Below are 72,089 nucleotides of genomic sequence, written 5' to 3'. Positions count from 1 at the left end.
AATCCGTGGGGCTGTTTCTTTCACAAGAAAGCATTCTCGTGCAAACAAAAAAAAAGTGAAATTAAGAGCACCGCACAACCATTGAACGCACATTGGCAGCAGGGTAATTGATAGCCCCGCCGACATTATGAGCCAACAGGACATGAATAGGAACGACTTTTTAAAGATGAAACATGTTCTTTGATTTTCAAAAAGAGAAAAATACCATACAAATATCCCTCTAAGTGATTGAGCCTGACTTGTTCTGATCGTTATTCACTTGTTCCGCTCAGGGATACTTGAACTTCCTTGATCTGAGATGATAACATCTGTAATGACCACTGGGGTGGAGAAAAAGCCACCCATGGAAGAGAGGCAGTGCCAAGAAATGGTTCGATGCACGATACTCTATAAATGTATTTCAACATGTATTCATACTGTCATGTCTTGACATGTTGATAATCCGAATATAATCACAAAAATGAGTCCCATCTCTAAAGTACTCTTCAAGAATCACCCATCTTTTCTAATATCACATATGCTTTTGGGTGACCTCCAAGGGTCGGTAAACTTTAGTTATTACTACAGGCAGGACCGCTCCAAATTGCCAAAGCAATTTTCAGATTCAAAGGTAATATAATATTCATTCAGTGTGCAAAGTCCCGCTCAGGTCAGGGGTAGGAGACCAGAACCTAAGAATGTCGAGTGATGCAAACAATTTTTGGCAAACCTACAACTGGAACTCTCTTTTATCCCAAACCTCGAATCATGGCCTATCGCAGGTTCAGTACTTGAGGAAGAAAAAAGTGAATCAGCTTGAGTAGCGAGAAAACAGAAATCTTATCCTACCCATAAGTCCTTTCATTCCAGCTTTCCTCTGTATGATTTGGCATGAGACTCTGGGCCCTTGCATACTCCCTATGGAAAAGATAGGTAAGCTGGGTGTGTTTTTGACACTTATCTCTCATTTGGGAAACCTCCTTAACCATGCCCTTAAAACAATAAACTGCCTTTAGAACACAGTTACTACCCTGACTGTGACGTTACCACGCATTCCTTTGCCATGCAAGTAGTTACAACAGCTTGCTTTAGGGAACGTGGTGTTGGACTGGTGTTGGATATAAGTCCAACACATTCCCTACTGATACACCCATTGGAGTTGGAATAGTAAGTTATACTATTCCAAAGCTCAGCACCTGCCAAAGCAAGTCGTTGTAACAACTTGTGTGATAAAGGAACGCGTGGTAAAGTCACAGTAGGGGTAGTGACCTCGTGGAAAAGGCATGCATGGTTCCCTCATACATCCCTCTCGTTTACCTCAAGTAAATTCAATCTTTAAAACAGGTTTCCAGCGAACACCCATTCTCACCGAAAACTGTCCTAATCATTACCTTGGTTATATTCTGCCTGCATTATTACAATACACTCTGCACTATTCTCCCAAATAAACCACTCTTAAAATGGGCGCGGAGCTTGCTTGGCCTGAAGATGGCAGCCTTCTAGGCGAGCTCCTTTGTCTGCCTTCAACATCCTACAAAATCCTTTGCCATTGTGCCATAAATAGTTCCCAGAGTCGCTGCCCTATGCGCCTCTCGTACTGGTGCCCCCGCTGCTGCTGAAATTTCCACGGAAAACAGCTCTGGGGTACTCACTGAGGCCTGCTACTGCCTGCCACCCGGCCATGTTAGATTAGAGGCCATGGGGCCTTCTGCGGAGGACAGTAGTGTATAGTGATACCTTTCACATCAAGCTCTGGCCGCAAAAGTGACAGGTCTGGCAGGAAACCCTGGCCTTAAATGTGGCAGGTCTAGTCTGGAAATTTGACAGGTCTAGTCTTAAACTTCTGGCCTTAAATTTGACAGCTCTGGCAGGAAACCCTGGTCTTAAATTTGACAGGGCCTGGGCGCAGACTGTTGGCTTTAAACAGGCCTGGTTTTAAAAGGGGTGACATGTAGGGATATTCCCAAGAAGTAACAGGTATGGCTGCAAAACATGAGGTCATTGTGTATATGTTTAAAAGTGCATAGGAAAGTGTGTGGCTGTAGGCTGGAAATGTCTGTGCATGTTTAAAACTGGGGGGTTGCAGACAACTGCAGGCTGAACAGCTGTGGGGCAGTCCTGAGTCCCCAGCCCAGGGTGTGGGAGGTGTTTTTTATGTTTGAAAAAAAAGGGTCTTTCTGCAAAAGTAGCTGATTGTAAAAGGGGAGCTTTAAATGTAGTTGGTGGGAAACCCATAGTATGTTTTAAAAAGCACAACCATGTTCACTTTCCCAGGAAGGCTTGGCCATGTTATAAAATAATAAACCCCAGCCACCCTGAGCTTTGAGATGTTGAAAAAGACAGATGTCGTGTAGAGCCAAAGCTTCCCATGAGAACCTGAAACAGGGTGCCAGCTGTTAGGATGTAATTCACACACCCCCACAGCCCCTAGTCCCAAACTTGACATGCCTGGCAGGAAATTTGACAGGCTAATCCCAAACCTGACAGGCCTGGCAGGAAATTTGACAGGCTAGTCCCAAACTTGACATGCCTGCAGGAAAAACTCTCCTCAGAAGCTTGTTTCCGGTCCAAGGAAGACATGGCTTGGCAGTTCGGGCTGGACTGTTCCCATGAGGCACGGGGTCAGACTGATTTGCATATAGCCATGTCTGAACTGGGGTGGCGGAGTGGGTTAAAGAACGGTGATGGATTAAACACAGATCTTTTGACTGGGTGTGAGTGTTTGATTGATTCAGATGCTCCGTCCATCACCACCCCCTTTAGTACTGCTTTTGGCCGCCATAAGTGTGGTAGGGTATACTCAGACGTGAGTCCCTTGCTCACTTTGCCACTAGATTCAAGCAAGCCGGGCTGAAGACGGCTGGAATGCCAGAAACCGGTCCTCGGAAGCTTGTTTCCGGTCCAGGGAAGACATGGCTTGGCAGTTCGGGCTGGACTGTTCCCACGAGGCACAGGGTCAGACTGATTTGCATATAGCCATGTCTGAACTGGGGTGGCGGAGTGGGCTAAAGAACGGTGATGGATTTAACCCAGATCTTTTGACTAGGTGTGAGTGTTTGATTGATTCAGAAGCTCCGTTCATCACCACCCCCTTTTGTACTGCAGGAAAAACTCTGGCAGGAAATTTGACAGGCTAGTCCCAAACTTGACAAGCATAGCAGGAAAACTCGACATGCATTTTTTTAAATTTCTGTCGAGTTTAAACAGAGTCTTACACAAGCTTTTCTGGTGTAAGCCCCTGCTTCTGTGGGCCTGTAGTGGATACAGAAAACGTATTTACGGCATATTTATGTCAGCTACTACATTATTTTCAGACAGTACAGCTCAGAAATAGCAGTCAAAGGGCAACTATTTTTATTAAGCATGGGCGAATTTTGCGAATTCGCAAATTTGCATATTCACGAATGCACAATCCGCAAAATCCACGAACTCTCGCAAATTTGCGGATTTTTTCTTTCTTTTGTGTTCGCAAGGGTTTCTGCCAGTTCGCAAGGGTTTTGTACCAGTTCGCAATTGCGAACTTACTTGTCGGCTCGCAACGGTCTACGTCTGGTTCATCATCACAGGTTCACAGCATCCTCTGTTTCACCACTGCCACCCTCTGGTTCACCCATGCCACCCTCTGGTACATCACTGCCACCCTCTGGTTCATCACTGTAGATTATGGGGGGGGGAAAGCAAGCACATCTGCCCTGCTTCAACTGACATGAATTAATTTGGGGTTGATTAATGTGTCACTGAATTTAAACTTCCAGTCTGTCACCTGCTTCCTTATCTGTAATTTGCTTTCTGTTGCAGTGCAATTTTTTTTCACAGGACCTTTGTGGCCTACTTGTAGCTATTCTATGAGCCTGCTGTGAGGGTCAGAGCAGGGTCATAGAATAGTTGCAAGTAGGCAACTGAACTCTGGAGGGGCCCCTCAGGAAGCACTACAGGGAATGGTTACTAATGATGAGTTTAAACTTTTGCACCTGTTGAGTGCTTTCAGTTTTGCAAAACTCGTTTTTCTGTAATTTTGCGGGATTCGCGGGGCGCGAATTTGCGCGAGATCTAATTCGGAAGCCGCAAATTTGTGCGAATATGCGATTTGTTTTTTTGCGGCGTGTTAGTTCGCAAGGTTTTGTGCGTTTAAGCGAGCCGCTTGTAGCGCAATGGCGCGAAGTTACCCTCACGGTCGTTCACGGGCGCGGCCATCTTGTTTGCATGACGTATTTCCGTTTCCGGGTGCGATGTGTAATCTCGCAAAGTGTGCGGCTCGCTAGTACAAGTTCGCGTGTGATCGCGAGGGAAATCTCGCGCGAACTTACCCACGCGGTCGTGAACGGGCGCGGCCATCTTGTTTCTCATTCATTGCTAGGGTTCTGGGCATGCTTTCTGTATCCTCTCTGAATCTCTGCCATCCTTTGCTTGTTTGAAGATTTTTTATATCTATTTTACTTATTATCTATCCCTCTATTTTTCTAGCTCTATATTTTTGTGTTTTCTGCTACTTTTGGTTAATTTTAAACTACTTTTTTAAACTCTTTTCTTTTCTTCTTCCCTATTCTATTTCTTCTTTATTATTTAGCTTCCTTTCTTCCCAGACCATGGTAAAGGGAGCCGGGAAGCATCCTGAGAAGGGGAAGGGTCCCCCACCCCGTGCCCGGCTCCCGTGCGGGCGTTTGAGGGGGGGCAGGACACAGCCCCGGAGATCTTCAGCGCGGAGGAGGAGGCCGCACTAGTTTTTTATGTTCAGCGCCGCCTCCCCAGGACCATCATGGCAGGCGGCAAGATCGCTAGCAGGTACGGGATCCGGGAGCGCTGGAAGCGGTGGGAGAAGTTGTGCCGGGCCATGTACCAACACTCTCGGGTCCGGCGTGCCTACAACCAGGCCACCCACCGTTGGACGGATCTCCTGGACCGGTAACGCGACTTGATCGACCTGCTCGGCCTTGAGATCCCCGGGCTTGGTGAGTAGTAGTAGCTATTTCTTCACTACTCTGTTTTCTCCTGCTCTGTGTGTTATTATATTGCAAATTTTTGTTTTTTACCAAGAGCAATAACGCTGCTGATTACATTGTAGGTAAATTATATTTCAAAAACTTCTGTGCATTTCAGGTGCACTGCTCTTTTTCTCAGTAGCGTTGCTACTATACTTATTTGTTTTCGATTTTGTGTTCATTTCATTGGCCTGAGAAATTATGTATGAGTGTAGTTTAAGGAACTGCCTAATGCTAGACACTAAGGGTCAGATTTTTAATTACCGGCGCATCCCTGCAAAGTAGCAGGGATGCGCCAGTAATTGTGCGCCACGCCACCACCACCCATGGTGCGCCGTATTTACAATGCGGCGCACCATGGGCCCAAAACGTCACCGAAGCGTTACGCATCTGTGCGGTAAAGGCGGCGCATTGCTGGAGTTGCGTCGCAACGATGGCGCAGCTCCAGCAATGCTCTGGGGTGCCCTATCTCCCCAATGCTGCATCAAGCCGTACGTCTGCTTTAAGCAGGCGCAGGGTTTGAGTCACGCATCATTGTCCTAAAAGTGACTGATTGAAATCTTGTAGATTTCCCTCAGCCACTTTTAGGATGCGTTCCTGCGCAGGAACGCCCTCCCTTGTGCCGGAACGCCCCTGATGGCGCAGGGCTTTACAACGTGATGCATCTCCCATATGCGTCACGTTGTTAATATACGCCGCACCATGGCGCCTCTTTTGTTCTGCCGCTGCGTCACAAAAGTCACGCAACAATGGAGCAAAAGAGCCGCAAGGGGCTTCTAAATCTGCCCCTACAGACTCAAGTCCAGTCCTTCCTTTGTACACCTGGCAATAAGAAGAAATAGTGGTGGTGGATTGATAGTTTGAGTATTTTAATGACTGGTTAATGTAGTAGGAAACTTTTTAGTGTTGTCGCTGATCTGCAATCACGATAGACTTTGTCTGCTGCGGACTGCTGCCTGGCAGTCCTAGGCGAACCTTTTTAGTAGTTTGTTTAGTGAGTTACATAACTTTCCAAGTCGACGGTCCGCAAATCAAGCAATACTAATATCGTAGTAGACCACAAGAGATAGGTCAATATATCCCGTGGAATAGTTGTCTATTTGCTATTTTGCCAAAATATTTTGTAATTGTTCTTTTGAAATGTTTGGTTTGGTTGGCAAATATCATTCATGTTTTCTGGTCTTTCTTTCTTTCATGTTGTACATCAGCTCCCCCCAGGGGCACGAGAGCATTGGAGGAGGCTGCTGCTGCTGCTGAACAAGGCCAGGATCGGTCAGACGAGGGCTCCTTTGCTGGCCCCGGTAAGTTTTAATTTTAATATAGAGTACCTATTTTTTCCTAGCGTTCCTCATTCGATTCTTTCTAAATCGTCTTTGATCTTCTTGTAGACTGTATCTAAATTCTTATCCTGCCTCGACTATGACTCCCTGTGGCATTACTAGATTATTCTTATTAGTCTGTCTGTGCAGCTAACTAAGATTGCACATTTGGCAAAAGGTGTAAAACGAAACTCCCATTCTAGTCAGCAATAGCTCTATGCACTGAGTGCAGTCCTCTGGGATTGTCCATAATGTCTTTTCAAGTCTTCTAAATGTTTATGCTTTGACAATTACCAACAATAAAAAGGTGAATGACCACCAAGAAAGAATAAGATACTACTTTACTTTTGGTTTGGATAGGAGGGCAATCTATACTACTACTGTTGCAGGGACAAATCTGCACAAACAGAACTATGGACACTAAATAGTGCATTGTTTATCAATTATAATAGGCGCAGGTAGACTTTTCACATACCTCAGTAATATCAGACTTTGAAGAGCCCCCAATCTCCTTACTGACTAGATAGTGTGGCAGAGTAATGTAGCTCCCGAATTCATCCAAGAATGATCCCCAATGATGATTATCCAACGCAGGACAAGAGTACGGAGTCAGAGTCCAGAAGTGTCAGAGGCACGGACTCATGCTTGCAAATTGCAAAACCTTTTGCTCATTCACTCATGGCCAAAAACCACAGAGTCTATTTAAGTTTTAAAGCTTTATTAAAAGTAAAAATATTTATTAAAATCAAGCTTATCATAAAACATAAACGGTTGATTAAAAATGGAAAAGTGCTTATAGTGATTTATTTCACACATTTACTGTGGGCGAGCCGAGCCCTCACCTGGTTTGAACTTTCATTTTTCTTTTTGGTGCTGAATCATTGGTCCCTTCGTCCTAGTTATGATGATTTGTTCTTAGAAGTGAAGCTTCTGTCTATTATGAGAAAAATGGTGCGTGTTAAAAAGCAAGCATTCATCAGTTGTGCCAAAAAGTGCAGCAAGACAACACCCTTCCCTGGAAAAACGGACATTTTTACTTTAGAGTAGACAGTCACAAATTATTAGATTGGTTTCTGTATTCACATTTCTTCATTCCTAGACAAAATACTAGTGAGTGGTGTATGTCTATGACATCTAACATTCTTAAATGTACTTTGTAGGTGGAACATCTGGTGCCAGGCCCAGCGCGGAGGTGGAGGAATGCTCTGGGGAGGAGGCGGTGCAAGTGCCGGACCAAACTGCTGTGCGGGTTGCCACGGTAGTGGCGGGCAGTGGTAAGCTCTTATATTCCTTACTTATTGAGATTGCAGACTGCATAGTGTGCTCCCCGTGAGAAAACGTAAGGTTTGTCCAGATGAGAGACATGAAGAAGAATGATCGACATATAGTTTGAATGGATGGATGCCTGGATCATGGTACTATCTGACTCTTACATAGCATATGTGTATTTAGACAGAGTAGACGGTCACTGGATGAACGAAGTGTTACTTTGAAGAGCAGTAGGAAAGGCAAGGAAAAGAAGTTGTAATTTTGTCCGAATACTACCATGAATAGTAGCAGTAGTTTGTATTCCAAGAACAGCATATATCCGGCTATTACGATGGCCACTCACTACCTCTGTTAATAAGTTTAGTAGAACTCGGTCATTCATGTGTGGATGTATCACTGTTCACTCACTAAAAAGCAAAGCACCTAAAGTCATCCCAAATGTAAGCAAATACATACCATGGGCCTTATTTATGAAGGCCTTGCGCCGCCGGTGCGTCACTTTTAACATGGGAAAAAGTGACGCACTGGTGGCGCAAGGCCTTCATAAATAAGGCCCCATGTGCAGTGATAGATAATCAGATTATTTATCTTCTTCATTTTCCTTTTCTAGTATTCATTGGCACTGTAGGGTGAAAGTTAAATTAATTAAGCAGTAACCCTTGTAACAGAGTATTCTCAGTGCCACCCAAAATAGAAAAGTAAGAGCATCACCACCTGCATGTACTGGACTGGTACAGTAACGTAAGTCTGTCTGACTCATTATGGCGGGCGTCTGTTTTTCTCGGGTGCAAGTTGACTGCGCTGGCATTATGCCGGCTTGCAGAAGTTAACGTACCAATATTGTTAAACAAGAGAGAAGAAGAAGAATAAGACTGGTTTACTGTCATAGTCGACTCTAATGGAGTGAGTCCATAGTGCTCGTAGAATTGATTCCTTAAACTCCCACTAATGTTAGAGCAAGGATGAAGAAGTGGGAGGTTAGATAGATACTGGCCACAATAGTTATGTACTGTGCTTGCAAGTTGCTAGTTCTACTGTGACACAACTTTCTGCTGAATCATTTTGTGTTAATCTTAAAGAGCATTGGTTACAGACTATGTCTTTTTCTTTCTTCATATAGATGCTCCTTCCAAACCAACACGGAAGGAGCTGGCTAGACGGGCCCGGCAACGGAGGCTGGAGGTCACTGTCACCGAATATCGGCGGCTGGTGGCCCAGGAGGAGGAGGACACTCAGAGTACGTCTACAACATCTACGGCGACACCTGCATCCTCCTCCGGGCTCCCTGGGTCAGCCAGTCAGTGCAGCAGGTCTCCAGTGGTACGGAGCCGGGGTACCGCAGCCACCCGCCACCGCCGAGCAGCAAAGAAATCAGCTGCCCCCCACAGCAGTTACAAAAAAAGGATGCACCGCCTTTCCCTGAGGGTCTCCTACCTCGAGCAGGAGCTCCTCAACACCAAAACCCTGCTCGAGACCCTCCGCAAGGAGCATGTCGACCTGGCCCGGAAAGTGAACAGCAGCAGCCAGCAGTAGGAGGAGACTGTCCCTTGCCCCTTTTTTAAAGACTTCTGGGGGGTAGGAGTTGGGTTTTTTGGACTTTTCACGGACATTCGTTGGGGTTAGGGAGTGGGGGTGGGTTGGGTCTTACGGGAGATTATTTTTGTTAGGGATATAAATATACTTTAAACTTTATCTTAGCATACATGTTTTTTTTACTGCTTTTGAGGCTGGTGGGTGGGGGTTTAACAGGAAGTTTGTTTTCCTGAAACTTAAGTGGCATCTTGATTTAAGTTGTGTAATTAATTGCCCAAATGTTTTCAAAACTAAGTGCCTCTCACAGAGTAAGTGAATTCCATCAATAGTCCTAGGACTTTACTAGTACTAGCGTCAGTCTCTCGTCCCTCCTAATACTCCATTATACTTCTTCCCCCTAAACGCTTATCTTACCTATAATTTGTGTTTGGAAATAGGGCTAGGCACATGGCTGGCTGCACGGCAAATGGCGATTAAGGTTGGCAATCCTGGGCGGATGAAATGTCATCATTGCGGTGGTACTAGTGGTGTTACACAGTGGCAGTTGCAGCATCTGAAAAAAAAGAAAATGAAACCTTGTTTGTCCTTACCGTAGCATTAGAACGGTACAATAGAGAATATAGCAGGTGACAGTACACTAGAACAGTGCCACAATGTAGCCTAACAAATGGTAAAGTATTGAAAGTATAACTAGTACTTGCATTGAATTTCTTTGACATTGGCTACTACTACAAGAAATAGTACCGAAGGTGAAGGACACAGCAGCGTAATAATTTGCCACATCTAGGAGGAGGATGTTCTTGATGACCAATCAAGTTGATGGCGCACATGAAAATCTGCTTTCATTTGCCAATAGTGACTGAGTGTCAAGCTGAATAAGAATAGAATATATCCTCAGATTCCTTCACCAGCCTGTTGCTATGACCTTATACTCCCCAGCAAGTGTGTGGAATTATTGCTGTCATTTAGTCACACATCAATCAAAACCACACAGCCCGGGGGAAGAGGGTTAGGGTTTGGAAAATGGATGGGAATGGGGGATTTTGGGAAAGTTTTGTTGAGAGAAGAAAAAAAAAGCACAGCATGGACAAACAATAATTGAAGATAAAGAAATCTTTGGGTACAAAGCTAACCATAAATCTGTTAAGTGACATAAAGGAAGTGCATGCACTACTGCATGCATGGTTACTGAAAAGTAAGTAGTACTTTCGACAACCGTGAATGAAAGAATGAGACAGTACAGGGCTGCAGTACTAATTATGCGTTTTCACTTGCCTATCTCTGCACTCAGAGAAACACTTCTTACATTAAATTAGGTTTAAAAAATAGCACAAGTAAAACCTATAGAATGGCTGTAGGGATGAATTTAGAAGCAGAGATCAAAGAAATGCAGAGTCACACTCATAGAAGTTCACAGCAATAACATTACTGAAAAGATAATTAGAAAAGAACGGATACTTTATCTGTATGTTGTTGTAGTTGTCCTGTTGAATTTGGTAAGTTGCATGCATCAAACCATTCCTCTTATTAGCGGGACTCCTCCATTCCAGCTGACGCTCCGTCCATCAATGTTGGTGACCAGAAGACACCCTGTCCACTGGCTGCCTGGCGGGTGCTGAATTGGGGCTCGCTAATGTGAAGCCTGACTTCATCCTTTTTTCCCCATTGCACAGACTGAAACCCGGCCTGTAATTATTGATGGAAAAACAGGAAGTGATATTAGAACACCACTAACAACTGTCTGAGTCTCCTTTTGAAGGATAAATAAGTATGGGCGAATTAATTTAGTGGATCTTTCCCCTCAAGCTAGGAGTACTGTAAACTGTGTTTTAGAACAAAATTAGACCTTCCCAGCAGTGCTCCCAGACCCTTACTAAACCCAGTCGCAAAAATGTAGAAGACCCCCAATCAGATCTCAAAAAACGAGGCCTAGTAGAAAAATGGTGACAAAACGTACTTTGAAAGTAAAGTAGGCCCAAATCCCCCCTTACCCACCGTGGATTGTATTCAAACCACTTGCGCCTCTAACCAGTGAGGTAGTGTGGCTCACTGGTTAGAGGCGGCAGACCCGAGAGCAGAGGACGGCCCGGGACCAGGGTTCGATTCCCGGCGCGGCAGGTTTCTGGACCAGGGTCAGCGGACTCGATAATTCTCTCGCCTCGGTGCCCACTCTGATCAGCGATCACACTCGGCAACTCTGGGCATTAGCTTGCCTCATCTTCACTAACGGCCCCACCAGACCGCCGGGGATGCCTGGTCTCACCCTGGAGATACCCATTAAGGGACCATCTCTCAGGGAAGCCAGGAAGGGTTTCGCAGCGGTCGAAGCGCGGAGATACTCCCCCGGGAGTGATTCTAGCGCTATATAAACACGCAAATTAAATTAAATTAAATTGCAAGCAAGCAAAAGTATCCATACCCAGCATTGCTCCAAGACTCGCAAACCCCCCCACAAACAGCCCCCCGCCCAAACAAATGCAATACAATACTGCTAACCCTAACGAGCTCTAAGTTAAGAATAGTGGCAAACACTTTCTTTAACTAGGCCAAATCCCCCCTTTCCCACCATTGATTTTCTCCAAATCACTTGCAACCAAAAATGCACATTCCCACAAGTGCTCTAAGACCCCAGAACCCAGTTGCAAAATCTAGAACACGCCCAAACACATGGAATACCGCTGCTAGTGCTAACCCTAATGAGCCCTAAGTTACAAAAAGTGTCAAAAGGCTTTTCAGCATGGATTTTCTCCAAACCACTTTTATCCGGTATTAGACCTTCCCAGCAATGCCCCAAGACCCGCCAACCCACCCGCAAAAAAGCACAACACCCCCAAACAGGCAAAAAGCAAAAATGGAAAATGTCATACAATATTTTTCAGCCTTCTTTCAATTCTGTCCAAATGCGCTGTGCAGCTAGGCCCTAACTCCCCTTTCCCACCATGGATTTCCTGAAAAACAAATGCAATCAAAATTAGACTGTGCCAGCAGTGCTCCCAGACCCCAAAACCGACCCACAACAACCTAAAAGCCCGCCAAACAGCACCCCAAAGACAGCCAAGTGATCAAAACCGCAAAATCTTTTTCTGCTCCGATTTTCTCCAAACCACTTTTATCCGGTATTAGACTTTCCCAGCAATGGACCCAGAGCCGTCAACCCAGGCGGAAAGTAGTAGAAGACCCCCAAACAGCCAAAAAGCAAAAGTACAAAAATGGGGACTTAAGGTCATTTTCAGGCCAATTTTCAAAATCACTCCGCGTGCGCTCTGCAGTTGGGCCCTAACTCCCCTTTGCCACCATGGAATTTCTTCAAACCACTTGCAATCAAAAATATCCATACCCAGCAGTGCTCCCAGACCCCGAAACCCACCCACAAACACCAGGAAGCCCCCCAAACAGGCCCCCGAAAACGCTAAATTGAGCAAAATGTCAGAAAATGCAAAATCTTGTTCCTCATGGATTTTGTCCAAACCACTTTTATCCAGTATTTGACCTTCCCAGTAATGGCCCCAGAGCCGTCAACCCAGGCGGAAAGTAGTAGAAGAACCCCAAACAGCCAAAAATCAAAAGTACAAAAATGGGGACTTAGTAATTTTCAGGCCAATTTCCAAAATCACTCCGCGCGCGCTCTACAGCTAGGCCCTAACTCCCCTTTGCCACCATGGACTTTCTTCAAACCACTTGCAATCAAAAGTATCCATACCCAGCAGTGCTCCCAGACCCCGAAACCCACCCACAAACACCAGGAAGCCCCCCAAACAGGCCCCCGAAAACATGATAGTGAGCAAAAAGGCAAAAACTTTTTCAAGTTTGATTTTCGCCAAACCACTTTTATCCGGTATTAGATCTTCCCAGCAATGCCTCAATACCCGCCAACCCACCCGCAAAAAAGCACAACACCCCCAAACAGGCAAAAAGCAAAAATGGAAAATCTCATACTTACAATATTTTTCGGCCTTCTGTCCAAACGCGCTGTGCAGCTAGGTCATAACTCCACTTTTCCACCATGGATGTCCTGGAAAACAAATGCAATTAACATTAGACTGTGCCAACAGTGCACCCAGACCCCAAAACCGACCCACAACAACCTAAAAGCCCGCCAAACAGCACCCCAAAGACAGCCAAGTGATCAAAACCGCAAAATGTTTTTCTGCTCCGATTTTCTCCAAACCACTTTTATCCGGTATTAGACTTTCCCAGCAATGGCCCCAGAGCCGTCAACCCAGGTGAAAACTAGTAGAAGACCCCCAAACAGCCAAAAAGCAAAACTACAAAAATGGGGACTTAGTAATTTTCGGGCAAATTTCCAAAATCACTCCACGCGCACTCTGCAGCTAGGCCCTAATTCCCCTTTGCCACCATGGATTTTCTTCAAACCACTTGCAATCAAAAGTATCCATACCCAGCAGTGCTCCCAGACCCCGAAACCCACCCACAAACACCAAGAAGCCCCCCAAACAGGCCCCCGAAAACATGATAGTGAGCAAAAAGGCAAAAACTTTTTCAAGTCTGATTTTCGCCAAACCACTTTTATCCGGTATTAGACCTTCCCAGCAATGCCCCAAGACCCGCCATCCCACCCGCAAAAAAGCACAACACCCCCAAACAGGCAAAAAGCAAAAATGGAAAATCTCATACTTACAATATTTTTCGGCCTTCTGTCCAAACGCGCTGTGCAGATAGGTCATAACTCCACTTTTCCACCATGGATGTCCTGGAAAACAAATGCAATTAACATTAGACTGTGCCAGCAGTGCTCCCAGACCCCAAAACCCACCCACAACAACCTAAAAGCCCACCAAACAGCACCCCAAAGACAGCCAAGTGATCGAAACCGCAAAATCTTTTTCTGCTCTGATTTTCTCCAAAGCACTTTTATCGGGTATTAGACCTTCCCAGCAATGGCCCCAGAGCCGTCAACTCACCCGCAAAGTAGTAGAACACCCCCACAAGTGCAGAGTCTTTCTTCATTGGGTGTAATCCAGCCATCTGCTTTGAGGGAAATAGGAATCTGGAGGAGGAGGATATAGGAGCATGTTCTTGTGAACCTGAGGAATGCAGACTGCGGCACCTTCAAATCAATAAGCAAATAAGTGAAGACAGTTCTGCTGATTGGCTTGTTTTTGTGAATAGGTGATTAAAGTTTTTATTTATATTGACTTTGCAAAACAAAGAAAGACATACACACAGGAATAAAAGTGAATAAGGACGAAAAAGAAAGTTATTGATTCATTGGCTCATTTTCAGGGCTCGGTGTCAGGGAGGAAGAGTTCGTCCTCATACTCTGCGAATTCAGGCGGGAGTAGGTCACCTAACAGAGAAGAAATTCCCTCATCTAAGGTGGTGTCCTCCTCGTCTTCTTCCGGCATGTATTCTCGTACTTTGTAATCTGCTGGTATGAGGTGCTGATTCATCTTGATCATTGTTAACCTCTCCACATTTTTGGGCGAGAGGCGGGTCCTTTTGCAAGTTACAATGCCACCAGCAGCACTGAAAACACGTTCAGAAGACACACTTGCGAGTGGGCAAGACAAGTAATTTATAGCCAGGTTGGTGATCTCTGGCCACAATTCTCTTTTAACATGCCAATACGCCAATGGGTCATCATGAACATAGACCTCTGTTGAGTCATTCAGATAGTCCTGCACCATCGACTCAAGGTTCTCCACGGTTCCTCCACTTTGCTTACTTTTTGCTGGGACCTTTTGAGAAGCAAACCCAAGCCGAGTTAGCCAATCCTCTTCTTCACACAATGTTACTGTTGTGTCTGGTGCAGATGATCCGGTTGCTGGTGTCTTTAACGCCTGAGAGGGAAAATCACTCACTTCTGCCACAGCCACAGATGCAGAAGTGGATTCTTTTGACTCCAGATGGCCTACTGATGCTGATGTACTGTCTTTTTCTTCAATTTCCTGCCGTTCTCTTTCAAACCGAGTGGCTGACACAGCTAGCCAATGTTTGTACTTTGTAATTTCTGCGTCATCAAAAGGAAAGAATACTCTGCCTGCCAGTGCCTTTTTGTACCGTGGATCCAGAATAGTAGCACAAATGTAATGCTGTTCTGAGTGGATCTTTTGAAGACGTTCATCGCTAAGTAGGCGCTGTAATAATTTCTCCGCCAAATCAAAAGCTTCTTGCTTTTCTTCATCTTTTTGAAACATAGAAGACACCGCCTTCAGTTGGTGCTCTAGCATGCGCAACAATGGGATAGCTTTTCCCAAATTACAGTCCTCCCTGCTGACTGCACGCGTGAAGACCTCAAAAGGACAAAGCATGTCTGTCAGGCTTTTAACTAGCTCCCATTGCTCCGCATCTAGCCTCAGGTCCTTCATAGCTGTACCCAGTGTAAAGAAATACTGATCGACTACCGTAAACTGCTCATACAGACGCTCAAGCATGTAGAAGGTTGAGTTCCAACGTGTTGCCACCTCCTGGATGAGTGCTTTCACTGGCAGTCGACGTTCATGTAGCAGGCCCCTCAGATGCTTCCGGGCCTTAAAAGAATAGCTGAAATGTGTGCACATTCTTCGGCAGGTGGTCAGTAACTCACACACTGGACTTTCTTCACTCAAGAATTTTTTAACAACCAGGTTTATACAGTGCTTCAAACACGGCACTCTGAAATACTTACCCATATCCATGGCCTTAACTACATTGGCACCATTATCCGTGGAAACATAACCAATCTTGCGTTTTTTTGGGGACAGCCATTGAAAGACCTTTGTGTTAAACTCCTGCAAAATGTTTTCTCCTGTATGACTTGTCTCCATGCCAAACATGGCTAGTGTTGCATGTTTCCGAGCAGCTTTAAAAACGTTGTCCGGGTCAACACCTGCCCTTAGCTTTGCTGTAACTCCTGAAAAAGAGACCCAGTGTGCAGTGATGCACATGTAATCAGTGCCTGCGCCACTGGTCCATATGTCTGTTGTCAGATGTATAGTGTGAACAGCACTCTTCTGCAAAGCTGCCCCAATCACCTCCAGCACATCTGCATGTAGTGCTGGAACCGCAACTCTGGCAAAATAGAACCGGCTAGGAACCTTCCATTTAGGGCTGAGCGTTGCCACTAATTCAAGAAAACCAACCCCTTCCACAAAAGAAAAAGAGAGAAGGTCCAGAGCCAGCATTTTAGCCAGCTTAGTGTTATACAGACGCGTCATTGGGTGGTTGCATTCAAATGGCGCTTCTGAAAACAACATGCTTCTAATAGTGGGCTGGACCATGATTTTACGGGATGATGATGATGACTTCTTCGACCCAGTTACTCTCGGTGATGATGAACTTTTTCGCATTGGTGTCTCACTCTCTCCCACACTCTTAGTGTGGCTCACAGGGGGTCTGCTGCTGACAGGGGTACTGGTTGTAAGTGAAGAAATGTTTGACACTTCTTCCTCCTCGTCATCATCAGATGAAACATCAACGGATACAGTTTGTTGACTTCCAATTCGGGCTTCCTTGATCTCCTTTAGGTGCGCATGCCATTGGACAGTGTGCTGTCTCTCAAGATGACCTCTCTGGCCTCCGATACCATAGTTGGTACCAAGCTTACCACGACCAACTGCAAGCTTACAAATGCTACAAATGGCTATGTTTTCCCTTGTTGTGCAAACACTAAAGAAGTCCCAAACTGCGGACTTCAAATGTCTGTGGGGGCGGAGGAGGCGATACTGGTCATGCTGCTAATGCCAGATGAAGTGGAGGATATGTGTTGCCGAACTTTACTATGTTGTGCACTTGCACCACCACTAATTGAGGTCGAGGTGGATGGAGGTCCCTTCTGGCGAGAAAAAAATATGGAAGCGGTAGGTGGTGGTGTACTAGTTAACTCTAATGATGGTGGTCCCATTGCCTCCTCGTCGACAACATTACGCTCAGCAGCTTTTCGGGCTAGGGTCAAAATGTCTGTTTGCTGCATGCCCGCTGTGGCTGGAGTGGCGTGTATGATGACTGCATCGTCGTCGTGAGAGTCTTCATCAGCAAGAGTAGTATACGCCACTTCTTCAGCGTCATCATTACACCCCATAACTATGAGTCTTTCGGGGACCTTCCTTTTACGCTTAGCTACCTTTGTCAGATCATGGTGTGCCTTACTCTCAGACGGCAGTGTGGTTCCCAAGTTATATCCATATCATCAGAAGGAAGGGGGCTTGAAGAAGATGTAGACACCATCCTTGATCTTTTCCTTGCTAGGGATGTGGAAGACAATGAATGATCAGGAGGAGTGGCTTCCTCAAATGATAGCTCGGCTTGAATGTCGATTTCCTGATGTGCCCCTACTTCGGGAGGAACAACTATTGTGGGCACTTGTGCCCCTCCATGTACCTCTGCTTGCGCATCTCCTTGCGCTGCCTCTCCTTCCACATGTACTTGGGCTTGTACTTGCACATGTGGTTGTTGTTGCGGCTGTGGTTGTTGAACACTCGTCAGATGAGTTACAACAACCTGTGTTGGTTGAGGGACATTGCTGCTACTTTCTTGCGATGAGCCAACATCATTGGTCGATGGTGATTGAACAACGAGACTAAGTGCCTCTGCAGCACTCAAGGGCTTGGACTTAAGTTGGCGTGGTGGTGGTGGCACTGAGCCCAATGGAGCGGGGGGTGCTGCTCCCAGCTTGGTCCCCAGCAGATCCCGCTGCTGTTGCAGGCGTACTTTTTTTTTATTCCCAAAAAATGTGGCGGGCGGCACACCAGTCTCCTTGGTAACTTGCTTCTTCTGCTCCTTACTGGCAACTTTCTTGCTAGAGGAGCTTCGGGGAACTTTTTCTGGGGCCATCTTCTTCAGATGTCAGAACAGCAGGCCTCAGTTGCACGAGTTGCAGAGTTGTCTTGTCTATGGCCACACGTGACGTCGCGTGACGTTATGCTGCACACACACCGCTGCAGGACTTCTTCCTGGCACTGGTGGTTCTCTTGTGCACCTAAAAGCAATGGAAGACAGAGGAACATCAGTTATACACCCCAAAAAGTCGAAAACACATAAAAATCACCACAATCCCATGCCATCCATGCCCTCAATGATGTTTAAATTCAAGACACCCCACAGAAAGTCTAGGCCCATGCACCACTGAGTACCCCTGGGCGTAATGGATGAAAGCTAGGCAAAATGGGTGTAGGCCTGAGAACACTGCCTGCCTTCAAAATGGCCCCTTGCCCCCCAGCACATGGCCAGGGCCTGCCTGTACCAGTACTCAAAATGGCCCCCACCCACATGGCCAGTCCCAACAACACCCCCAAAAAGTAAAAAAACACATAAAAATCACCACAATCCCATGCCATCCATGCCCTCAATGATGTTTAAATTCAAGACACCCCACAGAAAGACTAGGCCCATGCACCACTCACTACCCCTGGGCAAAAGGCCCCATCAGCAGCCACAAAATCGAAAAACACACAAATATCAGCACAATCCCATGCCATCCATGCCCTCAATGTATTTATTTATTTATTTGCAAACTTGTGCCGCGCTAGGAATCGACTCCCTGAGGAGTATCTCCGCGCCTTTGGCAACATCTGAGAGCAAAAAAAGGCCCAGTCATATATCTTAATTCCCTAGCCAGTTGACTTAGTAATTGAAGAGGAAAGTTTTAAATTTTTTCCTAAAGGGAAGATGTTCTTTGCATAATCTGCTTTCAGTGGGGAGTTCATTCCATAGCTTTGGGCCGGCCACAGATAGAGCCCTTCCCCCTTGTCTTGTCTTCCTGAACCTGGGGACACATAACAGTTCTTGATCTCCTGATCTCAGAGATCTGGAGGGAACGTATGGATTGAATTTTTTGGTCAGGTAATCTGGACCTTTACCAGTGAGGCACTTGTGAATGATGCAACAAGTTTTGAACATCACCCTCTGTTTCACTGAGAGCCAGTGAAGTTTGACTAATAATGGTTTTGAAGGGGTATGGGCCGGGACATTGAGAACAAGGCGTGCAGCAGTGTTTTGCACAACTTGTAGTCTAGCAATAATCCCCTCATTGGCGGCTAGCAGCAAACCATTACAATAATCCAGCCTACTCAGCACGAGTGACTGTACTAGTGTTCTTCTGGTGGTATCAGGTAACAGGGGGAATACCTTCCGGAGAAGCCCAATAACATGGAAGCAGGAGCCGACCACTTGATTGGCATGTTGTTTAAGGGCGAGCTCCTGATCCAGTTTAACTCCTAGATCTTTCACGAGCAATTTGGGCTCGGGGACTGGGCCTAGATCTTGAGGCCACCAGTCAGGAGTCCACAGGCGTTTGGCTTCCCCAAAGAGCATCACCTCAGTCTTAGAGACGTTACACTGCAGGAAGTTTGCTGCCATCCAGTGTGCCACTTCTTTCATCCCCCGGGCAAAGGAGTTATGTACTTCAGGTGTCATGATTTTAAACGGAAAGAGGAGTCAATGATGTTTACATTCAAGACACCCCACAGAAAGACTAGGTCCATGCACCACTCACTACCCCTGGGCATAAAGGATGAAATCTAGGCAAAATGGGTGCAGGCCTGAGAACACTGCCTGCCTTCAAAATGGCCCCTTGCCCCCCAGCACATGACCAGGGCCTGCCTGTACCAGCACTCAAAATGGCCCCCACCCACATGGCCAGTCCCAACAACACCCCCAAAAATTCGAAAAACACATAACAATCACCACAATCCCATGCCAGCATCCATGCCCTCAATGATGTTTAAATTCAAGACACCCCACAGAAAGACTAGGCCCATGCACCACTCACTACCACTGGGCAAAAGGCCCCAACAGCAGCCACAACAATCGAAAAACACACAAACAATCAGCACAATCCCATGCCATCCATGCCCTCAATGATGTTTAAATTCAAGACACCCCACAGAAAGACTAGGCCCATGCACCACTCAATACCCCTGGGCAAAAGGCCCCAACAGCAGCCAAAAAAAATCGAAAACCACACAAAAATCAGCACAATCCCATGCCATCCATGCCCTCAATGATGTTTAAATTCAAGACACCCCACAGAAAGACTAGGCCCATGCACCACTCACTACCCCTAGGCATAATGGATGAAAGCTAGGCAAAATGGGTACAGGCCTGAGAACACTGCCTGCCTTCAAAATGGCCCCTTGCCCCCCAGCACATGGCCAGGGCCTGCCTGTACCAGCACTCAAAATGGCCCCCACCCACATGGCCAGTCCCAACAACACCCCCAAAAAGTAAAAAAACACATAAAAATCACCACAATCCCATGCCATCCATGCCCTCAATGATGTTTAAATTCAAGACACCCCACAGAAAGACTAGGCCCATGCACCACTCACTACCCCTGGGCAAAAGGCCCCAACAGCAGCCAAAAACATCGAAAAACACACAAAAATCAGCACAATCCCATGCCATCCATGCCCTCAATGATGTTTAAATTAAAGACACCCCACAGAAAGACTAGGCCCATGCACCACTCACTACCTCTGGGCAAAAGGCCCCAACAGCAGCCAAAAAAATTGAAAAACACACAAAAATCAGCACAATCCCATGCCATCCATGCCCTCAATGATGTTTACATTCAAGACACCCCACAGAAAGACTAGGCCCATGCACCACTCACTACCCCTGGGCAAAAGGCCCCAACAGCAGCCAAAGAAATCGAAAAACACACAAAAATCAGCACAATCCCATGCCATCCATGCCCTCAATGATGTTTAAATTCAAGACATCCCACAGAAAGACTAGGCCCATGCACCACTCACTACCCCTGGGCATAAAGGATGAAAGCTAGCCAAAATGGGTGCAGGCCTGAGAACACTGCCTGCCTTTAAAATGGCTCCTTGCCCCTCAGCACATGGCCAGGGCCTGCCTGTACCAGCACTCAAAATGGCCCCCACCCACATGGCCAATCCCAACAACACCCCCAAAAAGTCGAAAAACACATAAAAATCACCACAATCCCATGCCATCCATGCCCTCAATGATGCTTACATTAAAGAGACCCCACAGACAGACTCAGTCCATGCACCACTCACTACCCCTGGCAAAAGGCCCCAACAACAGCCAAAAAAATCGAAAAACACACATAAATCAGCACAATCCCATGCCATCCATGCCCTCCATGATGTTTACATTAAAGAGACCCTACAGAAAGACTCAGTCCATGCACCACTCACTACCCCTGGGCAAAAGGACCCAAAAACAGCCCAAAAATCGAAAATTCCAAAATTGTAGTTGTAGCAACTGTAATGCCCCAAACAAACTTACTTGTGAAATTTCTAATCCAAAAGTGATCCAAAGAATGTCAAAAAGGCCTCAAATCCAAATATCCAGCAGCATCCACAAAAAGTAATCCTTCCAGGTCAAGATCCGAATGAAAGTGACCAGCACATGAAGAAAACACTGGGAACTGGGAGGAGCCTGCTGGACAGGAACAGGAAGTTGGAGACTGTGGGGCACTTCCCCCCCCCCAAAAAAGGACTCCTTGCAAAAAAAAAGTGCAGGCAAATGTCAACCTGAGGAGTTATTCTGATAAAAAGCATCATTTTCAGAAGGTTTATGCTGCTTGCTGGTGGATTTCTTGTGCATAATTGCAAATTTAGCAATTTCGCGAGTGCGAGATTGTTGCTACCCGCCGCATCTACGTGTTCGCAATTGCGAACTCCCGCGATGCGTGATCACGGCGTACTCGCGTTGACAAACTCTCGCTGTGCAAGGTGGCAAGCCGGGATCCCGCAGCAAGATCCAAAATGGCGCAGCACACGCAAAATATTGAGAAAAACAACTCTGCAAACGCTGAATGACGGTAAGTGAATGCCGCACGCCGCAATAATGTATCACCAAGCAAAAAAATCCGCTGCGTGCGAATTTGCGGATTTTCGGCAAATTCGCGAGAGTTCGCGGATTGCGAATTTACCGAAAATCCGCAAATTCCGCGAGCGTAACGGATTTTACGCCCATGCTTAATTTTTATTTCTGATCTTTGTTGTCTGAAACTAAAGCACCAATTTCGAGAAATATCATGATACTTCCCAGCATCTAAATAATTCATAGTTAATATTTAGGTTCTGAACAGAGTACAGGAAGTTGTTTGGGTTACCTATTGCTATAGCAGGAGGAGAGGTAGCACTGAATATACAATTGTGGCACACCTGCTCCATGGCATACATTATGTGTTCACACAATAAATAGGTGTACATACAAAATCAACACAACTAAAAGGTGCACTGCAAATGTGTCTTCAATCCCCAATTATGTAGATTGTGTGCTGTATGTAGCATGTGTAACATTACACACGGACACATTCATTTTTTTTTTTATTGTTTTAGACACGTGGAGGTTAACTGATTAAAGTCATCAGGCCTTAAAAGAGTGGTGCGCTTGTTTGGCATGATTCTAAAATCTATGATGCCTTTCTCAACAGCGTCTGTGAACGCTGCTTTGAGAGGAAACTCTAGGAAGGCTTCAGGATGCCGCCGGACTAGAGCTGCAAATGCATCTCTTCGCATAACAATGGGACAAGCAGCATCGCAAGAGATCCGCGTTCTCTTAACTCTGACTGGGGGATGGGTCCTGCCTCTAACACACCTTTCTACAGAGATGCAGCATAGGATGCCGGTGTGGAAACAGAGGCTGTCTCTGCAGAGCTTAAATCTGCGAGCAGTTATTCAAACAAGTGCAACTGTTAAGGATGTATGATTTAAAGGCGCAGCATAGTTTACGGTGTATATTATTTCATTTGTACTTAAACATACGACAATTCCATGGCGAGTTTGCACAGACTGAAAGGGTTACATGCTTCTCCGATCTCTTCACCAGCTGAACGTTTTGGAGTTATGGTGCTGAGGTTATTTAAGCTGTTCGCATCTTCAGTAGTGCACACTACAAACAGGGATATGTGAGTAAACAAAAATTATATTGCTGGGGACTGGAACACATAATGGGGTGACCAAAGAGAAATCCAGGAAAGTAGAGGGTGTGGGGAAATGACCTGAGCTGCTGTCTTTAAGAACTGGGGAGTGTTGGAATCACGGCACAGGATCCATATCTTCTTATTCTGGAAGCATGTAAAGACTGCTCATTCTGCATGATTTAACAACAATGATATTTTAACATGGCTTCAGCACCAAATTATTTCAGGTCTTCTGATGAGGGCAATTTAAAATTGCTGTTATCGCTAAGCTCTCATTGAAGGCTCATTGTTAGAAATTTGTTTCTTTTACAGTGTCAAAGTTGCAGAAGGGTTACATGAAAGTAAAAAAATTATTAACATGACGAATTTTTACAAATGCCTGATGATTAGGGCTCTGTGCAATTCACATTATTTGCTTTTAAAACACAAAAGCTTTTGGTTTTGCTCCATAGCGTGTAGACAATGCCCTTTCCTCAGTCTACCATTGAAGATGTTAAAATATGTGCCTTGAGAGGAAGCTCATGGCAGGACTTCGATATGGACAGCTATCAACGTGTAAATAGGCATCTGTGCATTACAAGGACCATTAGAATATCAAGAGGCCGGTGTTCCGGGATCTCATGAAGTCAGTGGCAGATTGGAGGATGGGTCCTGTTGAAAGGAAAACACTTTCGAGGAACAAGAAGAATCAGGTGCTTCTGATCTGAGACCCTGACTGCAGCAAGGATGCGGCTATAGTGCTAAAAAAAGAGGCTGACTGATCATAGCCTCCCGCTCAGCGCAAGTTTACATTAAAAACAATAAAACAACATGTGCAATTTTAAAGCACATAGTATATTTAAATGTATCCATGTTTTCTAGTTACAGTTATACATTTAGAAATAATTCCTTCTACATCTACAAATGTCTGAGGGGAGAGATGAGGAGAAAGAAAGAGACATGGATAGAGGGAAACTGAAAGAGGAAAAGACAGAGAGATACATACAAAGTCAGAGAAAGAGAAGAAGGGATGTGAGAGAGACAGCACACTGGAAAGATAAGTCAGGGGAGTCAGATTGAGAGAACAGGATAAATAGAATGGTATAGAGAAAGACAAAAGGCGAGAGACACAGGGGAGAGAGACAGGGGAAAAGACAGAGAGAAATACATTTGCAGACATGGAAAGACCGAGATAGAGAATGCCAGGAAGAGGCAGAAAGACAGTAGTACTTCTCATGATGGGTAATATGTTTATGAACAAGATTTTCTTGCCTTTATTCAGACTTTACAATCACTTCAGGGCAGCTGCCCCTTGCATGTGATTGGAACAATTGGAAACAGCACCAAGGGGCACAACCAAACATCTAAGCATAAATATGCCTTATAACCAGGGGCAACTAGAATTGTGCAACTGAGGCTGCCTGCTTGATGGCTGCAGACCGGTACATACAACCAAGATTGATCACTCCTTTCTATAGTATGCCAATTGCACCAAGGGAAGAAAATGCGTCTTTATCACTGGCTCACTGCTGCCAAATGTTTTGCATTGATACATCCATGTGTGCACACTATCAGATCACTCTCCAGAGACCTTAATCCTTGAGTGTATCCAGGCTGCCCTTCCACTCAAATCATGGAAAATTAATCAAGAATAAACTTACTGTTGAAATGAAAGAGCTGCAAACCATAGCAAGACATATCCGTTGGAAAACAGTGTAGCCTCATAGGAAGCAGATAGGACTTCTCTACAAGTGGGAATGATGCGAGAGAGTGCCTTACACAAGAAGAAGATTAAGTGGGAACAGAAGTGACTTGAATCTTCTTTCAAGACTTATCACCTAGATACAAAAGACACTCCACTGCATGAAACAGAAAAGTGCTCAGATCTCTCTTAACTCACTCTTTACCCCTCAGAGCGGGTCATTCCCTTACCATTCCCTTACTCATCTACAATGGCAAATTTATTAAGAAGGTGAAAATTCTATATGCACTTAGCAACTCAACCTTGCACTCTCTGCGTTACCTATCATCTAATATAACCAGGGCATCGTACAAAAGTAGCCCCAAAACCAGGGCCACCAGAATTATGCAGCTTAAGAGTGCCAAATTATACAGCAGAGTTAAGTAAATTATGCATCAGATTTGAGTAAATGATATGGCAAGAAAAATCTAACTATGAAGCATAAAGCAGCACATATTGTAATAGTATTATGTCATTATTTAGTAATTTGTAAACTTGGAAACACTGTCGGGTATAGGTTGCATCTCATTAGAACCTATTTAACACCCAAATATAGCAATAAGCAACAGAAAGGTGACCATTCCAGCTTTGCAAAGGGCCTTCCACTGAGCAGCAACACGTGTCGCTTCATTTTTTATAACTTTTGAACAGTTTGAGCTAGAAACTACTTTTTGTTAATATCTGCAGATCATGTGGTAGATTATGGCTTATGTGTCAAATGTGACAAATCTATAATGATGTGAAAATCGCTGCAGCTGCACAATTGAATAAACTCAATGGCCTTACTCAAAGCATACATTAGATAGTTACTATATAGAGTTGTATATTACAGGGATTGGGGAAACCAAACCTGTAGAGGAATGGGGAAACCACATCTTTAGAGGAAGATTTCTTTTCCTGGCAAGATATACCTCAAGTGGAAACAGAGAAGAAAGCACTACTAGAAAGAAAATATCAGAGGATGAAATTACTAACCCATCACTTAAGGGCAATTAACCCAATTGTTGGAAAAAGATTCTATAAGTTGGAAAAAGCACAAATGCCTGACATTCATGATTCATTCACACAAGGAAGATGAATCCACTGGTACTTGGATTGTTGTTGTACAAGGTTTTTGGTTGTGTTCATCTCAAACCCATCAGGGGCAACTTATAAAGTGGCCTCTATCTCCAAATATTTTTTTAATCAATGTATTGTTGAAGACTCTGGTTAAATTTCTAACAGGCATATGGTCGCCCATCATACACCCAGTCACAAGTGACATTTGTTAATAGATGGCGGCCCAGGGGTTCCGTGGACAAATGTATCCTTTTCAGGAATCTTTGTTTTATCTCATGGGAACAGGTTTTGAGCCCAGGGGGTCCAATCAGATCTTCATAATTCTGAAGTCAATAGAAAGACTACTGCTGTACTATTGTAGGGTAACAATAAACATATTATTTTAGCACCAAGAGACCTAAGGGTACAAGTGCATTTTAAAATACACGTTTTAAATTATTTGTCCTTGGCTTCTCATTCCAAAAACATCATGGGACATTGTGTCTTCTGTTATGGCTCAGCATGGACACCTTGGAAGAAGCTATATTTATCTCACTGGATGCCGAAGAGGAATTTGTTTGTTATATGGGGTATCGGTTCCTAGCACAGCCCTCCCTACTTCCCCTCTATTCATAATTTTTGTACATTTTAAGGCTAACTGGAACGGTAGTATAACATTAACCATGTCAAGAGTGCCCACTAGGTTTTGAATTAGAGTGGAGACAGAATAATCTTGAGTTTTTAGGAATACATCCTTAATCTCTGAGAAGACCAATGTCTTTATACGATGATCCATCTTATAATTGACTCTTTAGAGGAAGGCCTAAACAGTGAATATGGTGGGTGGTCCACATTTTGCCTGCTTGTTAGGATTGATCCCCCCTGCTCATCCTAATATTTCTACTTCACCAGGTAGACAAAGATATACTATTCTTTGGGGGTACATAAAACACACCAAACTCTTCTAAACTAAGGGCCGATATATAGTCATGCGGTATATCATCCTGTGATTAAACAAGTCAACACAATTGGATGTTACGATATCATCTACAAAAATATTACCTGACCTATTTATTGTCTCCTTAATATTGTTCACAGAAGTATAGTCCCACTGGATGTAGATTTACTATTTTTAACTCCATTGGGGGCAATGCTATTTGAAAATGTTTGTGACACAGTATTTACATGATATTCTGACAACGATATTGCTGTATCATATGTTTCAATTGTCACAGATTGCTATCTTGCTACCAAACTCTTAGACCTAATCAATAACGGCCCGACTAGATAGAGGCTACACAATCTACCCCTAAGGTATACCACACATGTACTATGATTCCCCACTCATGATAGCAATTGACAACCCACTCTTATGACCAATGATCCTAACCTGGAAAGCTATTCATAAGCCTCTGACCATGCCACACTTTTAAACTCCATTTGAGTGGAAAACAAAAGGGGTAAAACATCAAATGTGTGGTAACCATACCTCTTCATGAAAAAATGATGCACCTGTGCGAACCACAGTATCCAGAATGAAGGACTGTGTGCTATGTTGTTTTATGCATTAGTGTTGCAAAAAATACCTAACACAGAGCAAAAATGAATTTGTTTTTGCAGACTGCAAAATACTACTTTTAAATGAGTGGGTAAGAAATATGCAACATGGTGTAGAAATGATCTTACAATGTTGCAGGCCTTTTAATTTATTGCTAAATGTTAAATGAAACATATTTCCCACTGTAGAATTTTAACTGGATTTACCGTGGTTGCCTAAATCTGGCTATGCAGTGCACTTTGGTAAATAACTAATGCCTTTCTTGGATAATTTCCTTAACGTTGATGCACATTATGTATTTTCAGTATTAATGTTCGAGAATCTAGTTCTTAAAACACACCAGCCCTTACGGGAAAATCTTTTTCTGAGGACTCTTATGGATAAATACAGAACCAAAAATGTGTTCCTTAGAATGCAAAGCGTGCCTAAAATAGCGCTGTTTTGTACATTCAGGTAAATAATTCCAAATATAATACCAAATCTTTTTTCAGTCAGGTAGCACAGTAGTCTTTGGGGTGCCAATGTTAGTTGTAAGTGAATAGCCAAGTAAATGTATTTAGACACTAGAAATTAAAAGTAGTTCTGATGGTTCAGTACTTTATTCATGAACACTGCCAAACACCCATTCAAAAAACCCTTGAGGAGCAACTGGCGTAGATTGTTCTGCTACACCTTGAGGACTCCTGCACCAACAACCAAGTAAAAAAAAACCTTTGGGGGAGTGACTGGCCTGGATTGCTTTGCTGCACCTTGGGGATTTCTGCACCAACAAACAAGTCAAAAAACCTTTGGAAGTGACTGGACTGGATTGCTTTGCTGTACCTTGAGGATTTCTGCACCAACAAACCCTTCAAAACCCTTGGGGAGCGACTTGCGTGGATTGTCTTGGAGGCACAGAGCCAACCCTTGGAACTTAAGGCAAGAATGGACCTGAGCAACTTATCACAGATTGACGCCGCCTGCGACAGTTTAAGGAAGGTAAATAATGGATGGCGCAATGATTGTGTTTATGTGGTATTTAAAGTATACAAATCTGTAGTTTTGAAAAATGTTGAATAGTACTATGTAGTATGGTTTGTAAACTGTTAAGCTTTAAGGCGATGTGTTGTGTTTAATGTGAATAATGGTGACAATGAAGTTTTTACAAGACGTGAATTGTAATGTAAATGTGTTTAAAGTGAATAAAGGTTTTGTTGAAGGATTGGGTTTAAAGTTATGTGTGTAGGTATTTAATGTTAAGGGGGGTGGTGGTGTAAGGCTGGCGTAGAGTTTGCAGGGTTTGTATTTATGGGGCGTAATGTTATAGGCCTTAGGAGGGTCCCTGTAGAGGGAAACGTGTATTTCACAGAGCATAGAAACGATTTTACCAGGATGTTGTACATTTAATGTTAATAAAATGTTAGATGATTTGAGGCGTTGGTATTGCAAGCTTACCAGAGGGTCTTTGAATAATATACAATGCATACAATTCAAAATAAATAAATAATGCATTATTGTACTCACCAAGCCATTGTTGAGAGTTGGAGGGGTCCATGGGGGCTCCGGTGTCCTTGCTGCTCCTTGGGTCCTGAGGGCCTTGTATTTAAAAAAAAAAATAAGCCCTGTGTCCAGTTGTCGAGGGGAGGCTCCTGGTGGGGCGCCATAGTCCTTTGGGGGTGTTGTGGGGCTGTCTCTGGGTGTCCCGGGGCCACCGGGGCCCGAATGCCCGAGTTTTGAAGCTTTTTTTTTAAAATGCCCCTGAGCCCGCTTGCACAAGGCGCTGCTCGGGGGGGGGGGTGTGCTGTGGCATTGGCTCTGTGTGTCCCTGGGGCTCTAGGGCCGTAGTGCAGCGTTATTTTTTTTTGAAAATGAGCCCCCGGGGCCCGAGTGCCCGAGTTTTGAAGCTTTTTTTTAAAATGCCCCCGAGCCTACTTGCACAAGGCGCTGCTCGGGGGGGGGGGGTGCTGTGGCATTGGCTCTGTGTGTCCTTGGGGCTCTAGGGCCCTAGTGCAGCGTTATTTTTTTTAAAAATAAGCCGCCGAGCCAGCTTGCATCTGGCGCTGCTCGAGGGTGTTGCAAGAGGGCTCTGTGGTCAGGCTTTGGGGTCTGAGGCTCCATTATGTTTAAAATAAGCCCCTGAGCCCGCTTGTGGTAGGTGCTGCTCAGGGTGAGGGGTCCGTGGGTCCCTGGGGGGTCCCTGGGGGCTCCGTGCCACGTTTGCCACGTTTTCTTTTAAAAATGACCCCGTGCCCGCTTCTCCAGGGCGCTGCTCGGGGGTGTGAGGGTGCTGTGTTCCTGGTGTCCCTGGGCCTACAGGGCCCGAGTTCCGTGTTGTCCCGCTTTTTTTTTTAAAAAAGGCCCCCGAGCCCGCTTCTCCATGGCGCTGCTCGGGGTGTGAGGGTCCAGATGTCCCAGGGGCTCCGGGCCCCAGAATGTCGCTTTGTCCCGCTTTTTTTTTACAATGCCCCCGAGCCCGCTTGTGGTAGGCGCTGCTCAGGGGGAGGGGTCCGTGCGTTCCTGGGGGCTCGTGCCCCGTTTGCCGCTTTTTTTTTTTTTTAAATGACCCCGAGCCCGCTTGTGGTAGGCGCTGCTCGGGGTGAGGGTGCTGGGGCTCCGGTGCTAAATAGAAATCGCCTGAGCCCGCTTCTCCGTGGCGCTGCTCGGGGGTGTTAGGGCTCTGGTGTCCGTGGGTCCCAGGGGCGCTGTGCCCCAAGTGCAGCGTATTTTCTTTTTTTTTTAAATTACCCCGAGCCCGCTTCAGCAAGGCGCTGCCCGGGTTGAGGGCTCCATTGTAGGTATTCTCAGCCGTAGGGTCCAGGGGCATTTCCAAGGAGCCCACGTGGATCCCTACGGCCTCGGGGCATGGCGGCTGGGAGGCTTCCCCGAGACTGCTGTGCAAGGTGACAAGCGGGGGCGGACCTTGCACAGTAAGAAGAGGCAAGAAGCAACACATGGGCCCCGGAGCCCAGAGAACACCGGAGCCCCAGCACCCTCACCCCGAGCAGCACCTACCACAAGCGGGCTCGGGGTAATTTATTTTTTAAAAAGCGGCAAACGGGCACGGAGCCCCCAGAGCAGTACCTACTACAAGCGGGATCGGGGGCATTTAAAAAAAAAAGCGGGACAAAGCGGCATTCTGGGGTTTGGAGCCCCTGGTACATCTGGACCCTCACACCCCCGAGCAGCGCCATGGAGAAGCGGGCTCGGTGGCCTTTTTTTTTCAAAAAAGCGGGACAACACGGAACTCCGGCCCTGGAGGCCCAGGGACACCAGGAACACAGCACCCTCACACCCCCGAGCAGCGCCCTGGAGAAGCGGGCTCGGGGTCCTTTTTAAAAGAAAACGTGGCAAACGTGGCACGGAGCCCCCAGGGACCCACGGACCCCTCAACCTGAGCAGCGCCTACCACAAGCGGGCTCGGGGGCTTATTTTAAAAATGATGGAGCCTCAGATCCCAGAGCCTCACCACGGAGACCTCTCGCAACACCCTCGAGCCGCGCCAGATGCAAGCGGGCTCGGGGGCTCATTAAAAAAAAAAAATAACGCTGCACTACGGCCCTAGAGCCCCAGGGACACACAGAGCCAATGCCACAGCACCCCCCCCCCCCCGAGCAGCGCCTTGTGCAAGCGGGCTCAGGGGCATTTAAAAAAAAAAGCTTCAAAACTCGGGCATTCGGGCCCCGGTGGCCCCGGGACACCCAGAGACAGCCCCACAACACCCCCAAAGGACTATGGCGCCCCACCAGGAGCCTCCCCTCGACAACTTGACACAGGGCTTATTTTTTTTAAAAATACAAGGCCCTCAGGACCCAAGAAGCAGCAAGGACACCGGAGCCCCCATAGACCCCTCCAACTCTCAACAATGGCTTGGTGAGTACAATAATGCATTGTTTATTTATTTTGAATTGTATGCATTATATATTATTCAAAGACCCTCTGGTAAGCTTGCAATACCAACGCCTCAAAGCATCTAACATTTTATTAACATTAAATGTACAACATCCTGGTAAAATCGTTTCTATGCTCTGTAAAATACACGTTTCCCTCTACAGGGACCCTCCTAAGGCCTATAACATTACGCCCCATAAATACAAACCCTGCAAACTCTACGCCAGCCTTACACCACCACCCCCCTTAACATTAAATACCTACACACATAACTTTAAACTCAATCCTTCAACAAAACCTTTATTCACTTTAAACACATTTACATTACAATTCATGTCTTGTAAAAACTTCATTGTCACCATTATTCACATTAAACACAACACATCGCCTTAAAGCTTAACAGTTTACAAACCATACTACATAGTACTATTTAACATTTTTCAAAACTACAGATTTGTATACTTTAAATACCACATAAACACACATCATTGCACCATCCATTATTTACCTTCCTTAAACTGTCGCAGGCGGCGTCAATCTGTGATAAGTTGCTCAGGTCCATTCTTGCCTTAAGTTCCAAGGGTTGGTTCTGTGCTTCCAAGACAATCCACGCAAGTCGCTCCCCAAGGGTTTTGAAGGGTTTGTTGGTGCATAAATGCTCAAGGATTCTTAATAAATTTGCCATAGTAGATGAGTAAGGGAATGGTAAGGGAATGACCCGCTCTGGGGGGTAAAGAGTGAGTTAAGAGAGATCTTAGCACTTATCTGTTTCATGCAGTGGAGTGTCTTTTGTATCTAGGTGATAGGTCTTGAAAGAAGATTCAAGTCACTTCTGTTCCCACTTAATCTTCTTCTTGTGTAAGGCACTCTCTCGCATCATTCCCACTTGTAGAGAAGTCCTATCTGCTTCCTATGAGGCTACGCTGTTTTCCAACGGATATGTCTTCCTATGGTTTGTAGCTCATTCCTTTCGACAGTAAGTTTATTCTTGGTTAATTTTCCATGATTTGAGTAGAAGGGCAGCCTGGATACACTCAAGGATTAAGGTCTCTGGAGAGTGATCTGATAGTGTGCACACATGGATGTATCAATGCAAAACATTTGGCAGCAGTGAGCCAGTGATAAAGACGCATTTTCTTCCCTTGGTGCAATTGGCATACAATAGAAAGGAGTGATCAATCTTGGTTGTATGTACCGGTCTGCAGCCATCCAGCAGGCAGCCTCAGTTGCACAATTCTAGTTGCCCCTGGTTATAAGGCATATTTATGCTTAGATGTTTGGTTGTGCCCCTTGGTGCCGTTTCCAATAGTTCCGACCACATGCAAGGGGCAGCTGCCCTGAAGTGATTGTAAAGTCTGAATAAAGGCAAGAAAATCTTGTTCATATACATATTACCCATCATGAGAAGTATTACTGTCTTTCTGCCTCTTCCTGGCATTCTCTATCTCGGTCTTTCCATGTCTGCAAATGTATTTCTCTCTGTCTTTTCCCCTGTCTCTCTCCCCTGTGTCTCTCCCCTTTTGTCTTTCTCTATACCATTCTTTTTATCCTGTTCTCTCAATCTGACTCCCCCTGACTTATCTTTGCAGCGTGCTGTCTCTCTCACATCCCTCCTTCTCTTTCTCTGACTTTGTATGTATCTCTCTGTCTTTTCCTCTTTCAGTTTCCCTCTATCCATGTCTCTTTCTTCCTCCTCATCTCTCCCCTGTCCTAGGACGTTCTTATTATCTTGGACAAATGTTTTCAAACTCTACACTTAATCTTTGCAGCCTGCTTTGCAAACTGGAAAGTTTCAGAAGCAAAATTGTTGGAATGTGCTTGTCAGTGTAGTTCGCGGTGCATTTTTATTACTGCCATCTGACCCTGCATGGACGGGGACTGTGGACACTTCATCTTCTTAAATCTCAACTATTCTTTTCTCTATTTATAAATGTTTGATGTAACTCATCCTCTTCCCTTCCATGTCACACTAGATCTTACCATTTGCACCTACTCCCATATTCCACATACCAGACCTTCAATTAACTTCAACTGAGAACCTTATGAAAAAGCTACAAATATGTACTCAGCTTTTGAAGGAATCTGAGAAATATTTGTCCCTTTACTAAGTAAAAATGCCTCAGACATTTGTAGATGTAGAAGGAATGATTTCTAAATGTATAACTGTAACTGGAAAACATGGATACATTTAAATATACTATGTGCTTTAAATTTGCACATAGTGTTTTATTGTTTTTAATGTAAACTTGCGCTGAGCAGGAGGCTATGATCAGTCAGCCTCTTTTTTTAGCACTATAGCCCTATCCTTGCTGCAGTCAGGGTCTCAGATCAGAAGCACCTGATGCTTCTTGTTCCTCGAAAGTGTTTTCCTTGCAACAGGACCCATCCTCAAGGCTGCAACTGACTTCATGAGATCCCGGAACACCGGCCTCTTGATATTCTAATGGTCCTTGTAATGCACAGATGCCTATTTACACGTTGATAGCTGTCCATATCGAAGTCCTGCCATGAGCTTCCTCTCAAGGCACATATTTTAACATCTTCAATGGTAGACTGAGGAAAGGGCATTGTCTACACGCTATGGAGCAAAACTAAAAGCTTTTGTGTTTTAAAAGCAAATAATGTGAATTGCACAGAGCCCTAATCATCAGGCATTTGTAAAAATGCGTCATGTTAATCATTTTTTTACTTTCATGTAAGCCTTCTGCAATTTTGACACTGTAAAAGAAACAAATTTCTAACAATGAGCCTTCAATGAGAGCTTAGCGATAACAGCAGTTTTAAATTGCCCTCATCAGAAGACCAAAAATAATTTGGTGCTGAAGCCATGTTAAAATATCATTGTTGTTAAATCAGGCAGAATGAGCAGTCTTTACATGCTTCCAGAATAAGAAGATATGGATCCTGTGCCGTGATTCCAACACTCCCCAGTTCTTAAAGACAGCAGCTCAGGTCATTTCCCCACACCCTCTACTTTCCTGGACTTCTCTTTGGTCACCCCATTATGTGTTCCAGTCCCCAGCAATATAATTTTTGTTTACTCACATATCCCTGTTTGTAGTGCGCACTACTGAAAATGCGAACAGCTTAAATAACCTCAGCACCATAACTCCAAAACATTCAGCTGGTGAAGAGATCGGAGAGGCATGTAACCCTTTCAGTCTGTGCAAACTCGCCATGGAACTGTCGTATGTTTAAGTACAAATGAAATAATATACACCGTAAACTATGCTGCGCCTTTAAATCATACATCCTTAACAGTTGCACTTGTTTGAATAACTGCTCGCAGATTTAAGCTCTGCAGAGACAGCCTCTGTTTCCACACCGGCATCCTATGCTGCATCTCTGTAGAAAGGTGTGTTAGAGGCAGGACCCATCCTCCAGTCAGAGTTAAGAGAACGTGGATCTCTTGCGATGCTGCTTGTCCCATTGTTATGCAAAGAGATGCATTTGCAGCTCTAGTCCGGCGGCATCCTGAAGCCTTCCTAGAGTTTCCTCTCAAAGCAGCGTTCACAGACGCTGTTGAGAAAGGCGTCACTGATTTTAGAATCATGCCAAACAAGCGCACCACTCTTTTAAGGCCTGATGACTTTAATCAGTTAACCTCCACGGGTCTAAAACAAACAAAAAAAAATGAATGTATCCGTGTGTAATGTTACACATGCTACATACAGCATACAATTTACACAATTGGGGATTGAAGACACATTTGCAGTGCACCTTTTAGTTGTGTTGATTTTGTATGTACACTTATTTATTGTGTGAACACATAATGTATGCCATGGAGCAGGTGTGCCACAATTGTATATTCAGTGCTACCTCTCCTCCTGCTATAGCAATAGGTACCCCAAACAGCTTCCTGTACTCTGTTCAGAACCTAAATATTAACTATGAATTATTTAGATGCTGGGAAGTATCATGATATTTCTCGAAATTGGTGCTTTAGTTTCAGACAACAAAGATCAGAAATAAAAATAGTTGCCCTTTGACTGCTATTTCTGAGCTGTACTGTCTGAAAATAATGTAGTAGCTGACATAAATATGCCGTAAATACGTTTTCTGTATCCACTACAGGCCTACAGAAGCAGGGGCTCACACCAGAAAAGCTTGTGTAAGACTATGTTTAAACTCGACAGAAATTTAAAAAATGCATGTCGAGTTTTCCTGCTATGCTTGTCAAGTTTGGCACTAGCCTGTCAAATTTCCTCCCAGAGTTTTTCCTGCAGGCATGTCAAGTTTGGGACTAGCCTGTCAATTTTCCTGCCAGGCCTGTCAAGTTTGGGACTAGCCTGTCAAATTTCCTGCCAGAGTTTTTCCTGTCAGGCATGTCAAGTTTGGGACTAGCCTGTCAATTTTCCTGCCAGGCCTGTCAAGTTTGGGACTAGCCTGTCAAATTTCCTGCCAGGCATGTCAAGTTTGGGACTAGGGGCTTTGGGGGGGGGTGTGAATTACACCCTATTTCAGTTCTCATGGGAAGCTTTGGCTCTACACGACATCTGTCTTTTTCAACATCTCAAAGCTCAGGGTGGCTGGGGTTTATTATTTTATAACAGGGCCAAGCCTTCCTGGGAAAGTGAACATGGTTGTGCTTTTTAAAACATATTATGGGTTTCCCACCAACTACATTTAAAGCTCCCCTTTTACAATCAGCTACTTTTGCAGAAAGACCCTTTTTTTTTCAAACATAAAAAACACCTCCCACACCCTGGGCTGGGGACTCAGGACTGCCCTGCAGCTGTTCAGCCTGCAGCTGTCTGCAACCCCCCAGTTTTAAACATGCACAGACATTTCCAGCCCACAGCCACACACTTTCCTATGCACTTTTAAACATATACATAATTACCTCATGTTTTGCAGCCATACCTGTTACTTCTTGGGAATATCCCTACATGTCACCCCTTTTAAAACCAGGCCTGTTTAAGGCCAACAGTCTGCACCCAGGCCCTGTCAAATTTAAGACCAGGGTTTCCTGCCAGAGCTGTCAAATTTAAGGCCAGAAGTTTAAGACTAGACCTGTCAAATTTCCAGACTAGACCTGTCAAATTTAAGGCCAGGGTTTCCTGCCAGACCTGTCACTTTTGCGGCCAGAGCTTCATGTGAAAGGTATCACTATACACTACTGAGGACTGCTCAGCTTTGGCCCTTCCCTGTATCTGTTTAGAGTTCCACTGCCGGGGAGAGGGCTACGCATCATTGCTGTGCAGCCCCTGACAGAGGACGGCATACTTGTTCCCAGGGGCCGTCTGAAGCATCTGGATGCACGGCAGCTGGCCTCGTCCCTTACGACAGAGGGTACCTGGTCGGCAGTAGCTGGTTTCCGGGACTGTGTTGGTCACGGAGGTTTGTCCTGTCTCCCTGTCTCCCTGCTTTTGCGGCGACATTGAGGTGAGAGACTATCTGATGCCCAATGGGATACTTGCCACAGAAGCTACATCGCCGCAAGGTGCCTATCCCATCCCAGAGGCATGGGATGTCAGGGGGTTGAATGATAGTAGGAAAATCCATAAGGTGGCATTGTATTTGCAGCATCACTCATCAGCTAGATGCTGCTATATTGCAAGAAACACACCTGGCCCCTATAGCGTGCTGCTCATGCAGAGGCATATGATAGGAGCTTGCCATGCTGCAGGTTTCACTGCTCATGCACACGTTGTCTTGATTTGGGCTCTGTGTGATTCTGGAATTGAGTTGCTGGAAGTTTATGTGGACCCTGGGGATTGTTTTTTGGTGGCGCATTGCCATAAGGAGCACTAGTAAGGGTATATGGCCCCAACTCGGATGACCCACAGTTTTACTACAAACTGCATGCCATGCTAGCCCACTATGATGGCCTGCCTTGGACTAGTTACGCGACCCCCAGCATTAAAGACATTGGCGATTTTTGTAAGTATTTAGAGGCTATTCTTGGGCTGTGTTAGTGTTGTACCACGACTGAGGATACTGATATTAGCTTTTTGCTATATTGTATGTCCAGTAGATCAGAGGATATCAAAGTTTCGTGAAGAATTTGAACTTCCGGCTGGAAGTGATTGGTAAAGTCATTATATTTCAAGTTTGGCTATAAGAAGGTTATTCTGATTGGTTTTGAGCACACTTTGCACATTTCTGCTGGGTTTATTTTGGGTAACACTTCGGGTGCTGATCACTTGGTTGGTTTTAAAGAGAGTAGACGATACCTCTTATGCAGGGAATTTAAAGTTTTTTCTTATTTGTGATTGTATTTATTTGTAGATATTGATGTGCAACATGCCCGTCCTGATGATGGTCCCAAGGATTGTATAGACCAACAGGGGGACCGAAACGTCGACAGTTAAACACTGTTTCGCAAATATAAAGACTACTGTTATGACCTCAAATGGATTCATTGATATCTAAAATAGAATGTGATATATGGTCTCTTGATTGGTCCATATGAAGGAGCGAAAAGTGCTTTTGTACTACCAATAATTAAGTGTAAATATTGGAGTAGTATGTATGTTGCCATATTTCAGCCTTTTTAAAAATTGTGAATAAATAACACAACAAATTGTATTTCCTGCATTTTGTTTATTGAAGATCACTGTTTGGTGACTGAAATGTATTAACTGAAGCATTATGAAACAAATCCTTTGAAGGCATATTTTGTTGTTGTAATTGCCTCGGATTTGTGGCGGTGATTTTGATTGCGTCCAATTTCCTGTTTTAGTTTGCTCCCGGGGTCCGCCTTGGGGGTCCTTGGCTGCGACACATGCTATGTAAATGTAAATGTAGTATACTTGTAAAGCGCACAGCTGTCCCAGCAACGGGGCGTCCCGGCGCTGTATAACGCTGTGGAACCCTTCCTGGCTCTCCCTGTGAGATGCCCCTCCTGGGCACCCCCAAGGTGAAGCCAGGCATCCCAGTGTTGTTGGGGCCATTGTGGAGATTAAGCAAGCTATTGCCTAGAGTTGCAGCGTGGGACCCATGATTAGAGTAGGCGCTGAGGCGAGAATTATCGAGTCGGCGGACATTGAGCCCAAGACCCTGCCGCGTCGGGACTTGAACCCTGGTCCCGGGCCTGATCTCTGCTTCAGAGTCTGCCGCTCTAAACAGTGAGCCACATGCTATAGCGACGGTGAGTGAGTGCTGTGGCCTGGTAGATGTGTAGCGCTGATGCTCTCTGCGGGGCATGAAGTATACTCATTACTCCACTGTCCACGACATACATACAAGCATAGACTACTGGCTTATATCACACAGCTTGGTTTATAGAACCAAACGGTGTGACCATCTACCATAAACATACTCGGAACATTTCCCAGTACTGATGGTCCTAGAGCTTGATGGTCTACGTCCTTGTGCATTCTCCTGGTGCTACCCTCAGTATTCATTGATGGCTTCAGTATTCTGCAAGGAACTAGCCCAGGTGATTGACAAATATTTCCGCACCAATTTAGAGTTAGTAAAGAAAGTTTCCACTCTCTGGGAGGCCTTTATGGCTTATATTCGCGGAGTTACCATCTCAAAACATGCTGGCATACTTTGCTCAATTCGGGGCTGCTTGGCGTGGTTGGAGGCAGATCTAGCTGATCTAGAGTGCACTGACAGGGAGACAGCGGAGCAGAAACTACTGGCTGATATCTTAACCAAACTAGATAAATATAACAAGCTGGTTCAGAGCGAAGATACACACTTAGGCAGGTATGCTACGGTGCGCATCTACAGTGAAGGTGAAAGGCTAGGCGCCACTCTGGCAGCCCTCATTTTACCTAGCCACAAGAACAGTGGAGTACTAACTATTATCCCCTTCCATGCGTCGGACAGCCCCCGGCCGTCCAACGTCATGTTGGGTGTGTGCGGAGGACGGCTGGGGGCCGTCCGAACCCCGCCCACTCATTATTCCACCAGCACCATGGCAGAATTCGCACCGCGGTCAAGCGGTTACAGACAAACAGGGTGTTTCTCTCTATGGGGCCGATCAGGTGTCGGATTGGTTCCACTGTTTCTATTCCTACCTCTACACCTCCTGAATTGTGCATGATGAACAGGCAAAAATTGACTACCTATCTCATATTACTATGAAGTGGCTGACAGTGGCACATAGGAAGTGGCTCAGGGCGCCCCTCCGCCCCTCAGAAATCATTGCATCACTGAAAGATATGCTAAGTCAGAAGGCGCTTGGCATGGACGGGCTGGCCGTGGCCTTCTACAAGGCCTACCAAGACAAACTCGGGCCTCATCTGGTCAGCTTTTTCGAGGAGTTGATACGGGATGGACATATGTCCCCAATTATGCGCAAGGGCTTTCTAGTCACCCTGCTCAAACTGGGTAAGTCAGCTGGCCACTGCTCGTCCTCTTAGCCGATGTCACTCTTAAATACGGATACAAAGATCTTCGGGAAGATTTTGGCTAACCACCTAGCACCTCTGCTCCGAGGGATTGTAGGACCTTAGCAGTCTGGATTTTTATCTGGCCGGTCTCTCATATACAAACTTCGCATGGTCTTTGGTGTAATCTCCCATATTGATCCCATTGTGCACACCACATTGATTTTTTCAAATGCAGAGAAAGCATTTGACTTTGTTGAGTGAGGGGTTTATTCTCTCTGTGCTGCATCATTTGTGGGTGGATGATATTTTCCTGAAACTGGTCCTGGTCCTGGTCCTCCACACAGAGCAGATGGTGCAGATCTGTGTTAACCATTGTATGTTGGCCCCAATACACATTACGAGAGGCACATGCCTGGGTTGCCCATTGTCCCTACTGCTCCATGCACTTGTCGTGTAACTTCTGGATTCTGTGCTATGGGAGTATCATGCTCATCACAGATTTGCTTCCCACATTATAATCTAATAGTGTTCGCTTACGTGGACAATATGCTCTAGTACATTTGAACCCCTGGACATACCTCTCTTACAAGTCCTCAGGTAGGTTGTCTTTTTCATTCCAGATTACTAATCAATTGGGACAAATCTCTTCTATTTACTCTCACTGCCACCACAACATCGATACAACTGGAGTACCCGTTCAAGTGGACAACAGAACAGGTGTTCTATTTGGGCATTCAGATTCACATGCACCCGAAGGTAGTAATGTGGCAGAATTCAAGGAAGGTGGTACATCGTCTGACAGAAACAATAGATCATTAGATTTGCCTGCCCCCTCTCTGTGGCCGCATAGTCATCATGAAGATGGTGGTGCTACTTCGATTTTTGTTCTTTGTTTGCGAACATCCCAATGTTGCTGCGGCTAGATGATGCACTAGTGGAACCATTGGAGCTACCAGCTCTAACATACTTATTGCAGGTGTCGTCACCACACCAGGAGATCACTACATTGCATGCCTTCTCACAGGAGGCCCAGCAACCAGGCATCACCAAGGCTCACCGCGACTGGCAAGATGCCTTAGATATAGTCATTAGTGACAAACAGTGGGCTTCCTGTTGCTCTGTAGCTTGCACTGTATGTCTGAATGCTGCCATCAACTATTGCAGTTCGAGTACTTCAATTCAATACATTATACCCCAGGTCGGCTATTTCGGCATGGCTTACTTCATGATTCCCACTTTCTACGCTTCGGGGCGGATGATGCTGGCTTTCTGTATATAGTGTGGCATTGCCCTGCGAGAGGTGGCACTGAGACAGGGTAAAGCCCTCTGTTTAAAATGTTACATGCCAATACACGAAAGGACGTTGTATGCTGGCCCCCAGGGGTGACTGTGGGGAAAGCATGTATATTTGTAATGGAAATTACCGTATTAGCTTCGGCACGTGGCATGTATACCACTGCACTGTATATCCTGCCTGAATCATAACCACCCACACGGAGGGGCCTCCTTAGGCTGATACCAGGCAGAGGAGACAGGGGGAAAAGTCAGAATAATCGCACAAGAAGACCCTCCGCCTGTATGCTAATACATAAGGTGCTACACAGTTACTGATACATAGAGACAACCCAAAAGTCCTTGAGCTGTGGGGTGTTCTGTTTGTTTCCCCTCTGGGATGTTATGCACACTTTTTTGTTTTTTTCCAATCTTCATAACTCTAATGTTGGTCCACTGTTGTCTCTATTGAGCTAGAGTCTATTTGTTTCTCATTTTTACTTTGGGATGCATTTTATGTCACATACTATTAATTGTGTATGGCACTTTTGTCACTATCTTTTATTTTCTGCTATTTTGTATAATACAAAAAAAGTATTTTCTTTAGAGCCCCTTGTTTCTCTTCTAAATTCCATCTCTCACCTACGGATACAATCAAGACCGTTGGTTTCTCCGATGATGACTTGGCCCGTCTCTTAGGCCAACCCTCTAGCAGCGAGGGACCCTTTACTCTATCTAAGGGTCTAGAAGAGGAATGGACTAAACTCCTTAATTTAAAAAACAAAACGAATCCAATGCCAACTTTATGTTGGAATATCTAAAAGCTGGCATTATTCAGATCGGCCTGAGGGTGACAAATATCCCGGGCCTTTTTGAAGAAATCGACAGTTCCTGGAGAAGTGGGCCCTTATTTCCAACTGTTGCTCCAGTGACGGGATGATTCTCATAATTGAAACTGCCAGGGATATAGTGTCTATTTTGAGCAAAGAGATCCAGGAACTTGAAGAGAAACTTAAAAAGAATAGTAGCGTAGAGGAGGGAAAAAGGAAACTTGAAGAGACTCTTACTGAATTAGATTATATTTCTGAATACCTACGCAAGAGGAAAACAGAGAAGCTTAGGAAAGACAACCGCCTATTCTCCCAGGAATCTGTATACCCAGATCTCACAGAAAATTTCTATACCCCAAACAGTGAGAGTACATCAGGCCCAGGAACACCTCGCTGGGGCAATAGACGGGTGTCGTCCTTCTCCGACACTACGGACTCGGGTAGTGAAGGTCCATCCAATTACAATTCTAACTACCAACCCAGACAAGACCAGTTTGAGAGACCTCCCGTCCGTAATCATTTTGTAGGCAACCGAAGGGGCAACTTCCGACCCAGGTTAAGGAACCAACAACAGAGAGGTCACTACCAAGAACAGGAGCAACCGCAGAAATATCTACAAACTCACAACCAGCAATACTGGAGAACAAAACCCTATTCCAGTATTTAATCTGTCCTCGGACACTATAGATTCCAACACTGAGACCCTTTTATCGAGAGGACTTTCTTTTGTCCCCACTGCCATCCTGAACAAGTTTGAACTTACTAAGGATTTATATCTATTGTTTTGTAGGATTAGATTGAAGAAGTTATTATAGAATAGACCAACCTACGACACCGAAGACAATCTTTCTGGCTTGAAACCCCCATCTGACTTCATGCCCAGCCTGGAATCTTTGGACACAGAAGTAGACATTTTTGAGAGAGCTGTTATGTCACAAATCCAGAAAAAACATCAGATTTGTCCCTAAACCTCCTTTTAATATCTCAAGGGAGGAAAATACCGCCCTCAGATCACACAAACAAAATGGGAATCTTACCATCAAACCCTGTGACAAGGACGGGGGATTGTGATCTTTAATACTCCCCAATACGTGGAGAAGATGAACAATCTACTGGGATCTACTAGACACTACAAGAAGATCACTATCAATCCTGACCTAATCTTAAAAATAAGATCCTAAGGCAAGTAGAAACTGTGGCGGAAAGTGATTACATCTGCCAAAAAAAGGCGGAATTTCTTAGTCCATCCTGTACTCGCATACCTATTATCTATGGGGTCCCAAAAACCCATAAAGATGTCAATAACGTGTCTCTGAGGCCAATAGTCTCTACTATCGGAGCCGCAATGGAACCCCTGCCCAAATATGGCGATTAATTCCTCAAACCGTTGGTATGTAATTTAACTTCATACATAAAGGACACTGGCCATTTCATATCCAAGATAGAGAATCTCCCATTTGACAGCACAAGGGAAATATTGGTGACAATGGAACTTGAGTCTTTATACACTAACATCCCTCAAAAGTAAGCCATGAGAGTGTTAAAGGAAATCCTCAAATCTGATCCTGCTATTACCAACTCTTCCTTCATTCTCCAATGTCTTGAGATCGTACTTGGAGACAATTTCCTTGAATACAATGACACTTACTATTAACAGATACAGGGTGTAAGTATGGGCGCTGCCTGTGCCCTTAGCGGAGCTTGTCTATACATGGGATACTTTGAAGCCCAGAATATATACATTACATTAAATGGCCCCGTTCTTTGAGAACGTTCATCAGTGGTCGCGTTTCATTGATGACATTTTCTTCATCTGAGGCCCTAGATGAATTCACTCTATGGATAAATGCGGCAGACTCCAACCTCAAATTTACTGCCCACTCAAGTAACACCAAGATAGAGTTTCTTGATGTTTGGGTCAAACACCAGGACTCGCACCTTCAGATTTCCCTATACACCAAACCTACGGCAAGAAGCTCGCTATTGCAATTCAATAGCTTCCATTCTCAATGCCTGAAAGAGGGGATACCCTTCAGCCAATTTCTTTGTGTCTGAAGAAATTGTACCAATGTCAGAAATTTATTGGAACAAGCAGAAATCCTGAAAGAGAAACTCATAAGGAGAGGCTATCCCACTAAATTGATCAAAAACGCTCTCAAGAGAGCTAGATATTATGACCGGGATGCTATGTTCAGACCAAAGAATTCCGAGGAACTTGACAAACTCGTCTGTGTTGCAAAACACTCTAATTTCGACCATAAGATGCACCAAATCATAAACTGACAATGGCACACTTTAAACATTGATGGCCAGGAACAAAAACTACAAAGACCTCTTTTTGTTTTTAAGAGGAACAAAAACCTCAGGAACTTCTTGGTGAGAGCAAAAAGCCCTGAATGTAACACCTTTTGCCAGAAATCGTATTACAGGGGGTGAACCCATCAAAGGCAACCACAGATGTGGTTCTTGCCAAGCATGCCCAAATGCTATTGTCAGCGACAATATTCAAATGAACAAAAGAATGGTCTTCCTTAAAGAAATGACAAACTGCAGATACTCTAATGTGATATATATCATCCTGTGCCCCTGCAATTTGGCCTATGTGGGTGAGACGGGAAGAGAGTGCAGAAAAATAATCGGGGAACATAAGTCCAGTATAAGATTGTCTAAACACACTGCACTCTTGGTTGGCCACTGGATGGATGCCAACCATGTGGAGAATGATCTCAGATGGTCCGTCCTTGAGAAAGTTCTACCCCAGGCGGGAAGAGGCGCTACTGCTACCCGCAGGAAGAGAGAAGTATTTTAGATTTTTACCCTTAATACCAAAGAAAGAGGACTCAACGAAATTATACTGTGGGAGAATGCAATTCTGTAACTCTAGCATCTAATGTCTTAGAGTTCCTCAATTTCTTTATACACAGGTTCTCCATCCATCTATTGGACCTCATCTCCCTATTAGTTCTGTTCTTCTGTTTTATTAGTTTCGTTCTTCTGTTACAAATACCTCCTCAATCCGGCGTTTCACAACAGAATTTTACTCCATTGCTTTTTTCTTTGTTTGCATATCAGTCTCTGTATGTTACTGGATTTCAACATGACTATATCCTGTTAGACACCACCTTTCTATCCCTGTGTTTTTTGGATACAGTGTTTTTTTCATATCACTTCTGTTTTCTTTTTTCTTACCCTAAAACATATTTTTACGTTTCTTTATTGTCTGTTCTTAGCCATCTTTGTATTCACTGACTCAAATAGGCATATCTGTCCTTTATCGTGTTTGCAAGTCGAGGCAGTCATTCCATCATGGCGCCTCCTACCTCCTTCACTGTATCTCTGACCTATCCCCCTTTCTATATCGGGCTCACGGGGGAAGGAGCAACAGCATGGACTTCCAGCATACGACGTGCCTACATGCGCTCCATCTATTTAAACAGGCGGGCGGCACTTCGGTGTCTGCAGCTGTGTTATACTACCTCGATGGAATCCTGCTGACCTGCTGACTGGTGGACTTAATCTACGTAGACTGCCAGTACCGCCGATGTAACTGCCCGTACCGCTGAAGTATGAATTAATCAGGGGGTTTATATAGCGCGCTACTCACCCCCCTGAGGGTCTCAAGGCGCAGGGGAGAGTGGTAGTAACTACCCTACCACCAGCCCTACCAGGTGAGCCCCTGTGTCCCGCTTGGCCCTCTGCCGCACTATATATGACCTAACCATCTCTGCGGTATACCTGTACTCAGTAGTCTGTATGTGTTTATTGCAGTGCTTTAGATTATATGTACTAGTCTGTTTCCAACCTTAACTGGGGGTAGCAATACTTGTCGACATATTTGTATCTTGCCTTTTTTTCACTGAATGGGATTTTACAAACACGCACCTACTTTTTCTGCATCTTTGGCAGTTTTGTTGTTTCTCTACCCCGTTTTCATGATTACCTTATGTTTATTAGGTACTCAAGTACTGGATTCTGTCCTTTTAGGCCTCCTTGTGCAGTAACACTCTGCCCTTTGGCGTATCAGTCCATGTAAGGGGTGTCCTTAGAGAGTGACGTTCTCTAACACTGCACGACAGAACACATCCAGTGCTCCTCAGATCATCCCGTTTGAGCCTCCTGTTTTACCTACCTGCCCTCGGTTCACTGGTTGTTTACTTTTGGTTTGTCTAGGTGTATCCTACCTGTCTCATTCATCATATCTACAGCATAGCGCCCGCCCTGGGCCTCCAACCAGCATGAACTTCATGGTCCGTATTCTTTGGACTTTTACTTGTGAACTGATTTGGGAACCCAGCTTTTCCCTATATTTGGGTAAGCTGTGTTATACTATAGCTATACACATATCCTCTGGCTCTCCTGCCTTTTGGAGATCTTGGTCTTTTGTGCATTTTCATTTAAGTATTTTGTATTTTTTATCTCTATCTTTATTTTTAGGTCCAAGTGTGGAGCTCCATCTTCCATACCTTCTCGCTTAGTTTGACCCGATTTGTTTTCCACCTGTTTCCAGGTATTTTTATCCAAGGAGAAATATGTTAAACGTCATTGTACTGTTGTGTATTCTGGGTATTTTGGCTACTGCCTTTAGGACCAATCTGAGTTTCATATCTCAGACACATTTCTCGTTTCGGACACGTGTGTATCACAGAGGTCTCTATGGTGAGCTGCAGGTTCTTTAGCCAATAACCTCACTGGCGCTCTATACTATCTCTTTGTTCTTTCAAAGTGTGCATGCTCCCTTGGTCAGTAATTATCTAGTTTCTCACCTTTAAGTCAGATTCTGTGCCTTCCGAGTTAGTATGTCAATTGCAACAGGGATGCTGTGTATTCGGACACCCTGATTTACCTAAGTGTTTAACAATGAATTTGTGTATCTTCTTATCATTGTTGTTTCCTCCTAGATGCATCACATCTTTGCGTCTCACACATGACCCTTTCGCCCTGAAGAAGGTGTGACCCACAGCTGGGTTAGACACCGAAACGCGCGTCAGCATATTATGTTGTTTATATTATCATTTGGAAGGCCAGGACTTTTTGGTTGTCCCTATTTATCAGTTACTGTGTAGCACCTTATGTATTAGCATACAGGCAGAGAGTCTTCTTCTGCGATTAGCCTGCCTGAATCATAGCCATGCTTGCTACGAACCTGTAACGATTTCCTATCTGTTCCTTGTAACTCAACTGTGCTGGTCATTTCTTTCTATACAGCCTAGTAAGCAAATAAAAAAAAACACTCTTAAAACTTCATATAACTAAGATCCATGCTTCCCGCCTCTTGCTTGGTTAAAAAAGACATGACCAAATCACACTATCACTGATCTCTCACTATTACTACAGAGTGAAAGAAAGATCGAACTTTAAACCTCAATCTTGCCCAGAACATGTTACTAGGCTGCTCGCAAGCCTACCATGACAAGTTGTTTTCCTTTACCCTAAAACCAAAAGTCCAAAGTCTGCCCATTGAAATCTACTGATAATACGAAACAAGGCACACAAAAATTGAAGGAAGATCACATCACTTCCAAGTGGAACGCACTACCACTACAGCTTTGACTTAAAGATGATATTTTCAAACTTAGGGTCTGTTTACGATATTGGCAGATGGTATACTCCATCACAAATGTGACAGATATCCCATCCGTTGTATTACAATTCCATTATATCCTATGGAACTTGTAATACGGTGGACAGTATATCCATCACGCTTGTGATGGAGTATCCCATCTGCCAAGATCGTAATAAGGCCCTTAGTCGGTCGCTAAATATTCGCCTCGTTCTACCTGGGATATTATTTGTGCAGCAAAAAATGCTGGATTGAAAAAATAAGACACCTGTTTCTTGATCCAGAAATCTAGCAGACAAATGCCTTATACCTTCCTTTACTTATGGGAATGTCTTGTGGGGGCCTGTTGCGGGCCCAATAAATGCCCAATTAATTAATATTAATTAACAACTAAATAATAATTAATAAAAAATATATTACTTTCCAACTTATACACCTATAAACACCACAACCCACACATGAAATGTACCCAAAAAATTAAAAACACAATTAACATTATAAAATCTCAATTAAAAAAATATTAATAAATAAAAAATATTCATTCATTTATTATATTTAAATTACTTCTCACCCTATTCCCCTATACACCCACAACCCATTAAGGAACTAAAAAATGCAAAATTTAATTAAAATAAAATTAGTAACTACTAAAAATGCAACACATATATTAAAAAACATAAACAATACTTATACAATAAAATACATCACATACATTTAGAATATATACTAAAATACGAACACTAATTAACAAATCGATCTTTTAAACAACTATATTTTTGCAAACAATATTAATGACTTCTATACTTTTGAAATCGATATTTCTTACCATAAATTCAATATTTTTGACCATGATATTCTTGCTGTCGATATTTCTGTGTCATGATATTTAAAACTCAATATTTGTGTAAGTCTACATTTCCAACTCAATATTTTGACTGAATACGAGTGATGAGTATGCCCAGACGTGGGTCCCATGCTCACTGTGCAGCTGAAACCAAGCTGCATCATACTGATGAGGCCCAAGCAGGCTAATGGTTTTCTGGGATATTTTGATTCTGGAACTGGCTGTTCGGGCAGGACTTTTTCTATTGGAGCAGGGACATAGCTGATTTGACTTATCGCTGATTCACCTCACAATGGACTGGATGCAGCCTAAGTATTTTCCAGTGGTTGAGAAAAATTCAAGCTTTCCATATGTCACTTCTTTTCTCCTCAGTCCCGTCACTTTTTTCTCTTCTCAGGGCGACATCATTAGTGCAACGAGTATGCAAAGACATGCGGTGTATACCCACTGTTATGTTATGTTATGTTATGTTATGTTATGTTATGTGTTTGTTGAGCGCGACAGCTGCCCCAGCAACGGGGCGTCCCGGCGCTAGGAACCATATCATAACCAACTGAGGAAAAAGGAGAGATGGGGACTTACAGGGGAGGGAAGAGGTGAGTTTTCATTGCTTTGCGGAAAGCGGACAGGTTATCAAGGCAGCGGATGTGGAGGGGGAGGGAGTTCCAGAGCTTCGCTCCCAGCAGTCTGAAGGAGCGTCCTCCGATGCGGCAGAACTTTGTGTGGGGAACCATAACTAGGTGTTGCCCCATAGAACGAAGATTGCGTTGGGGGGTGTAGGGTATTATCAGCGAGCGTAGGAGTTCGGGCCCTCAGTTTTAAGAATTTTGAAGGCAATAGTGAGGGCTTTAAATTGGATGCGGGCTTCCACGGGCAGACAGTGGAGTCTGTGAATGGTAGCTCTCGCGGAGCACCTTCTAGGAAGGCCTACTATTGCCCTGGCCGCAGCGTTCTGTATTCGCTGAAATCTAGTGGTCTCAGCCTTGTTCGCGCCTAGTAACAGGACACTCGCATAGTCCAACCGTGCAAGGATGGTGGATTGGACGATGAGCTGCCGCGTTTTAGGGTCGAAGAAGCCTAGAATGGGATTAAGGCTTCTCAGCAGCCCAATACAAGTCGCGGCTACTTTTTTGTTATTATGTATACTATGTATTATGTATACTATGTTAATAACTTTTATTTGGCGCACAGCTGCCCCAGCGAAGGGGCGTCCTGGCGCCTGATCAAGAGCCACAACATAACAGGAGGAGCTGAGAAAGAAGAATCAGTTAGCAGAGGCAAACAGGTGAGTTTTAATGGCGCGTCTGAAAAGAGTTAGGCTGTTTATGGCACGGATGTGGACAGGAAGAGAATTCCATAAATCAGCCGCCAGAGTGTGAAAAGAGCGTCCTCCCATCCTACTCAGTCTGAATCTTGGCTTAATCGCCAGATGGTAAGATTCAGACCTGAGGGACCGCGCAGGGACATACGGAGAGATAAGGCCCGCAAGGGCGGGAGGGGAGGAAAGCTTCAGGATCTTAAATGTCAGACAGAGAGCCTTAAATTTGATTCTCTGTCTGACCGGAAGCCAATGAAGGGAGGTCAGAACGGTAGAGACGGAGCATCGTCTTGGAAGGCCCACAATGGCCCGTGCAGCGGCGTTTTGCACCCTCTGAAGCCGAGTAGCCTCAGCCTGATTGACTCCAAGCAGCAGGGCGCTCCCGTAGTCCAATCGGGAGAGGATGGAGGCCTGAACCACCAGTTGCCGCGTGGGGGGGTCGAAGAATTTGAGGACAGGTCTCAGTCCTCGCAGAATACCAAAACAGGTAGCTGCTGTCTTCTTTGTATGGCTGGTAAAAGAGAGGTTGGAATCCAGCCAGACCCCCAGATTTTTAACTTCGGCCGCTGGAGTAGGAGACACCCCCAATTCGGGAGGCCACCACTGGTCTCCCCAAAGTTCCGCCTGTTTCCCTAAAATCAGGACCTCGGTTTTCTTCGCATTAAGCTGTAGGCAGTTGTCACGCATCCAATTAGCCACAGCTATAAGTCCTGCACGGAATCTGGGCGCATTCACCTCAGGGTCCCCACTGAGTGTCACCGCCAGCTGCGTGTCGTCGGCGTACGATGTCATGGTAAGGCCACATTGCCTGACGACAGCGGCCAGCGGTTTCACATACAGATTGAACAGTGTGGGGCTTAAAGCAGAGCCCTGAGGGACTCCCAGACCCAAAGGATGGAAAGAGGACTGGCCAGGTGGAATAGCTACTTTGAAAAACCGGTCCGAGAGGAAAGAGCGGAACCACTGAAGAGCCTTCCCAGCGATACCTACCTCCTCCAAGCGCCGCATCAAGATGTCATGAGACACCGTGTCGAACGCGGCGCTCAGGTCTAACAAAAGGAGCGCCGCTGTCTGCCCAGCATCCAGCACAGACCGCAGATGTTCGGTCATAAAAAGCAGGGCCGTTTCAGTACTGTGCTGCGAGCGAAACCCATTTTGACTCTCGTCAAGAATATTATTACGCGAGAGATGGGCAGACAGGATGGAATTCACGTGTGCCTCAGTGACCTTAGCGGTCCAAGGCAGGAGGGAGATAGGCCGGTAATTCTCCGGGAGCAAGGGGTCAAGGTTGGGTTTCTTCAGAATAGGGCTGACCACAGCTTGCTTCCAGGAGGGAGGGACCATGCCTTCACTGAGAGAGAGATTAACCAGGTCCAAGATGGGCCACCACAAGCTATATGCTTCTGACAAGCCCCAGGTAATTACCAGTGGCTAACATTAAGTCAAGCATCCCACCAATTACTTTTATGCTTTCCATATGTGAATATTTAATATGAATACAATTCCTATTTCTTTGTAGGCAGATGGCCATCTTGTTCATTAATGACTTTTTTTATGATAACATGGGCTGATTCACAATGTGGTTATTTATTTGTTTTATTGGCTTGACAAAATGTCAACCCTAGAAAACAACGTGAACATCCGGGAAGCTTCCCAGGAATCTAGTGCACTGCCCAGTTTACTCAAGAGAGTATAATCAAATATTATTTGAACAGTATAGCTGATTATCGTAGATACCAAATTAGACAACTGTGTGCAAAATGTCAATCAATTCAACAAAATATCATAGATTCTGAAGTCGTCAACTGTTGCTCAATAAGAGTTTTATTGAGTGTTCTTAGGAAGTTGTTGGGTTGTCACAAAATCCAGAACTGGAGCAACGTCGTGCAATTAAAAGTCCCAATGCATTTCGGGCTTATCAAAACGCCCTTCGTCAGGGGATCTATGAGTGATAATTATGCGAATTAATAAACAATTACAGCAGCGATATTACAGCAACTCATTCATTAAGGCCAGGAAATAATATTCTTGCCCTGGTGTGATTATCACAAATCTTAATAATGGTGAGTAGATGCCAAACCACCGAGAGAAAAACCAAAACAACGAAAGCTGTGGCCAAAAGTGAAAAAATGGTGATGACTAAACGAAACAAACGTGTGTGTTAAAAACAAGTGTAACAAGCGAGAATGGGACAAATGCGCGCTTACTTTTGGTTACTATGGGGTGCAATCGCAGGTCACTGGGTCGTCAAATGGAACAACGTGGAGGTTGTCCTAGTCCGTCGATTGTATACAAACAGCTATGTGAAATTGCGATTCCTTAAATGCAATCGCATTTAAGAAATTCGCAAAATTAGCGAATTTGAACAAAAACTAATGATGCATATCAAAAAGCATTTTTGGAGTCGCAAACGGCCGATTTTAAGGAATCGCACCGTTTGCGACTCCAAAAATGCTTGATGCATCTGGGCATTAGTCCCCTGTGGTATTTGGGAAATGTCTTGTTTGACGAGAGTCTCAAATAGATCTATGGTTTTGTGAGAGGTGGGGGAATGAAAGTGCTCTTTGGTCTAAACTCTTGGTATTCTGTACCATCAGAGCTGGGCTGGTTCATCTCGATGGTGGAGAAGAAATTACGTAATCTCAATTTTTTTGTGAATTTGAATACGTCAATTTGTGAATCTAAACTTCTGGCGTGATTAGTTGGAACAAAAGAGCATCCTTTACTCAACACTTTCATTTGTTGCTTTGTCAGTTGTTTAGAGGAGATGTTCACTACTAATGTTTCTTTCTCCGACTGGGCTTGCCTGAATCGGTGGCCTCTCCGGGTTTGGTGATGTTGGAGCCTTTAGGTGGTTGATTTGCGGCAGGGCTGGTGGACAAAAAAGTAGGCTTGGAAGAGGTGGAACTACCGCTAGGGGCATTACTATCTATTGTGGGAGCTGTTGCGGCTCCTGTGTTCGATGGGACAGGAGGACGAGACATTTGCGTATCAGTGTCCGATACTACACTCTCTTCAGAGGAAGTTTTCCCTGGTTGATTCCAAGTGCGTTTCTGGGCATATACTTCAGCTCACGAGTATATTATAGATTCTGATTGTATGACTCCAAATGGTCTAAATTCCAGTGAGGAACTTGCAGTACACCTGATTGAATGAAATATAACTGTATATAATGATGTAATTCGCGGTACTCGATTCAATTTTAACTATTGTTTTTAATTTTTTAGATATAATTGATATGTCTAGGACCCGTGGACAGCCTTCTGAATTATGATGGACTTGATTATTGATTCTTTACTGTTTGGCATAAGCCCACTTGGGCAGGACTTCTTGTGTTAAGATAAGAAATTCATCCCGTATCAAGGAATTTCGCCCACTGGGGCTGAATGAGAACATTTGCTGAAACCTATGTTTACAACTTTATTGTTCACACGCGTGGCTATTTTCAGACAACTTCATTGTTCCAACTGAATATCCATAGCGCTGTGGCTGCCTCGCAAGTTGGGGGCGTGGAACTAAAATAAAACGCAGTAGTTTGGTCTAAATGCCCAGCATTATGGGGGTGCTGTGTTAATTGTAAGACCAAGCAACTTTTGTTGAACAAATTAACGATAAATTATTTGTAAATACAAAGTTATTTTTTGGTTGTGCAGAAGCATGAGTGATGACGGGAAATGTTACCATTTATGTATTAATTATGGGTTATTTCTAATGTTATCCATATGTGTCGAGAATATTGAAATCACAGGTAATGTTATATGAATCTAGTATATGTATATGTCATTATAAAATGGCCGACACGGTTCCTAACGTTTACCACACAATGGGTGTTAGTCCCTCGTCTATGGTTAGGCGGGGATTCAAAATGAACACAATGTGTTGCTAACTTTGAAGCGTGAGCAAGGCAAGAGCTGAAACTTGCTGTTTCCTGCATTAAATCTACTTCACAAGCAGCGTGGTGTGTCCGGGTGATCTATTGAAAGAGTGGATCGTGGTGTCAAAATTTTGGGCTGCCGGTAGCCCTATCCCGGACCGCCCGTGAAGTTGCCTTGGCTATTCCTTTAACCGGGACTGGTGTCAGTATATATATATTGTGATGTCACTGACCATGTCATGAGTGATGTAATATGTGACATCATCAGCAGTGCATTGCAGGCGCGCAAGTTATAGTGAGTCCAACTAACTATAACGTGGGAATTTCAATGGTTTTATGTCAGTAAAATTTCCAGCTAACTATAACTGGTGTCAAACCTATGGTTTTTTCAGTTAATTTAATAGGTTTTTTAAATGCTAATTCCTAACTATAACTGATGTGAAACCTATGGTTTTTTCAGTGAATTTCATAGGTTTTTTTAAATGCTAATTCCTAACTATATAAGGCCTGAAACCTATGTTTTTTCAGTGAATCTCAAAGGTTTTTTTAATGCTAATTCCTAACTATATAAGACCTGAAAGCCCACCAGGAATCTCCAGTATGCGCCAGGGGACTGCATTGCAGAGAGGTGTAATGAAGCCACGCCCCTTTTTACACCTCTCTGCAACGCAGCCCCCGTGCATGTTTGAAGAGGGGGGAACTAATTCCCCTTGCATACTGGGGGCCCCTGGGGGCCAACTAGCCCACCTGGAACCTCCAATATGCGCCAGGGGCTGCATTGCAGAGGTGTAATGAGGCTATGCCCCTTGTTACACCTCTCTTCAACGCAGCCCCCTGCCGCGTTTGCAGAGGGGGAACTAATTCCCCTTGCATACTGGGGGTCCCTGGGGGCCAACTAGCCCACCAGGAGCCTCCAGTATGCACCAGGGGGCTGCATTGCACAGCGGTGTAATGAGGCTATGCCCCTTTTTACAACTCTCTGCAACGCAGGCCACTGGCGCGTTTGCAGAGGGGGGATTAATTCCCCTTGCATACTGGGGGTCCCTGGGTCATATCTTCCCAAACACCGATATTCCGAACGATTGAAAATGACTTTTCTTGAGAAACATCTCTTTATCATCTCCTGCCTCCATGTTGTTTCTGCTTTCCTGACAGACTATGGTATGAATTCCATATACCACAATAACTTCTGTAACAACATGCAAGATATCTACAGAGGAGACGGTGTACATTAAATTTTAGACTCTGCATTGTTACCTACATGTTGGTACTTAAATAAATAAAAATAAAAAAGAACAATTTTATTAATAAACCTACATTTTTTGAAAAGTCTGTCATTCTTTTTTCCTCATGGTACGCTCCCCGGTGCGCGTACCGGGCGCTGCCCCCGCGCAAATCAAAAAAATAAATAAATAAATTTGTGCCCCGTGGGGCCCTTTTATAGCCCCCACATCAAACCTAGGGGGTCAGGGGGGGTCTACCCTGCCCCTTATGGTCATTTCCCCCTTTGTTTTTGCCACCTCTTGTGTCTCGATCCTACCGAGACACAAGATGGCGCCGCTCCGGACTGTTTGGAATGTTTACAGACACCCGAGAGCCAATCAGCTTTCCGCACGCAAGTCGCGTAGCGCGCCCGGTGCGCTCCCCGGTGCGCTCCCCGGTGCGCGTACCGGGGCGCGCCTATAGATATATATATTTTTTTGAACCTAAATTACTCAAAAACCACTGGAGCACATATCTTGAGACATAGCAAAGGCACATCGAGCTACCAGTCCCTACAATTTTGCCAAGTTTGGTGCAAATCCATTCAGCCGTTCGGGCTAAAAGTGAGGTTGATGTAGCCTGGACCCTCCATCGCTCACTGCATAAAAGTCATACCAAACGTTTAGGCCTCACCACTTTCAGAGGTCACCAGCCACCGCTGATAAACTGACTCCTTTGGCTTATACAGTAATCACAATTAACTTGAAAAATCTTTGCACACCTGTGTAGAGGACAGCTGAAATCAAAGGTTTAACCTATGTCTCTCTCCCCAGAGTGGTAAGGACTACGTCCCGTTACTGAGGACAAATACCTGCTTCAACCTGAAGCAATGAAGAAGCCTGGGCTGAGGCAACCTTGCCTCAATTGAGCCTTGAGACTTTAAGTCGAAGGCCATCACTGTGCTTCAGTGAGGAACTTTAATTCATGAATATACCTAGAGAATGGAGATGAATACCAGCTGTCCAGACCAATCTGAAGCTTTCCCCCACTCTGCATTGCACAGCAGCATATGTGCTGCAGCCCAAATGGCCATTCTGTGATCAGCAATGCCTGAGGTCAGTATGAGATTCTGTGACCTTTGTCATGCATCCCCAGTTGGCAACTGTAATCCGTTGACCTGTTGATGTGCACCAAAGATCTAGCTCCTGTATTGAACTAAGAAAGTCATTGATCTCAATCGCTGCAGAGCTCAAGCTAACGAGGTCTGTCATATTCTGTATATAGCATTAATCAGAGGCAGAGGTGCTTTTGAACAGCTTTGATTCATGGAGCTACATTTGAACCAAGACATAATTGAGCCATAATGCAGTGATCAGCGAGCAGTTGATGTTTCTCGCCAAGCAAGACAACCACATCCATTAACTAATTGGTTTGTGGACTTATGTTCATTTGAGATACTAGACACTGAGCATGATTTATAGTCCAGAGTACAGATTGCACTCCATCAGTAGGTGATGGAGTAAAATACTGGTGAATTTCAGTGGTTTTGTTAGTTCAAAACGGTATGTTTTAAATGTCATTTTCATCTATGATGGCTTCTTAATCTTTCTTTTTTTCAGTGACTACACACATACCCACTTGCACACACACACACACCACATACATACACACACACACACACATATATCCAAACACCCTAGCCCTGCTCAGCTCCATTCATTTTCCACTTTTCCTACATCATGGTGTTTCTTCTGATCCTACGCCACAGCCATCGGGATTTCCTGGCACACTCTACAACTCCTTACAACACCTCAGGGGGTTGAGTAATCCAAACAGGTAAGGACAAGCTGCAACATGTGGATGCAGAATGGTGCTCTACAGAGGTGAAAGGACAGTGCAAAGGACAGGGCAAATATAATGAGTAGATAATGGACACTCTTTTCAACCTCACAGCCCGGGTCCCCATGGCTTTTGGCCACGTTTTTAGTATGTTCGGACAATAAGGGGAGTAGATCTAGACCTCAATGCTGGTTCAGGCTTTTTCCAAAACTCTGCTGATAAAATTCTACAACCAGAGCAGTGGCAAATGTTACACCCTTTTTGCATGGTTCCTGTCCCTAACCTTGCATCAACCACACTTTGTTGAAGACTAGCTTGAAACCCCATCTATCCCTGAAACTGAACTTCATAGTCACAGTTTACTGGCCACCACAAGAACTCAACAATCCTTTACTTCTGCCCCGAAATGCAGCCATTTAAAGAACATCAATACATAACAAAGTAAAAGAATGTTCAGAATGCATAAAAAGACAGAGCATGTAGATATCCTCCTCTTTTAGGCTGCGACAAAAAACAGGAAACAACCTCTTTCTCTGCTGTTTAACTTTACAAAGCATTATCTTAAAGAAACCATAGAAACTCCAGATTAACATACAACCATATAATAAGTGGTCAAGCAGAAATCACAAAACATGAAATGTAATCTTATCTATTACAAAACATTTCTTAAATCTTCTCCTCAAGGGTGAGGAGGGTGGGATAATGTTAGCCTCTGTTGTCTTTAATGAAATCAAGAGTATCTACGCATGTTAAATTGAGAATCACCATTTCATTACAAGTCCGGAGGCTACCATTATTCATGTATAAAGCCATCCAATACCACACAATTTACATGCTCCACGGGTCTTAGATAGAACCTTGCAAAAGTATTTGCATTCAGGGGATGCGACTTGGTAGCTCCCTTACGTCGGATATCAACCAGACGTCCCAACGAATCCAATCGTTGGTTTAACGAGGAGTTAAAGGAGAAGAAGCTTGCTCTTAGGCGAGCGGAGAGGCTGTGGAGAAGGGACTACTGTCCTAAACTGAGAGTTAGATATACCATCCTCCTGGGAGAGTATAAGAGAGCTATACTCGACGTAAAGACTGCTTATTTTTCCGCCAAAATTCTGGTGGCAGAAAATAAACCCAGAGAGATTTTCTCCATAGTCCATGATCTGGCCTACTCGGACAGGGCATCCCTCAAACCCCTGCCCACTCAGCATCTATGTGATTCCCTTAATTCTTATTTTATGGACAAAATAATCAATATTAAACTAAATATTCCTCTTCCTTCCCCGGCTTTTGTTGATCCCTCCCCCCCTATTGCCCGGTCCTCCCTCACTTCTATTCCACCGTTCACTGAGGATGCGTTTCTGGCCATTCTCCCAAAAGTTAAGTCTGGTTCTCCGATGGATGTTTGTTCAGCCCGCATCCTCAAACACATTTACACTGCCTGTCCTTTGCCCCCCCCTTACTTTTCTTAATAATTCTTTTACACAAGGGGTGGTGACTCCTTCCCTAAAGTCCGCTACTATAGTGCCTATCCTCAAGAAAGCGGGGGCCGATCCTTCCGCTCCAGCCAATTACCGTCCAATTTCGCTGCTGCCCTATTTGGGCAAGGTACTGGAGCGGCATGTAACAACGGTTTTCAGCTCCTTCATTGAGGAGAATGGGGGCTTAGCGCCACGACAAGCAGGATTTCGGCCAAGACACTCCACGGAGTCCGTTGTGGTGTCGGTCCTTAACAACCTTAGGGAGGGAGCAGACCAAAACCATCATCAGGCCCTGGTGCTCCTCGATCTCTCCACCGCCTTCGACACGGTGGACCATTCCATCTTGTTGTCCCGTGTCGGAGCGGCGGGAATCGGGGGCTCGGCCGTGGTCTGGCTCTCCTCCTTTTTAAGGGACCGCACCCAGGCGGTCCGGCTGGGAGACTTTTCGGCTGCCTCATTACCTGTCACCTGTGGTGTTCCTCAGGGTTCTTCTCTTTCTCCTCTCTTGTTTAATCTCTACATCTGTCCTTTGATTTTTGCTCTTCAGCAGCTGGAGGTCACCGTTTTTAACTATGCGGATGACCTCCAGCTTATCTTTAATCTTTCTTCCTCTCCTCATTCTATCTCTCATTTTCAGTCAGTTATGGTTTTCATCAGGGACTGGATGAACCACAACCACCTAAAGTTGAACCCGGATAAGACCGAGCTGGTTCTTACGGGCGGTTGCTCCAGTCCCTGGAATTCTTTATTTTGGCCTTCTTCTTTCGGGCCCCCTCCTTCTCCTTCTGCCTCAGTCAAGACATTAGGTGTCAAACTCAATAATCAACTCACTCTTCACTCACAAGTTAGCCATGTTGTTTCCTCTTGCTTTCTCACTCTCCGCACTATTCGCACTGTTTATCGCTTTTTCTCTCCTCTGGCACTCAAGCTGATTATGTCCGCTCTTATTGTCTCCCGGCTGGACTACGCAAATGCCCTGTACAATGGCATTCCAGCGTATAGCCTACGGAAACTCCAGTTGGTTCAAAACCAGGCAGCCCGACTTATTCATGGCCTTCCTCGCTCGCATCATTGCACTCCTCTTCTGAAGGCACTTCATTGGTTGCCTGTTAAAGAGAGGGCCTTGTTTAAGTTGGGTTGTATGGTTTTTCATTCACGGCGGGGCTCTGCTCCCGCCTTTATTTCTTCCTTGATCAGGGAGTATATCCCCACTCGAGAGCTTTGCTCTTCTTCCCAGTCCTTGTTGGTGGTCCCCCGCTTTAAGCGCAAGAAGTGGGGTGGGTCGAACTTTTCTACTCTGGCACCCACCTTTTGGAACTCTCTACCGGACCACCTAAAACTGGCAACACACTACCTTCCCTTTCGGAAAGACCTCAAAACTTTTCTTTTTAAACAGGCCTTTCCCTTGTGATATGCTCTCACTTCTCCTTAGGCCCACCAGTTCTTAGGTGTGGTGGTCACTCTCTCCCATTGGTACCCTGCCCTCCATAGCGCCAAGAAACCGCTGGTGAATGCTGCGCTCAATAAATATTTTTTAAATTAAATTAAATTAAATTAAACCAATCTGCTGACTTTAAAATCTCAGGTAAAGATCCACTAGCCCAAAAAAACTTACTGGCCATTGTGCCCCTCGAAGAATGGGCACCAAACCTTATAAGGGTTTACGCCTGCAATCATTAAAAAAAGGGATAAAGGGGTAAAGGGGGGGTGGCTTCCTGCTGAAGCGACATGGCCGCGTAAGGGAGTAGCTCCGTCCTGCATAACTGGAAACAACACCATCCGCCACACTCATCCGATCCCCACTCACAGGGATAGCCTCCAGCAGTGTTCCGGAACAGACCTGGCCGGTCGCCGCGGTCACCACTGATCTGGGGGGCGAGTGGTAAGACCCAGTGTTTTGCGGCCTGCCTGGAGTGTCGGACCGGGTCCTGTGGTGCCTGCGGAGCCCGAAAGACATGTTAGGCCGGGTGGCTGCTGCATCACAAGACACCAGGGATCGAGGCCTGTCCCTGTGGGAGCAGCGCTGGAGATGTCGCAGAAGCTATGCCCTCTCTGTGATGATTCTGGGGGCTGCGGAGTCACCGAGTGCCCCCCGGCCCATTTCTGCATTTTTGCATACCTGAACTCAGCAGTGATGCTTGCTGGGCAGCGTTGATCGGCGGCGCAACCGGCCCTGCCCCGTCAGCAATCCCAGCTGCCTCTCTTGAAACGAGGGGGTGTCACCCCTGGGGCAGCATCAAGGAGAGGCTTGCGCCCCTGTAGTGCTGCAGGGAGAGGCTACCTCGCACAAACAACGGTGCACACGGCCCACTGGGAGAGGAGGAGGTTGCAACCTATGTTCCGGACCCGGCTGTAGTGCGCACGACCTGCCGCACACGCCGCAGTTCTTGTGGCTGGAGGACCCGGCTGGCTGAGGTAGGGAGACATAGCCCGAGGGTGTAGATCGCGTGGCCACCCGAGCCTAGGACCCCACTGCGAGACCCCTCGCACCGGTGATTGTGGGTCAAAGTTCGCAGCCTCTCCCCCCTCGGCAAAAGCCCGCACTGCCAAATCTCTCCACTCACATAGACCATTGAGCAGGCTGGGGTGTGGAGGAGAGGGGCGAAGACCTGCATATTCCCCACCTGTGACACAGAAGGTCTGTGACGTGTCCAGTGCGCCCCACGCATGGGTTGGAGGGTGCGGAGTGCTGGATCCATAGTCAACATGAGTGGAAAGGGCACCAAGCAGTAACAGCAGAGCAGACTGGACAAATACACCTTCTCTAACGCGGCTGTTCCTGAAACCTCCTCACGAAAAGCACTGACCGGTGACGCAGAGGATGCCCCCCCCCCCCCGGCCTCACCTTGAAGGACGTCATGTTCACACCTCGATGGAACAGAGAACGGATTCAATCGCGGTGGAGATGACTCTCATTAGAGCGGATTTTGCAAAAATGAGTGAGAAGGTCCAGCAGCTCCAAGGAACCACGACTAGCCTTGTTGAAGATGTCTCGCAGATCCAGACTGAACTCCACATTCTGCAAACCTTCAGAAAATATGCAGAGGACAAGCTTGATGACTACGAGGGGCGTCCCCGGTACGACAATGTACAAATTATTGGAGTGCCGGAGAGGGCGGAGGGGCAAACGCCTGACCTCTTTGTCAAGGACCTGATACTTAAACATCTTTTCCCTAAGGGACTGTCCAAGTTATTCATCGTAGAACGAGTCCACAGGGTGCCTGGGGGATGTCCGAGATCTCGGCCCCCAGACCCTTTCTGGCAAGGTTGCTTAACTTTCGTGATCGGGACATGATCCTACAGTGTGCCAGAGCAGCGCTGCCCCTCAAATATGAAAACGCAACCATCTCTTTTACCCCAGACGTTGCTCAAGCTGTTCAGAAACAAAGAAGATATTTCTTCACCGTCAAAAAGAGACTCAGGGACAAAGGCCTTAAGTACGGCATGCTCTTCCCGGCTAGGTTGCAAGTTGAGGCAGATGGCAAACCATGGTTCTTTGATTGCACTGAGGACGTGGCAGACTGGCTGGAGAGCCGGAGAGACAATAAGGAACATAATGCCTGCTGAGCCCACTCCGATGGGACACTTTGACCGTAGAGTGGGCCTACCTTGTGGTATCAAATATTTGTTTTGTTCCTGATCCGGGGCTGCATTGGGCTGGCCCTAGGGGTGGTCCCAACGGCCAAGAGGTACATTGTTCATCTGACTTGTCCTATGCCTTTTTGTTCCTAGAGAACTTGGAGGCTGTCCCATACAAGAAATGACACAGATTTGAATTGGCTACTGTGGTTGGGATGGGGGTTGGAGCACCTTTTTTCCCCACATTTAGCTACTTAGTTTCTGGGTTGGGCGACAGGCACTCTGCAAGTTAATCTCATGGGTAGTTCCAGGTCCAAAGTGTAGGGGAGCAGGGAGGGAGGTGGTTGGAGTTAGGAGTGGGGTGGGGGTTTGATTGTTCTAGTTCAATCGGCAGCACTATCCATGAGGGTCTTTCAAGGCAAGCCCGCACCTGACACTATTTATGGATACACAATGAGATAGGAGTTTCACCTTGTTGAGTTGTAATGTCAACGGTCTTAGTGACAAAGTGAAGCACACCTTGGTCCTGCAATACCTTAAATGCCTTTCCCTGGAGGTGGTCTTCCTCCAGGAGACACATCTTGTGGGCAACTCCTGCAAGGCACTAAATAGATGGGGATATAAGCTAGTGGCCCGTTCTGGTTTCACCTCTGGATCCAGGGGATTGGGAATCCTGATTAAAAACTCTTTTCCATTTTATTTTCAAACAACATACACTGATGAGTGGGGCAGATACGCCATGGTGACGGGACAGTGGGAGGGCAACACACTCACCCTAATGTCAGTATTTGTACCCCCGGCCTGCAAACGCAAACTTTTCCGATCTAGGGACCCAGTTGCTTTCAATTCCTGAGGGTCTCTTACTATTGGGAGGGGATTTTAATGCTGTTGTCTCTGGTTCCCTTGACCGTCACCCTCCCTGTGACATCGGCCCCTCGTCGCACTGGCTCTCAGACTTTCTGAAGTTCTTTGGCCTATCCGATGTGTGGTGGACATTCCATCCTGGTGACATATAATACACATTCTGCTCTGGGGCGCATCGAAGTTTCTCTCGCATTGACTATCTCATAACTCCCGCATCCCAAGCTGCACATACTCGTGAGATCTGACTCCTAGCACTGGGAATCTGATCACTCCCTAATATGGACTCGACTGGTTCTGTGTGATACGCGGGTGGGTGTGATTGCACGCTTCACCCCCTGGTTTCTCCGCAACCCCTTGGTTCGCAAAGGTCTCCTGATTGCAATTGACCACTACTTTCAGGAGAACCAGGGCTCGGTCAACTCCCCCCAAACTCTGTGGGAGGCATTTAAGTCAGTGATAAGGGGACAAGCTCTCTCACTGATCTCTGGTGTTAAAAAAGAAAAACAAAAAAACCTTGAAGACAGAGAGATATTCTCTGCCTCGAGGACTGACCTGTTGAGGAAATGGGCCCAGAAACAATCCACCTGCTACAGCTCAAGAGAGACGAATATAAAAGTATTGCTACCAACAGGGCTAAGAGTTGGGGGAGCGAGAGAGATGGTAGGATATATGAGTGGGGTGATAAGTCTGGGAAGCTCCTTGCCTGGTTACACAGGAAGGAACGGACCAACAGGATTGTCCCAGAGCTGTCTGACGAGGAGGGTGGCGTGCACACCGACACCCTCGAAATAGTCTGCAAATTCACTACATACTAAGAAAGAATTTACCAGTCGACTTTGCCGTTCTTCGAAGAGGAGTCCATGGGCCTTCTTCGTGATATCCGTTTGCCGACTCTCTCAGAGGAATACAACCAGTTCCTAGATAGCGACATAACTACTGATGAAATAGCCCAGGCAATTAGGAGCCTAAGTGCGGGGAAAGTGCTCGGGGCCAACGGCTTGCCCATTGAGCTTTACAAGCTGCATCCTGATGGCCTTGCCCCGTTTCTCCGATTCATGTTTGAAGAGAGAAATGTGGGTGTCTTTCCTCCGGATCAGAGAATGGCATCCCTTGTCGTGATTCCCAAGGAAGGGAAGCCTAGAAACAAATGCACCCCCTAAGGGCCAATTTCCCTCTTGAATGCGGAACCCAAGATTCTTGCCGGCCACACGGCTGTCTCGGGTAATAACAACACTGGTTCACCCGGATCAGTTGGGCTTTATGCCCTAATGTAACACGGCCCTTAACTTGCGCAGGGTTCATGGAGTGCTGGGGAGGGCTGATACTATTAACAAGCCGGCTGTGATAGTGTCACTAGATGCCTCCATGGCTTTTGATACCATAGAGTGGCCATACCGGCTGGCTGTCCTTGCCAAAATGTGGTTTGGGCCTGTCTTTATAGCAAGGGTTAGACTCCTATACATGGAACCTATGGCCCAGGTGATAGTCAACAATAAGCGATCAGACCCATTCCAGCTGCACTGAGGGACCAGACAGGAGTGTCCATTATCCCCCCTACTGTTTGCCCTCGCCCTCAAGCCACTGGCGGCCTGGATCCAGGCAGACCCGATGATTTGCGGCTTGCAGTGGTCGAAAGACTGGGAGAACTGCATCTTGCTTTATGCTGATGATGTACTCCTCTATCTAGCCTCCCCAAAAAAGTCCTTAATCTGTGTGCTGGATATTTTCACAATATTTGGCAAATATTCAGATTATTCAATTAATTGTAGCAAGTCACATATATGTACTGGGAGGTGAGTCTCCCTCATTGCCCAGAACTTGCCCAATGCAGATGGTGAGGGATGGTTTCCGTTACCTTGGAATCTTTATCACCGCTGATCCTAAACTCCGATACGAGCGGAACCTGTGCCCACCCCTGCAGCGACTTAAAAGGGATGTGGCTGGTTGGAGGACCCTGCCGCTCTCGCTGTTGCATAGGGCAGCACTATTTAAAATGATGTCCCTGCCCCGGCTGCTATATGCCCTGCAAAACTATCCAGATCCGATCCCAGCACGATACTGCAGAGAAATTGAGGGGTTACAGAGAGAGCTGCTGTGGAGGGAAGGCCCAGAATCGCACTCAACAAATTGGTCCTGACCTGGTACGATGGAGGTACCAGCCTCCCTGACATTCGGAAATATTATTGGGCATCCCACCAGGCTGCCATTAACCACTGCACTTATCGCCAACCTGATGACCCAGCTTTTACCATGGACAGGTGGCTACTGCCCGGAGGGAACTATAATAGAGCCTGTACTCCAACCGTCGGAGACTCTCCCTTACTGGCCCCACCAAACACTCTGTTCTGATTTGAGACTCCGTCAATAAAAGCTTATGTTGGGACCGGAAGCTCACACTGGCGACGCCTCCGTGGGACTCCGAGCAGCTGGGTAATCTTTGGTCCACGAAAGGCTTTGTTAAATGGGAACTGATTGGTATATCCCATCTGGGAGATCTCTGGGTGAAGGGTAATATAGCTCTTTTGCCACACTCCAACAGCAATTTGAGCTCTCTAGTACGGAATTCTTCCGCTATCTGAAGATTCGCCAGGCCATCACCGCGTCCCTGCAGAAAGGCACAATCCCCCCTGAATCCAGGACCGCTTACTAGATGGCTACCTGCCCCAAAAATCAATCTCTCTTACATATAAGAAAGTGATTACCAACATCCCTGAGCCACTTGAGTGCTTACGTGAGTGCTGGGGGAGAGACGGACTGGAGTTTGATGATGAAGAGTGGCGGGAGGTGGTTGCCTCCCCTAGGGAAGTGGCTATCTCGGCATGTCTGCGGTTGGTCCAGCTCAAGATACTAAACAGAACATACATAACTGGGCCCCAATTAATCCACATGGGGAGGAGAGAGAAGGGAGACTGCAGACGCAATTGTGGGCACGTAGGTACCTTCATCCACATAATATGGGAATGTGATCAGATACAAAAGTATTGGTGGGAAATACGTGAAGTGATGGAAAAAGTGGTAAATAAAACCATCCGTCCGGAGGCTAAAAGATGTCTCTTAAACATGTGGGGACCCACTGACTTAACAAGTATGAAGAGGCTTTGGGCTACGTTGGGGGTAATGGTGGCCAAATTAGATATAGCCCAGCAGTGGGGGGCGGCTGCTTCTCCAACTCTGGCCTCCTGGAAGAGGAGTCTAGACTTGTGTATGTTTAGGGAGAAGATTGTATACGTAGCAAGAGGATGCCCCAGAAAGTGGTCCGCAGTGTGGTCTAGGTGGAACGACTATCGGGGAGGAATTTGTGTAGCCCCTATGCACACTTCAGGGGAGGAACCATTGTCCCCTTGATGCAACTCAAACGATAACTTATCACCACTGGAATAATGTATGTTGTCTGACTTTAATCACCATTGTGTCATTTTCATAACAAATGTGCTAATGCCAACTGTTTTTTTCCTTTGTTTATGTCTAATAAAAAGATACTTTAAAAAAGGGATAGAAAACATATTCACACATAGGGGGTCGATTACGATTTTGTCCGGAAAGGCTGTGAATCGGATTTGGGTCTGCTGTATCCGATTCAGAACCCATTGTTCCAACCGATTCGGCAAGCTGTCCGTATGACCGATTATGATGTTCGGAAAGCGTTCGGACTTTTCAAGAGGATTCTGAATGGCATTTGGAGGAACCGAGTTATTCAGAACCAACTCATACAGGTCTACGGTCCGTGTTTCCGACTGAGCGATTACGATGTCATATTCGGACAGCCTTTCCGAATCGGTTGTTCTGACACAGATTTGCTGTTGTAATCTGACTTTGGAGGCCCGTAGCAGGCCCCCTGTTAGAAATGGGGGTCTCTAGATGTCAGAGATACGTAGCTTTGCCCACATAGGGTCCTTGCTTCATACAGTAATGCAGTGAAAACACTACAAATGGACACCACAGCAGTTTAGAAAAATAGTAAATCTTTATCTAAACCAACAATACCAAATAAGATAAAAATCCAACAAACAATGCTCTTGAAAAATAGTACTTGTGCAAAATAACCTTTAAATTGTGGGAAAAATAAATAAAACACAGCACATTCTGTGATTCTGGGCAAATCACTTAATCTTCCCATGCCTAACAAAAATGAATGTGTGTCCTCATTTAACATAACTGGTGCTATGTAAAGCGCTCTGATACCCGATTCGGGTCAAGTTTGCACTATATAAAACTCTGTAAAAAAAAAATCTGACTTGGTAGCTTCTCCTGGGGCTACCGCAATACTGAATACTACAGAGTCTAATCATTCCTGATGACCTTTTTTGTTGCGACCAACACGTTGGTGCAAGTCGGTTGGGGCAAACGACGCGGTTGTGTTGTCAAACGGAACGCTGCTGCGGACGATGTCCTCATGATTCAGGGCAGGCAGCGGCTCGTTGACCGAGTCAGTGAGACCAAGGCTTGCGTTGAAGGGTGAGACGGTGCTCTCTGCGGTGCTGGCAGGTTATGGTGCTGCGATGGAGCTGGTCAATGTTTGGGTCGGGCAGCGACAGAGTCGGTGATGTCCTTGCAGCGTATAGCGTTGTGGAGTGCAGTGCCCACAGGACGTGGTGCAAGCAGCGGCTCATTGACAGAGACAGGGAGACCAGGGTTGCATTGTGAAGTGAAGAGTCGTGGTCCAGAAGCGTGAGTAAAGTAGATTTATTAAGAATAACACAAGAGTACAAGTATAATCTATCCTGCCTCAGCAACCGCCAGGATCAGAATAGAGAACATGGAACTGACACAGGTTAGAGAACATGGAATCAATACCAGCTAACACTCTAAGAACATCAGCAATGATGATGGCAGTATGATGAGAGGCACAACATATCTCCTCTCCTTAAAGAAAGAAAAAGTAAAACAAAAAAAAACTAAGAAAGAGAAAAGGGAGAGAAAAAAAAAAAAAAAAAAAAACAAAGCAAAGTAAAAATATTAATATCTAACAAAATCATTAAATTTCTTAGGAACACGATGAGTTCTACCATAGGAAGTCCGACCTAAATTAGGAGTTGCTTCTTCTGGGGACTCAGGTACAAAGGAAGATTTCCTGGGACAGTTGGGTGTCAGTAGGGAAGGGCTGGGTGACGGAACAGTATCCTGAGAAAGATCAGGTGCAAACTGAGATTCCTTGGGAAGAGAACTCTCCCTCAAGGACACATCCCTGGAAGACCGCTCATCCAAACCTCCATTCGAAACACTTTTCTTAGCATACAAGGCAATCCTACGGAAATTCCAATTCTGCCCATTCTCCAGCATAACATGCCATTTATGAACCTCCTTAACTCTCATAGGATCAGAAAACGTATTCATGCCAAACTCTCTACGGCCCAACTTAATTTTAACCAAGTCACCCACTTCAACTCTACCAACCTTTCCAGGAACAACCTTAGAAACGACAGCTCCTTCCCACAACCATTGTGGGACCAACTTGGTTCTGGGAATCCTACCACGCATGCACTCAAAAGGAACTTGGTCAGTAACCCCATGAGCTGTGGTATTATAAGACCACACCATATCCTCCACAGCTCTGCGTACATCCTTTTGTCCTTGCACCGATAACTGTATAGTCCCTTTGACCAAACGATTCATTCGCTCAACCATTCCATTACCCTGAGGGTTGTACAGGGAAGTGCACATGTGTTTGATTCCATGATTGGCTAGAAAAGAATGCATAGAAGAAGATGTAAGTTGAGTGCCATTATCTGTGATTAAAATTTTCGGGACACTTTCCTTTAAAAATATTGACCTCAATTGTCTAATAACAGCATCAGTGGTAATATTCCTCATAAATTCCACACACAACCACCGAGAAGACACATCAACAAGAACCAAGGCAAACCTACAATCAGAAGGCAAAGAATCCATAGGACCAATAAAATCTAAACAGATCTTATCCCAAGGTAAATCGCTCGTGCTAACAATAGAGCCCTGTGAAGGGGAAATAATCTTCAACCTCTTTTCGCTCTCTCTACACAAAAGACAGGACTCAACCCACCTACGAACCTCATCGTCAACACCAGGCCACCAAAAGTTCCTTTTAAGGCGCTTAAGAGTCATGTTTTGCCCAAGATGTCCTTCATGAGCTAAACGGAAAAGTTTCCTTCTGAGAGTGAAGGGTGGGACAAACCTCTCACCACGCAACACCAAATCATCTGAAACACCCAGACTAAGTTCTTCTTGCAATTTAACGAAGGAACGCAAGGAAGGCTTAACATCCCCCATTCTTCTCCAACCTAAACGAATAGCATTAACCAACTCACTGAAGTCAGAATCCTCTAAGACAGCTTGATGCCATTCTTCTCTAGAAATGGAACGAAACTCAGAAGAACAAACATCCTCGAAAGCAGCAACCAGACACACACTTTCATCTTCAAAATCCTCATTTACATCCTCGAAAGAAATAGGTAGGCGTGACAAACAGTCAGCTTGGGTGTTTCTCCAACCTGAGATATGTTGTAACTTGTAAGTATACTCTTGTAATTTGGCTGCAAACTTCATCAAACGGGGAGAACCATTATTAGCTCCACCTGGAGACAAGATCTTAAGAAGGGGCTTATGGTCAGTTCTTAGACAAAACTGCATACCCCACAAATAAGTGCGAAAATGGGATACGCCCCACACAGCAGCTAGAGCCTCTCGCTCGATAACAGCGTAATTACGCTCAGAGGAATTGAGACAGCGAGAAGCAAATGCTACAGTCCTCTCAATCCCACCACACCTCTGAGACAAGATGGCACCAATTCCATATGCACTTGCATCAACAGTAACGTAAGTGTCTCTACCTGGTTCAAAAGTAGTTAAAATGCCCGCATTTATAATGTCACTCTTAACCAATTCAAATGCTTGAGATTGTTGAGTTTCCCACTCAAAATGCACACCCTTCCTAAATCCATCTAAGGCTATTTTCAAGGTGTTGAAAGATCTCACTGCCAAAAAGGTAACTACGATCCACCAGAGCTCTGTTGAGCACTGTGAAAAACTGGTGGATTTCTTTTTGGAAAAGGTCAATGCCATTTATCGGGCTTTTCCGTTGGCCACTCCTTCGGCTAATCCACCTCTTAAGCCGTTAACATCAGAGGGGCTGCATTCTTTTCCTACTTTAACACCTGAAAGCCTCGACAAATTGGCTCATCAAGTGAAGTCGGGGTCCCCAGCGGATCCGCTTTGCCCAGCTGTGTTCAAAGACCTAGCGGTACATGACACCTCACCGCTATGTTCTTTGATCAATACGTCGCTCACATCCGGCGTAGTCCCACTGAAGTGGAAACGAGCCATGGTTCGTCCTATCCTTAAGAAACCTAACTTGGATGGTAGCAAGCCCGAGAGTTATCGGCCAATCTCACTCCTACCGTGGCCTGCTAAGGTGACTGAGGCGCATGTCAACGCGGTCCTCTCGGAACATCTACTTCATGCTGACGTCCTCGATGTGACGCAGAATGGGTTCAGGGCTGGTCACAGCACGGAGACGGCTCTGCTGTATATGGTGGAGCATCTTCGCTCCGTGCTCGATGCGGGGCAAACGGCGGCGCTGGTGCTATTAGACCTGAGCGCCGCCTTTGATACCGTATCGCACCCGATCCTTCTGCGTCGCCTAGAGGAGGTTGGTGTCACCGGCATTGCTCTCCAATGGTTCCGGTCCTTTTTAGCCAATCGGGCCTTTAGCGTGACCGTCCCGCCTTACCAGTCCAAATACCACCCGCTGGGCCTGGGGGTCCCCCAAGGCTCCTTGCTGAGTCCTACGTTGTTCAATCTATACGTAAGACCGCTAGCTGAGGTTGTCAGGCAATGGGGTATGACAATGGTGTCATACGCAGATGACACCCAGCTATCGGTTACGATCAGCGGGGATGCCGATGTCGATGCCCCCAGGTTCCAACAAGGACTGCGGGCGGTCGCCGGCTGGATGACGTCCAACTGTCTCCAGCTGAACGCTAGTAAGACCGAGGTCATGATCTTTGGCAAACAACCGGAACTTTGGGGAGAGAGATGGTGGCCAGGGGACCTGGGTCCTACTCCCATCCCAGTTGCCGAGCTTAAAAACCTCGGGGTCTGGCTGGACCCTTCCCTTACGTTTGCTTGTCATACCAAACGTACGGCGGCTTGTTGCTTTGGCATCCTGCGCGGGCTCCATCCAGTGCTCAAGTTTTTTGATGCCCCCACTAGGCAACTCATGATCCAAGCCACGGTCATCTCTAGGCTGGATTATGCGAGCTCCCTATTGGTAGGCCTGAATCAGGCAGAGATTGGGCGTCTACAACGGATCCAGAATGCCGCAGCAAGATCGGTGGTAGGATTACCTAAATCGTGCCCCACCTCTAGTACTCTGCGTTCATTGCACTGGCTCCCGGTGGCCCAGCGGATCCAGTTTAAGGTCCTCTGTGTCGCCTATAAGATTCTGAAGGGGTCCCCAGCTATTATTCTTGCTACACTTCTGGCCCATTACATTCCAGCCCGAGCTCTAAGATCTGCTGATTTAGAACTGGCTGTTGTCCCGCGCTTTAAGCGGAGCAGGGCCGGCGGGCGCTCCTTTCAAGTGCGTGCGGCGGTTCTTTGGAACTCCCTTCCCCCGGCGATCCGTGCCCTTGGGGATCTGCTCTCCTTTCGCCGTGCGGTGAAAACTTTTTTATTCCCTTAGTTTAAATTTGTCTGATTTATTGTTTCGTTGTGTTGTGCAGCTGCCTTGTCGGGCGCCAGGACGCTGCTTGGCTGGAGCATCTGTGCGCCTAATAAAAACGCATAACATAACATAACATAACATAACAAGTAACATTCGTAAAGGTTCAGTTTTGTGCGAGAAGTTAGGTACAAATTTGGAGTAGTACTCCACTAAACCAAGAAAAGATTTTAGTTGGTCTTTATCAGCAGGAATTGGAGCACACCTAATCACTTTCAGAAGATCCTCTTTAGGTTTAACTCCATTCTGTGAGATTGTATACCCCAAGTAATCAATTTCAGTTAAAAGGAACTGACATTTGTCCCTTCTCAGGGTAAGACCAGCAGTAGATAAAATTTGTAAAACTTTTGACAAATTACAATTGTGTTCAAGTTCATCTATACCTGTAATCAAGATGTCATCCTGGAAGAAATGGACATGCTTCAAGTCTTTGAATAAGGAATGCATCATACGCTGAAAAACGCTTGCTGCGGAAGCTAGGCCGAATGGCAATCTTTTGAACTGAAACACTCCCTCAATGGTAACAAAAGCAGTACATTTTTTCGAATCAGGGTGTAACACAACTTGATGATAAGCGGACCTTAGGTCCAATTTGCTAAAAAATTTAACCTTGTCCATTAAGAGGACCATTTCAGAAATGTTGGGCAAGGGAAATTTATCAACTATAATGTTCTGGTTTAGAGAACGAAGGTCGACACAAAAACAGAGCTTACCATCCTTTTTCTGTGTGACCACAACAGGCGAAAGCCACTCAGAAGCTTCCACCGGTTCAATTATGTCCTGCTTTTGCATATCATCAAGCATTTCTTTTACCTCTTTTCTAACAGCAATGGGAATCCTTCTGAGAGAGTGCCTAACTGGAGAAGCATTTTCTTTAACTTTAATCTCATGTAAATAACCTTTCAGTTTGCCTAAAGTAGGACGGAAAACATCAGATAATTTAGAAAGAACAGTCTCAACATTGTTAAAAACATCAACTACTAGTACTATATCATCGGACCTCGGGTCAAGAATGATGTGTAAATCATACTGTTGTATCCACCCAAGAATAGCTGGACCCTCTTCAGAAATATAAACTTTGCCAACAGCAGATATCCCTTTAAATTGAAAAGATGTATCCATGACTCCTTTCAATTTAATAACTTTCCCTGTATAACCTTTTGGCAGAAAGTCACTGTGTGAAAGTGGAATTGATGGCCAATACTCTTTATACATATTATAAGGAATGATAGAAAACATTGAACCAGGATCAACCAGAAGTGTAACAGGAATATCGTTGAGAATAAAGGAAGCTCTTGGCCTTTGTAAAACAAATTGAGTATTGTCATCAGAATCACCTT

This window comes from Lissotriton vulgaris, chromosome 4_1, assembly GCF_964263255.1.
Source record: "Lissotriton vulgaris chromosome 4_1, aLisVul1.2, whole genome shotgun sequence".
NCBI classification, from domain to species: Eukaryota; Metazoa; Chordata; class Amphibia; order Caudata; family Salamandridae; genus Lissotriton; species Lissotriton vulgaris.
This window is presented reverse-complemented; position numbering follows the sequence as displayed.